The sequence below is a fragment of the Hevea brasiliensis genome, chromosome 6 (assembly GCF_030052815.1).
Source record: "Hevea brasiliensis isolate MT/VB/25A 57/8 chromosome 6, ASM3005281v1, whole genome shotgun sequence".
Classification (NCBI taxonomy): Eukaryota; Viridiplantae; Streptophyta; class Magnoliopsida; order Malpighiales; family Euphorbiaceae; genus Hevea; species Hevea brasiliensis.
Genome location: NC_079498.1, coordinates 84,769,450 through 84,841,538, shown reverse-complemented (window position 1 = coordinate 84,841,538; position 72,089 = coordinate 84,769,450).

The window sequence follows — 72,089 nt, the reverse complement described above, 5'->3', positions numbered from 1 at the left end:
AAAGAAATTTTATCCTCGAAATTTACTTGATTCAAATAACTGAGGATATTGTTGCTGTCACACCCTACCCCTCTGTAAGGCATAACATGATCCCGTAGTATACCTAATGAATTACCAACTCCGTCTACTGATAATCCATTAAATACACTACAAGGGATTTTAAAAACTTTTCTTACTTCTTTTCTGATGGTGAGCACTATTTACAGTGTGAAAGACTTTGGTGAATCAAGTGAAACAACTAACTCATTTGATTTATTTGGAATATCTGTAAAAATTTTGGCAAGGTGCCATTTGTATTTTGGACAAAACAGTTCTTCAAAAAACCTGTAAAAAGCACTTCAATATATTTTCAAATCTCAACTCCAACATTTTTATCAACACAACACATTTTTCAAGTCAAATCCACAGTGATTTTCAAAGACTAAGATACAAAGATATAACACAATTTTTACAAGCCAAATAACTCATAATTATTTTACAACTTTACTGTACAACTTAAATTTACAACTGCTCAAAACCAAGAACAAAATATACATACAGTGAATATACATTACAATACAAAATGCCACATGTGGTATACTCACTATACCCAAAAATCTCTCGCTGGCGATACTAGCAGCCTAACTCGCCTGTCTGTCTCTCTACCTGCGACAGCAATAAAAAGCTATCGCTGAGACAATGTCTCAGTGGTGCACAACATTTACCAAATACAAATTTTAAATCACAATTCATAAATCATATCAATAGTGGATACTTAAAACCATAGTTAAATTCAAGACAATAAATGTCAACAAGAATTTAAACTCCATTTGTTAATATCACAATAATTTTCAATAAGTCAGATCATGGTTGAATTCAATAGACATATATGTCAATAAGAGTTTAAATCAATTTCACAATCTCACAATACATAATAACACAATTCGATCAAATAACTGAAGAATACAGTGTTGCCAATCTATAACACAATTTAGGCCATGACACAATTTTTCCATATATGCCGTGTTGTACACCACGACAAGACATGCTCACCCCAATAATCGAAATCAATGAGGGAGGAAGCTAGCTATATAATGAGAACTCATCCATACTCACCTCGGTGGGAAGTCAAAGAGGGAGGAACATAATCATACTCACCCGGACTAATAAGTCAAAGAGGAGGAATAATCACACTCACCCCATTAATGGAGGAGGAACATATTATCGATGTCATGCCAATTGTGAGTCAAAACAATTCCAAACATTTTATTCAAATGATCGTAAGAATCCAATAAATTTCCAAAGTTATAATTTCATTCACAAAATGGCAACACAATTCGTAATTCACTTCAATTTCCACAAAACCATTTCTGATGCTTTTCAATTAATAAGTATCCATCAAATACCATTCAAACAATTTTTCACAGTTTCAAACCATTCACAATGTTTTTCAATCAATAAGTGTCTACCAAACACATTTCCACAATTTAAAACAATGATATGCAAATAGTCAATATTTATTTCCATTGAAAATAATTGAACAGAAACAGTTGTTGTGCACAAACCTCGATGACTGTCCCCACGATCCGACTCAGTGTTTCCTTTCCTTTTCCTGAGTCTTTGGTAACTAAGAAACACAATTTGAAGTGTTTCAGTACTAATTTAAACTGTCTCTATCGATGGTGTTTGGTAAATAATGCACTGAACTCAATTATTCACTTAATCACCTAATATACCGACCCTCGTTGCGTTTTAGGTAAATTAGGTTTTAGTGTCGTTAATATGTCACATTTGATAGGGTTTTAGATTTGGTATGTTTTACCAAAGTCATTTCCTTGCTTAGTGCATTTTAATGCAAATTCTTTGGATCGGGACCTGGTTTGACCTAACCGACGATCTAGTTCCCTCGGTTTTCGGGTCTCGGTCCAAACTACAAACTTGTAGATTTAGGTCTTATTGCACGCGGTGCAAAATTTCAGGTCAATCCGAGTTAAGTAGACCGAGTTATGGTCATTACACTCTTGCTGGTCAAATGGTACCATTTTAGGTCAATTTTAGGTCAAAGTGGTCAATTCTGGTTCGGCCAGTTTTTGGACCCGAACTTGTGCAAGTTGTTTGACTTGCTTATGGTCATTTCTGGGCTTTGGTGTCTTCATAAGACTTGTAGGTATGGGTCTTAACTGTTCTTGGTTAAAATTTCAGGTCAATTGGACCTGGTTTGAGTGAGTTATGGCCTAAACACTCACTGCTGCCCAATTGGTCATTTTTCAGGTCCTAATTGCACCTAATCCGAATTGGTCATTTTTTTAGGTCACCTTGCAAGCAGAATTTTGGCATGGTTTCTCAATGAAAGTTGGCACATTTTGTGCCTAGTTTCACCTCAAATTGGTCTCATACCAATTGAGGTTACACATTCAAGGTTATAGGCCAAAATATACACTGCCCTTAATATGCATTACACACCCCAACTTCAAACACACACTTACCTTTGCAAGGTTTACTTCCATACCCTACCAAACTGTTTTGGCACATTACCAACAACATTTTCTACATAACATTAGCATTATTTTGGGCAGATTCCAATCACCCTCAACACACCAAATATCATTCACAATTACAATTTCTAAATACCATTACAAACACACCTAAACATTACAAACTTTACATACACTTTACAATGTAAATTGACATACATATCATCAATCCTTCTAGGTCAATATGCTGCCCACACTCCCTTCAATATACACCATTATTCAAGTGTCCACAAGCTGCCACAATTCATTCATCAACATCACATTGCCGTACCATATGCCAATTCCCATCAAAGTGCATCATTCACCATATATACATGCATTAAATCACTAGGTTACTAAATCACCATGATTAACATTATTTCTCATCAATTATATACACAAATACCTCATCACAAACGTGACCCATGGCTGTCCAAAATGGCAACAACAATAACCCTTCAAACTCAAAATTTTCCTTCACCAAACCAATACCCATAACATGCATAAAAACTTTAACAAAGGATTTCTCAAAAATGCAAACTTACCTTTATTTGTAACTTGCTAAACCTTCACCAAACTTCTCAAAATTAGTATCAATATCTTCCTTGTGGTGTGTAGACAAAGTTTAATGAAGAACACTAAGAGGTTGGAGTTGAAAATGGAGACTTAAGAAAGCTTGCATGAAAAATGGCTATGGAGTTTCCTTCACTCTTCAATTCGGCAATTTGAATGCAAATGAGGAAGATGACTTATTCAGCTGCATTTTAAGTGTACACATGTCCCCCTATGTATTTAATTAATCCCCTTAGTGGTCCACTTAGTCACTTAATCATATAATAAAGTAATTATTCATTTATTCCACATTTAACCCATTATTTCCACTATTTATTTTAGGTACCATCAAATTAATTTTTCATTTCATTTTCTAAGTGTAATACTATTTATTTTTAATGGACATTTAGGTCAAAAGACAATTCGGGATGTCAAATGACCATAATGCCCCTGTTCGGGTGGCTTTCCCGATTTTTCGGTAACACCGTATTTTGTCTGTTTTTTGATTTTTCACTTTTCTTTGTACTAATTATTTAATTTTTCTTTGATATTTCTAATGATATTTATTCTTCAACAAGGGTCTATTTATGTCCCAAAAATGTTTTCCAGGGTTCCATGATCCGAGGCAGTCAACGGTCCACGCCGTGACTTCCCAGTGCGGTCACCCATCGTTAGGTTTCCCGGCTCGTTTAACTTGATCACATTTCTTTGCAATCATTTTTCCTTTGTTTTTCTTGTACTTTCTTTTCTTTTATTTCATTATTTTATGTCTCCTCACTCTCATTGAAGTGTGGTTCTAGGCATCCTAGCTGTCCGGACAACACTGGTCACTGGAGCAGCAGAACGCACTACCGAACTTAGGGGTGTTACAGTTGCCTCATAATTTCTTCACTTTCCCATGTCGCTTCCTCTGTTTTGTGGTTTTTCCATAATACTTTCACCAATGGAATTCCTTTGTTCCTTAGTTTCTTGATTTCTCATGCTAGGATTTTTACTGGTTCTTTCTTATTTGTCAAATCAGGTTGTACATCAATAGTCTTGGCTGATAAGATAGGTGAGGGATCTGATTTATATCTCCTTAATAGCAAAACATTAAATACATTATGATTTTGTCCTCTCTGGTGGTAAGGCTAGTCTATAGGTTACTTGACTCACATGTTCAATGGTCTTGTAGGTACTAGTAAACCTATGACATAACTTACCCTTCTTCCCAACTCTAAGCACCTTCTTCCATGATAATACTTTCATGAAGACTTTATCGCCAACCTTGTATTAAATGTCTCTTTTTTTTTTTTCAAGTCTATATAAGATTTTTGTCATCTAAGACGGCTGTCAAATTATCTTTGATGATCTTTACTTTTTCTTTAGTTTCTCTCATCAAATTTAGTCCTATTAACTTGTCCTCACCAAGTTCGATCCAACACAGAGCTATTCTACATTTTTTTTATTTTATAGTACAAATAATTATCTCCCTTGATCTCATATTCATTTTCCCTTCCCCTCTTGAATTTGTCTTATAAGGTTTGCTAGCTTCTCATCCTGTTTCTGTGCCCCTTGCACTTGTTGAAGCAAATTAGGCCTCACTTACGACTCAATCACAATGGCTCCATTTTGTGCCAAAGAGAAGTGACATTCAAGGATCTCAAAACTATTATGGATTTCCTGCTCAGAGCATCTGTTACTACATTCACTTTCCTGGGGTGGTAATCAATGATACAATCACAATTTTTTTTTTTTTAGAAATTCTATCCACCTCCTCTATCCCAGATTAAGCTCCTTCTAGATTGGAAAGTATTTAAGACTCTTATTATATGTATATATATACAACACTTCCCACCATACAAATAATGCCTCCATATTTTCAATGTAATCGTAATAACTGCCAATTCCAAATCATGTGTGGGATAGTTCTTCTCATGTGACTTAAGTTACCAAGAAACATAAGCAACTACTTTCTTTTCTTGCACTAATACACATCCTAGCCCATTATGAGAGGCATCACTATAAATCACAAAGTCTTTTCCTAACATGGTTGTGTAAGAATAGGTGCCTCTGTAAGCATTGCTTCTAATTTTTCAAAGCTGGTTTGACATTAATCATTCCGCTCAAATTTGACATTCTCATACTACCAGAATTCACACTTGGAAAACTTAGTATCTAATTTCTTCTCTCTCAAAGTCTATAATACAATCCTTAATGCTCATCATGCTCCCTCTGATCCTTGGAATACACCAGTATATCATCAATGAAAACCACTACAAACCGATCCAAATAAGAATTGAAGATATGGTTCATTAGGTCCATGAATGCTGCTAGTGCATTGATTAGCCCAAATGGCATAATCTAAAATTCATAATGTCCATACCGGGTTTTGAATACTGTTTTAGGCACATCAGACTCCTTTACTCTTAGCTAATGATATCTCGATCTCAGGTCAATTTTTGTGAAAAAACTTGCTCCTTTTAGCTGATCCAATAAGTCATCAATCCTGGGTAAAGGATGTTTATTCTTTACAGTCATCTTATTCAATTGTCTATAATCCATGCATAGTCTAAATGTCCCTTCCTTCTTCTTTACAAATAATATCGATGCTCCCCAGGATGACACAGTAGGGCATATAAACTCTTTATCAAGCAGCTCCTGCAACTAGGATTTTTTTTTTAACTCCTTTAATTCTGTGGGTACCGTCTTATGAGGAGTAATGGAAACTAATACTATACCAGGGATAACCTCTATAGCAAACTCTACTTTCCTTTCCGGTGGTAAACCAAGCAATTCCTCTGGGAACACATCCAGAAAGCCACATAAAATGGGTATATCTTAGAGACTAGATTCAGCCTTCCTGGTATCAACTACATGTGCCAGGTATGCTTCATAACTCTTTCTTTTCAGTCTCCTTACACTAGCGACTGATATAACATTAGACAGATAATCTGTCTTTTCACCCACAATAATGATTTCTCCACATTATCAGAAGTTCTCAATGTGATTCTTTTTAAATGGTAATCTACCTTAGCTTGGTGATGTGACAATCAGTCCATTCCCAAAATCATATCAAACTCATGAAAAGGCAGCTCAATGGTCTACAAAAAACTCATACTCTTAAATCATCAGGGGACAACCCCTATAGACCTTATTCATCATCACACTATGGCCTAAGGGTTTGTAATTACTATTTCCTGTTCAATAATTTCAACCCTTAAACCCTTATCTACTGAGATGGTAGTGAACATATACGAATGAGTTGAGCCTGAGTTTATCAATGCATGCACTACAGAGTTAAAAAGAGAAAATATACCAACTATGACCTTCGGTGCATCTTGCTCCTTTTTGGCTTGAGTGGCATATACACTTGCTGGCACTCTTGCATTTGGTCTTTCCACAATTTCGAAAGTAGGCCTTACAGTGCCCCCAGCTGTTTCGGATCCCTCGGGCCTCCTACCCCGCTATGCAGTGGAAGGCAGTCTCTCTGTCTGTGTCGGTGGAATAGTCCTCTTAGGACAGTCTTTCTAGAAGTGATTAGTGGCCCCACATTTATAACAAGTTCTAGTTAACCCCCAACATTCACCTCCATGCCTCTTCCCACAATGTGTGCATGATGCTGGGGTAGGACTTCTCATTGCTGGTCCTGGTGTGCTTGCCACTAATTTCCTAGAGAGAATTACCCCTGAAATACCAACTTGTGTGCAGGTAATTTTTGATTTTTGCACTTTTGTCTGTAGTTTAGGCTCGATTTGATAGGCATAATGAAAGAATGGAGCTGAGCTTCCTTCTTATGATCTGAAGCCCAATAGGTGTAAGTCCAAGAATACCATTTTGTGTTTCTTTTTTCTTTTTTTAATTCAGTTCCAGTATATTTATCTCCTTGTTTTGGCTTTTTTTTTTTTTTTTAGTTTCTTATTCAATACTTTGGGGACCAATATAGTTTTATGCTTGTGACCATAACACACACACACACACACACACATACACACACATAGATATAGTTCTTGACTCTTGTGTTAATATATATGAATTAATTATTATTTGTGATGCTAATTGAATTTTATTTTAGATAGTTGATTAGAATAATCGGCATAATAAAATATTAGTGTGATGCATAAGTGCATTAAATACACAAGTTGTTTATCTATTACTTTTTTGGTATTAGAGGCATATGCTAGTAGTATGCCCTAGAGCATATCATTTAGTATGTATCTTATACATGTTTTTATTAATAAAAGGCATTTCTACTTTTCTGTTTACATAATATATTTATGTGTAATAGAAAAGGTCCATTGATATTTTGTTAGAAATACTATTCTTAAGTTGTTAAGAATATGAGTGACAGCATTTCTAGTACAAAGTATCATAAATAGGTTCACAATCGAGGATATTTCACAATAAAGACATGACTTATCCAGAAAGATTGTATTCATGTTTGTTCCTAAGTTATTTATATGAGATATAAATAAGATGGAATGGTGAGTCTCATGCCATATGACAAACATGATAGGCACTTATACATGATAAGTAGGTCGAACCAGTGATACTTATGACAAGCACATGGAGTTTACTCTTGTCAATGTATTGTCATAAATCATATCAGTGCATATAATCTTTAGACCTGAGATAACACAGTTATCTTATATATAGGTGATTTGAGTTTGATACTGCTTTCATGCTTGTACTGTGTATGAGTATATGGGCATGTGTTGGCTCCTACTAGTTATATATGGAGATATGTGTTGATCAAGATGGAATCTGTTCCTCTAAGTAAATAGAGATAAAATCCTATATTCATTTAATTGTTCTTGATGTTTCAAGTTTTTGGCCAGGACAGATAGATTTAATCAGGAAAGAGTTTCTGATAAAAAAATCTTTTTAATCAAGAGCTGGAATTAAAAGAGAACATAATATTCATAGCAAATGGGGTTTGACATAAACCATGACTTCAGCTTGAGTTGGGATTTTGTAACAGAGAGATTCTAATGCATGGTAACATATGATTATAGGTTCATTTAAGGTAAACCTTATTACTGATTGGGTGGCCATGGCATGCTATGCTAGGTGTTAACCATGGTCTATGAGGTGCATAAAATGATTTAGAGAAATCATTTATGGTAAGAAAGAGTTATAATGATATTAAGAGTTGATATCATATCTCATTGCCAATTAGTGATGAGCCTAGTAAGTCACACACATACACAAGTTATCACCTAATTAAATATGATTTAATTAATTAATTAAAGAGTTTAATTGATTAATTAAAGAGTTTAATTGATTAATTAAATAGGTTTGGTTTGTAATTAGATTACAAAGTCCCTAGCATGACTTGAAACCAAATCTAGATTATTAGATGTATATGGGTAAGTTAAATTTATATTTAAAATGTTTAAATATGAATTCAATTAATGAGAAATCAATTAATAAAGATTAATTAATTAATTTATATTTGATATAAATTAATTAGAAGAAGAGAAATAATTATTTTGGGTTGAGAACTCAAAATTAAGACACAGGGGCATTTTGGTCATTTAACAGGGTGACATGTGGCACCATGAGATGGTGACACGTGGCATTACACATAAGCTTTCCAAATATTTTTTAATCATGTAAGATGATTAAAATTAAGATTAAATATAGGTTTGACACTTGGCACACTGTGATTGGGTCAATTAAACCTAGAACCAATCAGAGGGTGACAAGTGGCAAGGGTTTAAATGGTGACCTAGCTATATAAGTGTTGTTATGAAAAAGAAAAAAAAGCAACCAGTAGCTGATATCTTTGGTGCCACCACCCAAGAAGCTCTCCCTTCTCTTCATCTTCTTCTCTCATGTATTCCAAGAGACAAGCAAACAATCTCTTGAATTAAAAATACTAGAAATCGTTTCTAGTGTCCTGTTTACATCTGTAATCTCTCAAAAGGCAAAACTTGATTTTCTAATTAATAGAAAAAGCTTTAGAAGCTGTTCAAGGGCTGCCATAGGTGTTCTTGGTGTGGACAAGCTAGAGGGACAACATCTGGTATCTTGAAGACGCATCCCAAAGGCACAAATACACTGCAGTATATTAAGAGGTTAGTGTATTTGTTCTTGATTTAATCTAGGGTTCTAAAATTAATCTGATTAATTCTAAAATCTTAAATGGTAAATACATATCCAAAAACATATTAAAAGAGTTTTAATATGTTGTTTATCATTGAAATCAAATAGATAAAAATAAATCTTGCATGATGCAGGTGACCCTAGGTGAAAATTTTTAAATTCAATGGTATAAACTTGTGTTTTTCATGCTTCTGCTCCTTCAATTGGTATCAGAGCCACTATATTTTCCATTTAGATTGTTGATTATATGATTTAATTATGTCTTTTGATCATGAGATGATTTATCCATTGCTGGTTACATTGGAAGTGTGGTGGCACACATGGTGAAGCCACCATAGGTGGCGGTAACAATGTTCCTCCAATGGTGGCGCAAGGTTTGGTTTTAAATTTTGTAATTGTTGTATGATCTAAAGCTTATCCCATGACTAATTAAAGTGTTTAATTAGTAGTTTTGATCACACAATTAAATTTTGATTCAAATCAGAATTTTAAAAATTATTTGAATGTGATTCAAATCTGAATTTTAAAAGTTTTTTAAATGTAATTCAAATCTGAATTTTTAAAGTTGTTTGAATCATATTCAAATTTGAATTTTTAAAGTCGTTTGAATAATATTCAAATCTGAATTTTTTAAAATTGTTTGAATGTGATTAAAATCTGATTTTTTAAAAATTGTTTGAATGTGATTCAAATCTGAATTTTTAAATTTGTTTGAATGTGATTCAAATATGAATTTTTAAATTTGTTTGAATCATATTCAAATCTATATTTTTAAAGTGAATATGAGATATTCAATTTAATTTAAGTATGTATATTTTATTTAATTATTAAATAGTGATATGCATGATGGATGATCATGGACTATAAAAGACCAATATGATTGGATTTATTTCTTTTATGTTTCTTTGGGATTGTAAATTAATTAATTTATTTTAATTTATTTTGGGCATGTATTATTAAGGTTGTAATAATTTTTGGGTTGTAATTTCATTTAATTACGTTCTTGTAAATTCGCCTTGGTATGCCAAGAATTACTATGTAATTGGATTGCAAGAAGATTAAGGAGGTTAAGAGCATTTGTGGGACCAGTGGGAGGAATTCAAGATAAGTGTTGATTATGTACTCCTTCAGCAACTCTTGTAATATGAATGAATGAAATGCACTTAGGAATGCCTTGATTCAATTCTTGGTGGCTCAGAATTGAATCCCTTAGAAAGTCCATGATCATACCATTTTTACTGCTTATCCATGAATGCATGAGATGTATGGGAATGTATGTAATTATATGATATATGCATGCTAAATAGATAATGTGCAAAGTGAGACCTTAATAGTAATTAGGATGACCATAAAATATTCTAAACAAATGATTAAGTTAGATATGCTATAATTAAAGTAATTATAACATGGGCCCTCCATTGGGGCAATTATTTTAAGAAATTTTAAATAGTTGCATAAGATGCAATTAATTTAAGAGATTTTCTTAAGAATAATTGTTAAGCATGAAATGTTATGAATATGTAAATGGTTTGGTGGCCAATATTGGATGTACCTGAGGATATTAAAATTATTTGCATAATTACTGGCTCAATGGAATCAACTTAACTAATGCAAGATAAGTCAATAATGGATGTACCTGAGATTTTGAGCATTAGGGGCTAGGTATAGGATTGAACCTCACATGAGATGTGATGGGCAAAGAGTTGCTCACTTATAGTTTATTGTAATTCCAATAATGGATGCACTTACGGATGATCAATAGAATTATAAAAATTCAATCACCCACTAGAAATCCATCCAACTAGGATTTCCGTTTTCTACTTTGGAAGTGTAGAATTCGCTAAGTTAGTGGGAGGACCAATTTGATTAAAAGACCATAATCATTTTGGTTAATTACATGATACATTTACTAATTAATCTGGTTATTTTTTGTAGTTAATTTTTTGATAATAATGAGCACAGAACAACCACCACCATCCAATATCCTTGCAAGCATACTTGATCGCAATAGGTTGACAGGACCTAATCTATTTGATTGGCTAAGAAATTTGAAACTTGTCCTGAACCTTGAACATATAGGATATGTTCTAAACTCAAATGTTCCTGGTCCCTTACCTCCAGAGGCCACACAAGAGGAGCATGGAACTTTGGACAAGTGGAAGGAGTATGATATGAGAGCTAAGTGTTGCATGCTTGCTTCCATGAGTAATGAGTTACAGAAGCAGCATGAGAACATGCAGAGTGCGAGTGAGATCCTCCTTCACCTGAGGATCATGTCCACAAGATGATTCGGCTGATTGAGCAGCTGGAACATTTTGACTTCAACATGGATTTCCAACTATAGACGGATTTGATCCTTCAGTCCCTTCCTGAGTCTTTTGGGAATTTTGTGACAAATTTCCATATGATGAAATAGGAATGCACCTTAGCTGATTTACTCAACATGCTGGTTATTGCCCAAAAGAATATGCTGGGCAATAAAGGAAAAGAGGTAGCTTTGATTACATCTTCTTCTACTGGAAAGTCCAATAAGAAGAAGGGCAATAAGAAAAAGAAACCTCAGATTCCTGGTCCTTCCAAGAAAATAGCTAAATAGAAAAGGAAGACTAAAGCTGATGGAGGCAAAGGAAAGTGTTTCCACTGCCAGAAGGATGGGCACTAGAAAAGGAACTACCCAGAGTATCTTGCTTCTCTGAAGGACAAGAAGGATAAACCTTCGGAAGGTATGTCTATATCTTGTTATTTAGATTCTGATGATACTCATAGCTCATTTACAGCTTGGGTTTTAGATACTGGTGCCAGTTCTCACATTTCTCATGATATGTAGGAACTAGCAAATAGTAACAGCTTGCGTTCTCAAGATGTTAGAGTCCGGATTGGCAATGGCTCAACTATTGAAGCTTTAGCCATAGGATCTAAATCTTTTTACATGTTTGGACATATTTTATGTTTGGATAATATTTTATATATACCTGATGCTTTTAAGAACATCATTTCTATATCTAGTTTGACTAAAAATGGCTATGAATTTCAATTCATAGATGATGTTTGCAATATTTATTTTGGAAATAAATATGTTGGTTCAAGTTATATGAATGATGGTATTTATTATTTAGATAATAATGACAAACACAAAATGAATGCAAGTGTTCTAAATGAATGCAATGCCATGGTAAAAACCAACTCAAGTTCAAAATATATTTGGCACTTAAGATTATGTTATGTTGCAGAAGATAGAATTGCAAAACTGGAGAAAATGGGGATTCTATCCTCATTGGGCTCTGAGCCTACTCCAACTTGTAAATCTTGCCTTTAGGGCAAAATGATTAGATCACCCTTTGTTGGACAAGGGCTAAGGGCTGAAAATATTTTGGAGCTAATACATAGTGATGTATGTGGTTCATTTAAAGAAATGGCTAGAGGCAGTTTTCATTATTTTATTACCTTTACTGATGATAAATCAAGGTTTTGGTATTTGTATTTGATGAAATACAAACATGAATCCTTTGAAAAGTTCAAAGAATTTAAATATGAAGTAGAAAATCAAACAGGAAAGAGTATTAAAGCTCTTCGATCAGATCGTGGAGGAGAATATTTGTGTATTGAATTTGATGAATACTTGAGAGAGCACGACATTGTTTCCCAGCTAACTCCTCCAGGAACACCACAGCTGAATGGTGTATCTGAAAGGAGAAATCATACTCTATTGGATATGGTGCGTAGTATGATGAGCTACACTGATATGCCAATCTCCTTTTAGGGATTTGCATGAGAATCAACTTTGTATATTCTGAATAGGATTCCATCAAAATCAGTTTCTTCCACACCTTATGAGATATGTCATGGAAGAAAACCAAGTCTTAAGCATGTTAAGATTTGGGGTTGTCCAGCTTATATCAAAAAGCTGAACACTGATAAATTAGAAACCATATCAGAAAAGGGTCGATTTATTGGATATCCAAAAGATAGTTTTGGATATTATTTTTATTTACCTACTTCACAAAAGGTTGTGATAAGTAGAGATGCCATATTTTTTGAACAACAGTTTGTTCAAGAAGGAGGCAAAGGAAGGCAAATAGAGTTAGAATTAGAGAATTCTGACCAACCAACAGATCAGATGGATATAGATCCATCTAGTCAACCTACACCTATTGATGAAACATCTACAGCTATTCCTCATAGAACAACTAGGGTATTTCACCCACTAGTGAGATATGGTTTCCTTCATGAAGAAGAATAAGAGTTGTCTACTCATGAAGAAGTAGATAATGGAAATGATCCACTTACCTATGAAAAAGCTATATCAGATATAGACTCTTCAAAATGGATTGATGCTATGAAATCCGAGATTGATTTCATGTATAAGAATCAAGTTTGGGATCTTGTTAACCCACCTAAAGGTATTGCACCTATAGGGAATAAATGGGTTTTCAAGAAGAAAATTGGTTCTGATGGAAAGGTAGAGACCTATAAGGCAAGGCTAGTAGCGAAAGGGTTTCGCTAAAGGCAAGGAATCGACTATGAGGAGACTTTCTCTCCTGTTACCATGCTTAAATCAATTAGGATTCTATTAGGAATAACTACATACTATGATTATGAGATTTGGCAGATGGATATCAAAATAGCTTTTCTCAATGGATACATTGAAGAAAACATTTTCATGGAACAACCTAGGGGTTTTGAATCCCAAGATGGTTCCAAGGTATGCAAGCTAAAGAGATCCATTTATGGGCTGAAGCAAGCTTCGAGGAGTTGGAACATCCGTTTTGATGAAGCCATTAAGTCATTTGGTTTTATAAAAAATGAGGATGAGCCATGTGTATATAAGAAGGTTAGTGACAGTGCTATCACTTTCCTTGTCTTATATGTGGATGACATACTATTGATGGATAATGACACAGGTATGTTGACAACTGTAAAGGTATGGTTGTCAAATACATTCTCCATGAAAGACTTAGGGGAGGTAACCTATATTCTTGGGATTCGCATTTATAGAGATAGAGCAAAAAAAATAATTGGTTTATCCCAAAGTCTATACTTGGAAAAGGTGTTAAAGAGGTTTAACATGCTTGATTCCAAGAGAGGATTGTTGCCTGTGAGACATGGTATCCACCTTTCTAAAGAGATGTCTCCAAAGACACCTGAAGAAAGAGATAAAATGGCTAGGATTTCATATGCTTCGGCTATTGGAAGTTTAATGTATGCAATGTTGTGTACTAGGCCGGATATTGCATATGTTGTTAGTTTGACTAGCAGGTATCAATCCAATCCAGGTTTGGAACACTAGATAGCTGTCAAGAATATCCTTAAGTACTTGAGAAGAACTATGGATTTATTCTTGATCTATGGAGGTGGAGACTTGTAATTGGATGGTTATTCTGATTCTGATTTCCAATCAGATATCGATGATAGAAAGTCTACCTTTGGATATGTGTTCATTTGTAATGGAGGTGTAGTCAGTTGGAAGAGTTCCAAACAGAGTACGACTGCAGATTCAACTACTGAGGCTGAGTATATTGTTGCATTAGATGCTGCAAAGGAAGCTGTTTGAATAAAGAAGTTCGTGACAGAACTTGTAGTAGTTTCTTCCATTGAATCAGCAGTTCCACTACACTGTGACAACAATGGAGCAGTCATACAGGCTAAGGAACCCCGGTCTCACCAGAAATCTAAACACATAGAAAGGCGCTGCCACATTATCAGAGAAATAGTTGGACGAGGTGATGTAGCCATGCAGAAAATAGCATCAGCTAAAAATCCAGCCGATCCATTCATTAAGCCTATGTCACAGACTCAACTAGACTGACATCTTGAGAAGATGGGTCAAAGATATTGTAATGAATGACTCTAGTGCTAGTGGGAGATTATTAGTAGTATGCCCTAGAGCATATAATTTAATATGTATCTTGTACATATTTTTATTAATAAAAGGCATTTCCACTTTTCTGTTTACATAATATATTTACGTGTAATAGAAAATGTCCATTGATATTTTTTTTATAAATTCTATTCTTAAGTTGTTAAGAATATGAGTGACAATATTTCTAGTACAAAGTATCATAAATAGGTTTACAATCGAGGATACTTCACAATAAGGACATGACTTATCCAGAAAGATTGTATTCATGTTTGTTCCTAAGTTATTTATATGAGATATAAATAAGATGGAATGGTGAGTCTCATGCCATATGACAAACATGATAGGCAGTTATACATGATAAGTAGGTCGAACCAGTGACACTTATGACAAGCACATGAAGTTTACTCTTGTCAATGTATTGTCATAAATCATATCAGTGCATATAATCTTTAGACCTGAGATAGCACAGTTATCTTGTATATAGGTGGTTTGAGTTTGATACTGCTTTCATACTTGTACTGTGTATGGGTATATGGGCATGTGTTGGCTCCTACTAGTTATATATGGAGGTAGGTGTTGCTCAGGATGGAATCTGTTCCTCTAAGTAAATAGAGATAAAATCCTATGTCCATTTAATTGTTCTTGATGTTTCAAGTTTTTGGCCAGGACAGATAGATTTAATTAGAAAAGAGTTTCTGATGAGAAAATCTTTTTAATTAAGAACTGGAATTAAAAGAGAACATTATTTATAGCAAATGGGGTTTGACATAAACCATGACTCCAGCTTGAGTTGGGATTTTGTAACAGAGAGATTCTAGTGCATGGTAACATATGATTATAGGTTCATTTAAGGTAAACCTTATTACTGATTGGGTGGCTATGGCATGCTATGCTAGGTGTTAACCATGAGATGCATAAAATGATTTAGAGAAATCATTTATGGTAAGAAAGAGTTCTGATGATATTAAGAGTTGATATCATATCTCATTGCCAATTAGTGATGAGCCAAGTAAGTCACACAAATACACAAGTTATCACCTAATTAAATATGATTTAATTAATTAATTAATTAAAGAGTTTGATTGATTAATTAAATAGGTTTGGTTTGCAATTAGATTGCAAAGTCCCTAGAATGACTTGAAACTAAATCTAGATTATTAGATGTATATGGGTAAGTTAAATTTATATTTAAAGTGTTTAAATATAAATTTAATTAAAGAGAGATTAATTAATAAAGATTAATTAATTAATTTATATTTGATATAAATTGATTAGAAGAAAAGAAATAATTATTTTGGGTTGAGAACTCAAAATTAAGACATAGGGGCATTTTGGTCATTTCACAGGGTGACATGTAGCACCATGAGATGGTGACACGTGGCACTACATATAAGCTTTCCAAATGTTTTTTAATCATGTAAGATGATTAAAATTAAGGTTAAATATAGGTTTGACACTTGGCACACTGTGATTGGGTCAATTAAACCTAGAACCAATCAGAGGGTGACATGTGGCAAGGGTTTAAGCGGTGACCTAGCTATATAAGTGTTGTTATGAAAAAGAAAAAAAACAACCAGCAGCTCTCCCTTCTCTTCATCTTCTTCTCTCATGTATTCCAAGAGACAAGTGAACAATCTCTTGACTTAAAAATACTAAAAATCGTTTCTAGTGTCCTGTTTACATCTGTAATCTCTCAAAAGGCAAAACTTGATTTTCTAATTAATAGAAAAAGCTTTAGAAGCTGTTCAAGGGCTGCCATAGGTGTTCTTGGTGTGGACAAGCTAGAGGGATAACATCTGGTGTCCTAAAGACGCATCCCAAAGGCACAAATACACTGCAGTGCATCAAGAGGCTAGTGTATTTGTTTTTGATTTAATCTAGGGTTCTAAAATTAATCTGATTAATTCTAAAATCTTAAATGGCAAATACAGATCCAAAAACATATTAAAAGAGTTTTAATATGTTGTTTATCATTGAAATCAAATAGACAAAAATAAATCTTGTATGATGCATGTGACCCTAGGTGAAAATTTTTGAATTCAATGGTATAAACTTGTATTTTTCATACTTTCGCTCCTTCAACATAGGCATCAGCTTTAAAATGCTAATAATAAGATCACACATGAATTAAGGCTTGAAGGAGAAAAAGTTAGAGATGAACTGATGACACATTTACTTTCGAGTGATCTTTGTTATAATATAATAAGAATGTGTTTTATAGCTTCTGCAGGATTATGTGACATATTAGTTAGACAGGGTAGTCTTAAACCAACAATTTGAGTAGTGATTGAAGAACAAGTTGTGAAAGCAATTTACTTATTAGGACACAGTGTTTCACATTAGGAACTTGCTTTCTTTTTTCGATGGTCTGGTGAAACAACAAGTCATCATTTTCATAAAGTGTTACAAGCTATATTGGAGTTGGAGGACAAATTTATCAAGCGACCTGATGGATCACAAATTCCTTTAGAAATAACTAGTAGCCATAGATTCTTCCAATATTTTAAGGTGATAAAAGTTAATTATTCCCTTAAATTTACGCTCAAATGTTCTTCGATTATGTATTACTTATCAATATTTTATGTCAGAGTTGTGTTGGTGCAATTGATGGGATACATATACGTGTAAAAGTTCCTAAAAAAGAAGCACCTAAGTATTATGGGAGCAAAGATTATCCCACACAAAATGTGTTGGCAGCATGCACATTTGATTTGAAATTCACATATGTGTTACTTGGATGGGAAGGGACAACATCTGATTCAAAAATAATTAAAAATGCTTTAACTAGACAATGTCTACTAAAAATTCTAGAAGGTAACTTTATATGAATTTATTTAGGCACAACATATGTTATGAACAATTTAATTGAACTTATTATTTATCTTAAGGATAAAACTACCTTGTTATAACAACCCAAGCCAGGGCTGTTACCAGTATTAAGGATCGGTTAGCTTAAGGTTGTCAAAACCCATAGCTAGCCTAAAAACTATAAACATACATTTAACACCTATTCTATCAATACTCAACATATAAAAAACTTATCACACTTTACCCCTCTATAAGATATGATATGATCCCATGATATACCTAATGATTACCGAACTCCACCTAACAATAATTAATTAAATATACTACAAGGGATTTTAAGCGAATCCAGTTCATTTTTAAATTAAATAAGTTCCAAAAAGTAGAGAAATAATTTAAGTGTTTGGGAAATTAAAGAATTTTATTCCATATTATTTTTTAGAAAATCTATGTGGTGATGGCTATAATTCTATTAAATTCAAAATTTTAACCTGTTGGAAATCAATCTATAATAAATAGTATGCATAAATTTAACTCAATCAAAGCTCAAATAATTTCTTCTCTCATTCAACATTAAGAAAATAAAACCATCTCATTGCAATTTAAAAGAAATACATCATTCAAAATTTTATAACTCAAAAGATATTTATTTACAAATTTACAAGCTTCAAAATTTGAAAAATATTATTACAATTATTTGGATACAACAGCTCATTTGTCTATTACATACATATAGTTTACTTTACATCAAAATAAAATTACAAGGGTATACCTAGAATATACCCGAAGACAATCCAAAACCCTGCTCCTAGTGTCTCACTCGCCTACTTTATCCTTTTCTTTACCTGTGATAGCATAAAACAGCTATCGCTGAGCGTTGAACTCAGTGGTGCACAACTAATAATTTTAAAAGCTCATTACAAACATATTTGCCAAATCATAAATAAATATTTGCAAAATTCACATTTCTCATAAATCATGAAATTAATACAACATTGTTCAATCACTAGCAAATCAATTATTTTCAATTACATATTTATCAAAATATTCACAAAACACAGGTGTTGCCAACAATCGCACAGTTTAAGCCATGACACAAAATTTCACGATCAATGCTGTGTTGTACACCACGACAAAGCAATCTCAATCCCATTAACCGTTATTAATGAGGGAGGTGGCTAGCTAGCAATATGAGTACTCATCCGATCTTAACCTCAACTGGCAAGCCAGAGAGGGAGGTAACATTATCAAATATCAAATCCCAATTAGCCGTTACTAATGGGGAGTACCGTAAGGGATTATCATGCCAATTGTGATTTCAAAACAAATCTCTAAATAATTTTTCATTCAAAGAATCACAATTACAAATTTGATAATCACATTCAACATCACAAATCCACATAAGTGGTTGGCAACACATCAAGTTCTCAAAACACTTCTAAATACATTCAAAACCAGCTCACCCCCTTACTACAATGAAATCAATTAGCTAACATCCACCTTTCCACAATTACAAATCAATTTCACAATTCAAAGTTTGCAAAACAAAGTATAAAATTCTCAAATGCAAAAGAAAAGGATAATTGATTCATAGAAAGTCCATTGAATCCAATTACAAAATTGAAAACAAAAGAGAAGTCTAGTTGTGCACAAACCTTCTTTCAATTCTCCTTTTCTTATTTTAGTTCTTCCCTTCCTTGAAAGTCTCCTTATCCACTGAAAATTTACAAATTCAAAGCTTTAATACTCATTCTAAATTCCACTTATAGCTAACCAAACAAATTTCTAATAAATTCAAAGTTGTAGTTGATTTTGGGTTCTGGACAATTTTGGAACCTGACTTTAGAACCCAAATTCAACCTAGTTTCAGTCATAATTTGATAATGCAATCTTCATGAAAGTTGTTCCCCTATGTCTTAGCTTTAATTCCCTTTTTGAATTACCCAATTTGAGATTTTGGATCTCCAGTTATGGTCAAAACACTAGGTACTACTCCTGGGTAGCTAACACTATCCTTTCCTAGTTTTCTAGATTTTCACCTAAATTTGCATTTAATATTCAAGCACCTTATGCTCAGAATCTGAATCAGGTCCCTAAAACAATGTTTTAGGCTTTTGTCTTAAGTTTCCAAATCATTTGAATCACCTAAATTGGAGTTTTATAGAGAAAGTTATGCTCTGATTACTACCCAGAGGTCACAGAGCAATTTAGTTGAAATGCAGGATTTCCAAATTTGATATTTCTAACTTATTCTAACATTTTCCCTAATTTGCCTTAAGAACTGGGTCTTGATCAAAACATGAAATTTGTAGTTCTACATCTTATGAGTATTTTGGCTTTAAAATCACTAAATTTGCTATTGTGTAGCTTGAGTTATGAAAATTTTGCCAAAACTAGTCGGATGACCATTTACCCACAATTTTCAGGTTTAGTCCAGAATCAGGGCAGATTCTTAGACTTACTTTGTTTAATCAATTTGATTAAGTTAGGGTCATAATTTGGCTTCATGATCTTCATAAGAATTGTTCCCTTACATCTCAAGATTACAGAAGTTCAAGAATTACCTAATTTAGAGTTTTCTAGAGTGAGTTATGCTTAATTGATTAGGTACTATTCATTTAGTCGATTTTTCCAGGTCCAAAACTGTAATTCCATATTCAAGCCCTAATTGAGATACCCTATGGTCATTTTCTGGGCAAGTACCCAACATGAAAGTTTAAGCATTATGTCTTAGGTTTTATTTCCAGTTAGTTTCATGGCAATTAGAGCTATGTAGTTGAACTTATGAGCATCCTAACACACTGGACTCAAGCTGTCTAGATTCAAGGCCTAAGGTTCAATGTCACTTCCATTAATTCCTTTAACAAACTAACTTCATTTCACATTCAATGCACATCAATTGACCATTATATGACCTTATATACATCAATTGCACTTCATAGCACAAAAACACTAATTCCACCAAACCCTAAATTTACATCTTCCAATTCCAACAAATCGAATCAAATTCAACTATATAATTCATGCATACATCTTCCCTAAACACTAGAAATTATGTTTAATTAAATTAATTCATCAAAACCCTATCTCCCTAAAGCATGGCCAAAATTCTCTCTTCAAATTCAAGCAAGATTTCTTTCAATTTTCTTTGCTATTTCAACATAATTTAACTTAATTCAAATACTATGTAACTACTTAAGCTTGGATGACACTTACCTCCAATGGCAATTTCCAATCTTCAAAATCCTCCAAATTCTCTTGAGTTTTTTCTTCCAATCTTCCAATCTAGGACTAATTCCAAGTTTTATACTAATTTTATATGGAATTTATGACACACCTTACGCCTCTGTAAGGCATAACATGATCCTGTAGAATACCTAATGAACTACCGAACTTCAACTACCGATAACTCATTAAGTACCCTACAAGGGATTTTAAAACAATTTTCTTATTTTTGATAAGTGGTGAGCATTTTCTAATAAGTATTTAAAACATTTAATTAAAATTAAAACTAGTTAATATTTTTGGCCCATTTTATTTTTCCGCAAATTTTATAGAAATTTTGACAGAGTTCTGTTTATATTTTGAGAAACCAGTTCTTCAAATACCTATAAAAAGTACTTTTAAAAATGTTTTCTCAACAACTACTTCAATTTCACAATCAGACTCAATCCATTTCAACAACTCCACAATCATTTCAATCAATTTCTCAAGTTCAAAATTCAATAATCCTCAAAATACTAGCAATACATTTTATTCAAATTAAATAAAATGGTTTCACTCATATTTCATTAGAGACAAAACAATTTATATACACATCATTATAAAATTTACATCAAAGGAAGTTCAAACTAAATTTTTTTATTACAAACTTTATACAATCTTTGTACAAGCTGCTCAAGACCGATTTACGTGTCCATACATTTATGTGCAATACATACATCAAAATAAATATTTACAGGCAGGGTATAAATTATACCCGATGACTTCAAGCTGATAGCTACTCACACCTCAGTAGCTCAGTCTGCTGCTCCTCTAGTCTCTGTATCTGCGACAGCAATAGAAGCTATCGCTGAGTACTAGGACTCAGTGGTGCACAACATACTAAAATAATCTTTATGCAAAATATAAATCACATTTATTCAAAAATTTGACTAAACATGAGCATTAAACACAAAACATTAATTATGAGATTTTAATGCAAACCAAGTTCATTTCAAAGTATCAAAACACATTTCATAAAACCCACAGTTAGATCATGCCATTCGAAACAAATAGAATCTCAATAGCCAGAGGCTAAAGAGAAATCACATCACAAGGTTAGCTAGCTCAAATATATGGATATCCATTCACATCCTCTTCTACTGGCACACCTCAACACTTCTCTAGAGAGGGAATCAAAATTCGAAACTAATTACCCCTGTCGACACCATATTTTGGCCGATCCCCCGAAATTAATAAACTTTGAAGCCGATCCCCAACACAGTCCCCTTTGCCAACCAACCACACTTCCGATCTTCCCTCAAAAGGAATTTAATTAATATCAAGTCTCTAGGTCATTTAAAGCCTCACCGATCCCTCAAACCAATTCTCGAGTCCCCTGATCATTTCATTATATTTCTGATCTTTCTTGTCAAATAAGATTGAACCAACATTAGGACTTCGTACCACCAGTCTTATGGCCGGTCTCTCATTTAAAAATTTGAGAATGATAAAGGTTTCGACTCGGTTTAAAGATGATCCCGATCTTAAGTGTTCAAAGCCAAATTTCTAATTTTAATTAAGTCCCGTTTCGTAACTGATCTCATGCATATTGTGTTTTATGATCTCCTATACTTAGATTAATTGTAACACCCTCCCGATAATCACTCCGTACATCCTACTGTTCCGGTGACCGGTGTAGGCCCGGACAGCTAGAATGTCCGGAAAAATATTTAAACTAAAGTCAGGAACCATAATTAACTCAAATATTAATAAGAAAAATTTAGTAAAAATTTTAGGAATAAAATACAACCGAGTTAAACGAGCCGGTGCCCAAGCGATGGGTAACTAGAGGGAAGTTGCGGTTCTCGCAACGAGGAGCCCTAGACCCGGGAGAAAAGTTATAAAATAATTTTTGGGACTCCAGAGAAGGGTTATTGAGGTTCCCATGGCATTAGAATGCCAAGAAAGTACCTAGAAAAATTTTTCAATCGGTACAGACAATTTTGACCCGTTAAGCCAAACGGAGGGCATTTTGGTCATTTCGCCTTCAGAGGTGATTTTTGGCCGACTTGTCTAGTTGAGTAAATAATTAATATATCATAAAATATGAATAAACATTACTAGAAATCAAATTGAAAATGAGTAGTGGAGGAAAGGAAAGAAAATGAGGAAAAAGCTTAATTATGACATCATGGTGATGTCATTAAGAAAATTTGGACCAATTATAATTAAGCCATCCTTTGACTAACAAATAAAAAGACTATATGAAGATTAAATCACTAAAAATTTCAGCAGCCCCTCCTCATTCCCTTACCAGCCGAAACCCTAGGGTACCCCAAACCACCATTGACAACCTAATCAAAGCTCAATTCCCTCCTTTATTTCACTCTAAAACCCATAAGTCCCTTCATCAAAAATTAATCCCACACCTAGACAAAGCTTTTGGCAGCCAAGGAAAAGAAAGAAAGTGAAGTTGGGGCTTTGGAAATTCTACCCATTCAAGGTTAGTGCTACACTTTCATTCTCCTTCTTTTAAATCTTATTTAGAACATCATTTTGAGCTAAGAAATTTTAAGAAATTGAAGTAAATTATATGTGTCATGGTACCCTCAATTTTCAGCAGCCCTATGAAAGTATGAGGTTGATTGTTTTAATAAATTTAGAGTGGCTAGAAATAATGGTTAAGGTATTAATATACATGGACATTAAACTAAGTATGCTAATTAAGGTTATGAGTAAATTGATTTGGATATTAGGGTTTGGAAAGGTGAAAATGTGACTTGGTTTATTAAACTGTTAAAGAACAATCTAATGGTCAATAAGTGACCATTTGAGGTATGTTGAACACAATTTGGATTGAAAAATGGTATGGCAAAGTCAAGGTATAAAGCGCCCTAGGGCGACATAGGGACCGAAATTCAGTCCCTTTGCACTGCCATAACTTGGGCTGTGTTGGTCCAATTAAAGTTTGGTCAATTGGACATGAAACTAGGCTTATAATGGCACATTTTTGCTGAAGAAACCATGCCCAAAAGACCAAAGCAAGAGGACCAAAACTTGGCCCCAATCCGGATACCCTGCAGCTGGTTCTGCAGAATTGACCAAATGAACAGTCATAACTCACTGTAGATTTGGTCAATTGACCTGAAATTTTTACAGCAACAAGTTAAGACATAGACAAACAACTTTCATGAAGGAACCTACCCCAAATTATGGCCAGAACCTAACCCAAATGGCTATGGCAGTCACTGTTCATGCTACTGTAGATATGGTATTTTCTGCAGAATGCAAATCCGGCCAGCTTGGGTTTTTGGGTCATAACTGGAGCTACAAAACTCCAAATGGAGTGATTCGAAAAAGGAAATTTAACTAGACAAAATAAGGAACAACGTTTATGTTTTACATTTCTTCAAATTCCCACAGTAACAGTGTCCAATGGAACAGTGAAGTTGACTCACCAAAACTGAAAATTCTACTTGTGTTGAGTTACACTTTGAAATGGTATTAATACTTAATGCCAACAAGTTTTAAACACCAAATGTGGTATGTTGGGAGTGCCAAAGTCAATGTATACATTTTTATTCTAAAAGTCAACATTTTTGTTGACCAATGATGAATAGTGACACCAAATATTTGAAATTCACAAATTGAAGAATTTAAAATTTTCAAATGCCCTAGTATACCTAACAAGATTGGTTTGGATAGTTTGGCATGCCAATAGGGTTCAGTTAGCAGTATTGCACATGGCAATATGCCATTCCGTGATTTCATGGCTTTTAGCCATTCTGACTTTATATTGAGACTTGGCCTTGTGCCTGATATTATTTACAGCTTGTTAGCATTGCTCAAGGAGATGCATATGTGACCGATGGTGTGACGGCCCGAGGTACTAGGTACCCGGTGCGGTTACCCGTTATCCAGTCTAGTCGTCTAGTGTAGGTTACTTGGGGCAACCAAATGAATAAAGGTGAACAACGTTAACGAAATAATGGATATACCAATACCAAACAAAGAAAGCATACACATTCTATACACATTCATTTTCTTGCTATTTTCTTCTATTATATTATTACACCACTAAGCGTTATTGCTTAGCGCGTTGCTTTTGCCCCGCGTAGGTACTGGAGATCCCGATTGTGAGCCCAGTAGACCGCAGACTGGGTGAGTTCATCCTGTAGATCTGCACAGTGTCCGTGTCACCTCACTACCTGCAGTGCATTGGTAGGGCACTAGGTGTCATTTTGTCATTTTGATATTTTGTAGCAGATTTTTACTTTCTCATATGTATTTGAACTCATGTAATATATTTTGATGTTCATGTAAATAATGAAAGTTATGACTATGAATGCAAAAATTTGAGCATGTATTTATCGCTTGTATATGAGAAATGGATGTTTGAGAAATGAAAAGATTATGGAGAATTGAAATTGAGAAATATTGTTGAGATTTTGGATATTGGAGTTTGAGATGATGAAATACAAATATTGGAAGTGTTTTTAACAGGTTCCGAAGAACTGTTTTCTCCATTTTTAGCCGGTACTCCGCCGGATTTTCTTTAAAATCTTCGGAACCTCAAATGAATAATACTTTTGATAAATGGTTAAAATAAATCATATTTCATAAATTAACTTCAAAAGCATGATATAAATTAATTGAGGAATATTAGAATGTGCCAGTACACCATGTGGCATTACTTACTCGGGTATACTGTACACGGGTAAGGGGTGTCACATTAATAATTACTTTCAGTTGTCATTCTAATATGTTTAAACAATCAAGTGCTTATGCAATTTAGAAACTTTCTGATCACAATCAATCATTGAACAAAAGGGGAACTTTCATTTCATTTCAAAATTTATACAAGTCATTCGGCTGGGGGATCACCCCCAGCCTGATCTACATGTTGTTCATTTTCTCTCTCATCTTCAGCCTCCTCTTCGCTATCCTCACCTTCGTCCTCGGGAGCCAGATTGGCCATCCAGGAGAAGTCCTCCTCGGGATAACGCTTCTTGAGCTCGGCCAGGAGATCTCTGTGAGCATTCACGTAAGCACCAGCCACTCCGGTCACCATTTCTTCTTCTTTCGCCTTGAGCTCCTCAGCAAGATGAGCGAGTTGAGCAGCTTCATCAGCTCAGAGCGCCTGAACTCCCTCGAGAACACGATCTCGCTTGGCCAGAACATGAGTTTGCTCGGCCAGCTTGTCCTCATAGAACTTCATTCGTCCCTCAATTTGAGATATGTAGTCCTGAGCGGACGAAAGTTGGGATCGGAGAGAAGACACCTCATGACCCATCTTCTCGACTTCCTTACCCAGGCGATGAGCCTTCTCCTGGACCATGTGCTGGTTCACCAAACACTCCACGTTCAGGCTCATAGATCTGGTCAAGATGTCATCAAGGTTATCCGGAGATAGCCTATCCCGATCTTCTCGAAGGCAGATGGAGGACGCCAAGACCTTAGCGAAACCAGGGTTCTCTCGAACCGTGCGGTTCTTCTCCAATGAGTGGATCAGCACTTGGGCACCGCGGGAAAGAGTCCTTGGGGCAGGCTGGGAAGGACCCCCTTCCACACTCGGAGCGACTGGAGGAGGTGGAGGCAGCTCTTCTCGGGGAGGAGGAGATCTGACCACTTCTATGACCGAAGGCCAAGAAGGTTGAGACGAGCCTTCCTCTATTTCCCCGGGCTCATGACCAGGCGTTTGAAGCAACTCGGAACGCTTCATCTCCCGTACCTTCCAGGAGATCTCCCTCTTTAGCTTTCGGCTCTCCTTGGAGGCTTCGCCACTTGCCATACTTGCACAAAGAAGAGGTCAGTCAGATCGTTAAGGTCCAAAGATCTGAGATATGGAAAATACCGATGCCGAGATCAGAGAGCTGAAGCCCGCAATCTTGACCGGTGACCAGCTGCATAGTCCAATGGTGTAGCTCGGCCGTCACTGCATCCAAACAAGAGAACTTCTCCCTGGACGCCTGTTCCTTCAACTCCATCACCATTGCACCCTCTTCCCTGTTTAGGGCGATGTGCTTCGTAAGCAAGGGACCCTGATGCAGCCAGCTCCGAGGGAAGCCCTCAAAACCGTTCGGAATTTTGCTCCTCAAGATGAAGAAGCGGTTCTTCCAATTCTTCAAGGAGGAAAGCAGGTTGCTAAAAAGCCCACAATAGGGTTTCGCCTGGAAGAACCAATATTCGTCGTCCTTTCGACGAGTTAACCTGTGCAGTTCAGCGAATACCTTAGCTGTAGGTCGGAGCCCCTTAGCTCGGCATAGGCCTTGGAAGGCTACTAAGATCCGCCATGAGTTCGGGTGAACTTGGGCGATGCACACTTGGTGATACTTTAAAACTTCTTTAAAGAAGTCGTTAAGAGGGAACCACAGCCCAGCTTTTAACTGTTCTTCATACACCATAATCATGTCGTTCTCTTCGAAGAAGTGATCGGCTCAGATATCGCCATGACACCGGATAAGTTCATACGAATCAGGCCGGATGTTGTACTCCTGGTTGAACGACTGCAGGTCGGTTTCTTGCAAGATTGATGGTAGCTCGTCCATGGGAAGATTTTCCCTCCCCGAAAAAGGCGCATGCCTTGATGGTGCTGGTTGTCCCCGAGCTGGAACGGAGACCCTAGGAAGTTCAGGCCGCGCGCTTGGTCCGACCACCTCTGCCTCATCGGACGACCATGAGAATTAAATGGAAGGGGGGCTTACTGCTCTCTGACCCTCGACACCACTCATTTTCAAAGGAAACAGAGAATTTAAACTAAAAGAAAGATCAAAACCCTTATCGGAGCTTGATCGGTGTCGGAGGAACTTGAGGAAACGAGAGAATTTGGAAGTTGTTCGTGAAAGACTGAAACTGACATAAAGGAGCAATTGGCTAACCCCACCCCTATTTATACTCGTCCGAGCATTTAATGCTCACGATGTTCCTGGTAGTGCATCGAATAGCGGGACTCGCCAGCTGTTCTGACACATCTCACGAATATTCTGGAGATTCCATAAAGAGGTCGGTTAACTATAGAGCGGCAAATCAAGGTGATTTGAATTACAGATCGGATAAGTGTCATTCAAATTAAGAGTCGGATCGGATAAATACTTCAGAGATCGGAAAATAATCAATGTAATAATAATAAAACGATAGTTGTCAAAATAAATTTTATTTCCGAAAAAGATCTGATTACATCATTTGGGCGATCTCTGGAGATCGGATTACATTAAAGGTCTAATTACATCATTTGGGCGATCCCTAAAGATCGAATTATATTAAAGGTCTGATTACATCATAAGAGTGATCTTTAAAGACCGGTGGAACATCCTATCTAAAAGGCCTATGTCAAAGCCTAGTCTCGTGGCTGAGTCAAAAGATGTGTTTGACCAGGAGACCGACTGGGGGGACTATGACTCTCATGAGAATAAGAGAGGTCGTCATCAAAGTTACAGCTCGAAACCGAGCCACTGTCGGAACACCCAGTGTGGAGAGGAGCCAGATGAACGCCAAAGAGCAGTCACCGGTGTTAAGAGGAATATTAGCAGTCTTCTCGCCCGAAACCAGTTCGCCGATTATATCGGGCGAACGATTCGAGATCGGCACGATCGAGGTCCTCGATCCAGATCGGTTAATTAGTCCAGTTCTCTCACTGTCATCAGATAAGGTCATCATGATTTTTCGATCACCGGGATCGTAAATTTTCAGGCAAGGAACAAAGAGGACAACCGAAAAAAGATTAAAAGTGGTCATTTTGTCAGGGATTGTTGCCGGAGCAGCTAGAACAAGGAAAATGAGGAGAATAGAGGAGAAAGTCAAATGAGGTGGAGCTTCCCGGTTGAAGGTATATATATAGGAAAATTTGAGCATTTATTGCAAGCAGAAAACGAAGCGGACGCCTCGAGAATTGAGGGAAATAAATGCTTTGACTGGACCGAACCCGATAAATGGAAGACTGGTGTGGTAAAGATCGGTAGAAGGGAGACCAGCATGAAAGATGGGAAGAGAGCATGTCAGGAGAGATTGGAAGAGAGGAACCCGGTATGAGAGATCGAAAAAGGATCACGTTGAAAAGATCGGAAAGGAGGGGAGGTCGGAAGACAAAGAGAATAAGACAGCTTCTGCCGATTATCGTCATAATGAAAGCCGAGGTAGTTAAAACGTTGCAGATGAAATCCCAACCGCACACCCCAGAATCGCCCGCATTACTGACATGTGCCAGAGTACGTCAGGACAGCGCTATACATCCTAATCTCCACCGTTGATCTTACTTGTAAGGACGAGCTTGGAGCCCTCGGATCGAAGAAGAAAACGACAAGATTAGCGCCTTTCACTCCTAGACCTCAGATCGCTCTTGACAAGAAATTTTGGGCCGTCAGATTAGAAGAAAGAAAAGGACAAATACTCCGGAAGGGATCCCAGTCGTCCGTTCTGATTCTCTTTAATTCCCGAGCCCTTAGATCATGTCCTTCAAAATCTTAACCCTCCATCTCCCCCAAAACAGATCTTGACCCTTCATGGAGAGCACCCGGTTCCTATAAATACCTGTATGAAAAAATGTTCAAGAGGACAAAAAAAGAGGGCAGTGATTATAGTGGAAGAACTCTGAAGCTTAATTCAGTTTATTGCTCTGTTATTTTTTTTAGCATTCATAAGAAAAACTTTTGAAACCAGTTTTCTAAAGTGTTTTCTTGCAAAAGGGATTCTTGAATACTGAAACTCTCTATTTTCAGTTCGTTCATTATCCCGTGGTGCTCTCATTTTTAGTTCTTTGTTCTCTTTAGTTCCACTCCCATTGTCCAGGCTCAACCTCATTTAAAATCGGGTATTATTTCGACCCGATTGCATTTTAGCGAAGCATCCTTCGTTTCAAGGTGGACCTTGATCTTCCGGTTACCAACCCACAGTTTTATTAAGCTTTGTGATTCCATACTTAGTTTAGTAGATTTGGTTCCCTACAGGTGAGTGCTCGTATTGCCATTTTATTAAGTGCTCATTTTCATTTTATGCATTTCCTTTGTTCTTTTATGTACGTAGTTTTTTTCTTTTCTAAGTTTATATTGCGCTAAAGAATACCAAAAGGTTACTCTCGGGTTTACTTCTTTGTTGATCAGTCCATTCTTTTTGTTAATCTTTGTTATTTCTGAATGCAAGTCTTCTAGTCTTGAGTAATGTATAAGGGGTCGGGTAAAATGTAGGTAACCGTATCTTAAGGGTCTCTTTAAAAATAATAAAAAGTCTAAACAGTAAGTCGGGAAAATAGTAAGGCCGAATCACTATAATAATGCAAAAGACAATTGAGTAAGACAACACAAGGCAGAGTAAAACTAAACTTTAAGATAGATAAATGGGATAGATCGGGTATCAAAAGGTACTGGTAAGGCGACCACATAGGAAGGTCGGAAAATCCGGTTTGGTATCTCCTGACTAGTTACAAGATACCAACGAGTTAAAATAAGCCTTATTCCGCGCCCCTGCATCTTTAAATGCCAAAACCCTTAGTTCTAGGATTTTGTGACGGGTAGCTGTAATCAAGTTTCTAGAGATCGGAAAAGTCCTTATCCGATCCCTATTAAAATAAAGGAGATCGGAGGAGAGTTCTTATTCGGTTTCCACTTAAAATTTTAATAAATATTTAAAGGAGATCAGAGGAGGGTTCTTATCCGGGTTCCACTTAAAAATTTTAATAAATATTTAAAAGGAGATCGGAGGAGAGTTCTTATCCGATTCTCAAACTTAAAAATTTCATCAAACATTTAAATAGAGATCGGAGGAGAGTTCTTATCCGATTCTCAAGCTTAGAATTTTAATAAATATTTAAAAAAGAGATCGGAGGAGAGTTCTTATCCGATTCTCAAACTTAAAAATTTCATCAAACATTTAAATAGAGATCGGAGGAGAGTTCTTATCCGATTCCCAAGTTTAAAATTTTTAGTAAATATTTAAAGGAGATCGGAGGAGAGTTCTTATCCGATTCCCAAATTAAATTTTAACAAATATGTAAGATGATTCCCCCTGAAATAAAATTAATACGCAACAGCAACTCACTAAGGTCGTCTCATTTACTTATGTATCTGGGTAATCCAGATTAGTGAAAAATTAAACATTCCTTTCAGTCAAAAGGATTAACATTTCCATTCAAACCCTCCTAACTATGAAGAACGTGAAGTTAAATCTGCTTACCCTCGTTGAGGGACGAGGTGGGGTGCCTAACACCTTCCCCACCCGTTTACGGACCCCGAACCTAGAATCTCTGTTTTTGAAGTGGTTTTATTTTAACTTACTTTCACAAATGGTTTTCTTTAATTTCCCTTAAAATTAAAGTGGCGTCTCCTCACTTTTCCCACTTCAGTGAGTGTTCGTCCAGGCTACCGCAAAACCCCTTGCGACAGCTTGGCGACTCCGCTGGGGAGGTAACATAAAACTTAACCCCGGTCTAGAGGTCCAAAAGTAGATTTAATGTTGCGATCAAAATCATAGTTAGGTGGGCTCACTCCGTAAAAATTCTATACGTTAATTATTGTTATTCCTGCTAACTATTTTGCCTGTCTTGCTTGTTTTACTTTCTATAGCGCTCTTCATTTAAAAGGAAAAAAGAAAAAAAATAAAAATCCCCCTGAATTGGGAAGAGGTAAAGGTGTCCCTTCACACACTGAACACTCACACGATGTCCTCACACACTTCAGCCCTATACCCGGGCTTCCTTGCCCTTTTAGGAAAGTAGGAGGGAGTCATGTAGCGGTACCCGTGGGTTTTACCCTGTTAGTATCCGTGAAGGCTTCTGCTCAAATTGGAACTCGTTCTATTCACTGTGATACCCGTGGAATTTTCCGATGTATCATGGGGATAGAATGGGGCTCTCTTGTTCTGATGAGGGCAATTTGGGAACCTGTGGCTTTTAGAAAATTAGACCCTGAACTAAACTATCACGATAGTTGGAAGCTGTAGCAAGCTATCTTCTAAGATAGAACTGTCCAATTAGGTAGCACCCAGCCGGTAGTAGGACTTTCCTTTACTTTAAGACAAAAGGGGCATACTTACTCTTACCCTATTCTGTTTATTTTATTTTGTTCTTATTTTTAAGGATAATCTTGAATCATACTGTTAAGAAAACCTACACATTTTCCTACTTTGATAAATGTGCAGGTGTCACTCTGCCAATAGTATAATTCAAGATTACCTGAATTTATCCTGCTAACAAGTTTTTCCTGCAGGCATCACCGAAATAAGGTCTGTAAAAGGATAAGTATTATTTTTTAACATGGCATCCTCGAGGCAGTCGGCAGAAGAAGTTCTTAAATCAGAACAAAATGCTAAACCGTGGCCCAAAAATTGTTCAGTACCCCTACAAAGATACACTAGCTTATTTCCTCTACTTGACCTAAGCAAAATTGAAGTCAGAATGAACAGTCTCGAAGGTCTGGTCAATGGTTGGAATTCATTTCCCGATCAGGTCAAAGCACAACTTGAGAAGAAATATGGGAGGATTGCAACCTTGATGCGAGTTAAAGTTCAGATCCCGGCACTAAAGGCCATGTTGTCCGTTTGGAACCCTAAGTTTGGAGTGTTCTCTTTCAATGACATCGATACTGCTCCCACTATGGAAGAATATTAAGCATTGCTAGAAATCCCTTATGCGGCGCAGAATCGGATTTACCTACACCTCGAACATAGGCAGACCTGGAAACGGCTCGCACATATGCTGGGGATCCCACCAGAAGTAGCAAAGGTGAGAGAAGCCGTCAAAGGAGACACACATGGATGGTATTCGACTTACTTCAAGAAAGGGTTGGATCAATGCATCTAAGATCAACAGTGGGATCAAGCTTCATTGATGCTCGCTTTAACAATTTACGGCTTGATCTTATTTCCTGGACCTTCTGGAATCATAACCTGCGGTGTTGTGGAAATGTTCTGGGCAATAGAAAAACAGAAAGTCAATTCAGTATCGGCAATACTTGCCGAGACTTTCTTAACCCTCTCTTATTGCAGACAGCAAGGCAAGGGATCCATTAAGTGTTGTTCTCAGTTGTTGTATCTCTGGATCATTAGTCATATGTGTCCTGTGGAGACGAAGGGATTAACTTGGTAACTTGACCAGCCTCTCATAAAAAAAATGACCTGATTGGTAATCAGCCCGAAGGATGAGCCGCAGTGGCAAGAACAGATTTTGAGCTTCAATAGCTATAACTATTGTTGGAAGAAATTGTGGACGTCAAGCCAATCCATTTTGATCAGCACGAGGAATAATCAATCAGTATCCCTAATCAGAGTGACTGGATACACAAGTTACACTCCGGCATTAGTAATGAGACAGTTTGGCTCAACACAGTTCAGAATCAACATTGAGAAATACCACCAAGGTCATTTCTACCATGAACTCAAGGAAGAGGAGGGGTTGAAAATAGCTCGCAAATCTTGGGAAAACATCACTCTGATGGAGAGGTCGCCTAAAGGTCCGAGTGCCACCGGTGATTATCATAAATGGAGGGCTGACAGGGACCAAGAACACTTAACTGCAGAATTCGAAGGCAGCAACCCTCGCCGAGACATCCTATCAGAAGAAGCTAATGATCATCTGGCTGACTCACTACAGAAGGCAAACACCGAAAACTCGCAACTGCAAGAACAAATAAAGCAGTTAGAGGACCAACAGCAGAACCTTAAAAGAAAAGTGAGAAGACTCAAGGAAGAAGCAAGAACTGAAAAGATGGGGTTCGAAGAGCAAGAAGCGCGGTGGGAAAAGGAAAAAAGTTCTCTTTAAGCTCTGGTAAAAGAAGTAGAAGTGCAGAATAGTAAGCTTCAGGAAAAAATGAAATACCAAGAGATACTCTTAGAAGAGTATAAACAAGAGAACAAAAAGAAGAAGCTTGAATTGAAGGAACAGGAATTACTCATCAATGATATTCTGAAAGAATGTGCTAAGGAAAGGAAGGAGAAAGAAAGACAAGCTGCTCTCTATCAAGAGCTGAAAGAGAATGTTGACCAGCTAGAGAGAACGATAGCACAGGGAAAACAGGAACTCCTTCCTGAGTCCGAGTATGCTCTGAAAGCATTCGACCCTGCCAAACGAGAAGAAAGGTTATACGAGTATCTCAAAAAATGTCATCTCATTATAAAGAGTCTCCCTGAGCCTAGGCTGATGTAAAGAATGCTGTGTATAAATATTCAGTTAATGGAAAACTTTTGGGTCATTGTTTAGCAAAATTGTGAATGAATAGTATAACTCCCGTAAGAACCCCCTCGCTAGGGTTATGCGAAAAATTGGATATGCCATATGAACTGGTATCATGAACGCGCATTCAATCCAGTCATTCACAGTCAGACTATCGAATGATGCCATGATAAAATTGATGCAACCATCCTTCTGCAGATTTCATTTCGGCTTCCAAATGCCACCGTATCCTTCGTACGAACCAGGACCTTTAGTTTTTTTACGAAATTCAAAATTCACTAAAAGCTTTTATTTATTTCCCTACAGAAAATCAACATTGCTTCAAACAAGGCAAGTCTGACCAAGCACACGGTTCAACCCAAGCTAGTGTACTTAACAAGATCTCGAACAAAGAAGATAATGGAAGATCAGGAACAAGTACAGAACCTACAAGGACAGGTTTCCGAATTGAAAGATCAGGTCTCAGAACTTATGAGACTAATGAGGGAGATGTTCCAAAATAAACCCACTTCAGAACCTAACCTACCATTACCTCCCCCACCATCTACAACAATGGATCCTCACCAAGCTTCAACTTCTTTCATCTTTCAGTCACCTATCCCGGATCCGACAATCACTGTCAATCCAGCTACTATAAATAATGACCCACCTTTCTCCCATTACCCGTCTATCTCAAATGCCGACCCATACCCTTCAATACTGATCCCTGCGGTTCACTCCACCCCTCATTTCCCAGCTGGGGGAGTATCTTTTGCAGTAGGAGGAGAAAATAAGACTAGGGAAAATGAAAAACTGTCTGCTCTAGAGGAAAGATTGAGAGCAATAGAGGGGCTGAACATGTATGGTTCAGTCGATGTGGCTTCACTTAGATCGGTGCCAGATGTGGTGGTGCCACCCAAATTTAAAGTCCCGGATTTCGATAAGTACACTAGGAACTCAGATCCCCGCATTCACCTGGCAACCTACATTGCCAAAATGTCTGCCTTAACAGAAGATGACAGACTTCTCGTCCATTTCTTTCACGAGAGCCTTTCCGGAGCAGCCCTGAGATGGTGTATTCAGTTAGATAGGAGCAAACTGCGCTCCTGGAAGGATTTAGCAGACGCATTCTTGAAGCAGTACAAATTTAACTGTGATGTAGCCCCCACAAGGAGGGACCTTCAAAACCTGGTGCAAAGAGACAGGGAAAGCTTCAAGGAATATGCTCAAAGATGGAGAGAGAAGGCTGCAGAAGTATATCCTCCAGTGATCGATAATGAATTATGCTCCCTGTTCATTGAAACATTGAAGGCTCCTTACTTCAATTTGATGATTGGAAACACTTCCAACAGCTTCTCGGACATCATCCAAGCCGGTGAGAGGATAGAAGCTAATTTAAGGATGGGACGGCTGCAGGAGTTTACTGAGAATCCTGCAAAGAAAACTGCCAGTTTTGGCAAAAAGAAGGAGGGTGATGTGCATTTCGTCACCCGGCAAAATAATTACTCCCCACTTCCTCAAAATAACTACCGGCCATATCCTCCCCCTCATGGCCAAACAGTTGCAAACATTCCACACCCATGCCCACAATACCCACCATCTACAAATTACCAACCTAGACCTCCTCCTCCACCTACCCAACCCAGGCCACTTCAAAATAACCCAGACCACCAAGAAATCCTGATCCACCCCTTCCCCTCCCACTCAGTGAAATATACCGATACCTCGTCGGTATAAACCAGATAGTACCAGTTCCCCTGGACCCAATTTAGCGACCATACCCCAGGTGGTATGATACCACTGCCCGTTGTGAATATCATAGAGGGGCATAAGGGCATTCAACTGATAACTGTGGGGCACTCAGAGGGAGAGTGCACGCTTTAATCCGGAACGGATGGTTGAAGATTGAGGGAAATGGTTCCCTCCCCAATGCTACCTCAAACCCGTTGCCCAATCATAATGCGGGCAATGGAGTAAATATGATAATGGAGAGAGGTTAGCACCAGAGGTAGACGAGCTAACTCCTCACTTTGAGGAAATTTTTGCCATGGCAATGAGGGAAGGTTACCTTTGCCCTCAGGTATCGGAATCGGAAAAGGGTACGGGATGTCCTTACCATAGAGGCGGTGATCATGAGTGCAAAGCGTGAGGATTAGGCAAGAGATCCAGAACTTGCTGTCCCTCAAAATTTTAAGATGTCAAAGGAGATCGAAAGTGGAGGGTGAAGTAAATACCGCCAGGTTTGGCCAGAATACCTCTACCCCCAAGCCTAGATTAACCTTCTCTGTCCCCAATGCCCCAATGCCCTCACCACCAGTAATGATTATCCGAACCCCGCCTCAGCTCCCAGTCACAAATACTCATGCTGTCCCTTGGAACTACAATTTCCAAGTTTTCACCCAAGGAGCATCGAGCAGTACCCCGGCTCCTAATCTTGCTTCACCTCCGGCACCTCTAAAACCGTGCTTCACTCTCCATGAGCATTTCAGAATGACTTACGCCGGACCTACTAGCAATACTACTCCCCAACCTAATCCTCAGCCCGTCGCTGCAACAAAATCCTCCCCACCTGAGCAAGAAGTCGAGTTTATAACTCGGAGTGGGAGATGTTACGGGAATGAAGAGAAAGAAAAGAAGATGGGGAAAGTAAAAATGGGAGAATTACAGAAGAACACAGAAGAGGAGATTGAGAAAATGGAGGAAGTAGAGCCCGCCGGGCCTAGAGAAGAGGAGGAGCTGTTGCTCCAAATAATGAAGCAGAGTGAGTATGATGTAGTGGAACAGTTGAGAAAGATATCTGCCCGAATTTCACTGTTGTCGCTGATTTTGAGCTCTGAGGTGCACCGTCATGCCTTGCAGAAAATCCTGGATCAGGCCTTTGTGAACCCCGACATCACACCGGGGCAGTTTGAGAAGATAGTGGGACAAATCCAGGCATCCAGTTTTGTTACCTTTTCTGAAGAAGAAATAGATCCTGCAGGCTTGCCGCACACTAAAGCCCTCCATGTGACAGTAAAATGCAAAGGTTGTATAGTGGCCAAGGTCCTTATTGATAATGGATCAGCACTCAACGTACTGCCTAGTGCTACCTTGGCTAGACTGCCAGTTGACCCATCAAATATACATCAAAGTGCTATGGTGGTAAGAGCCTTTGACGGTACAAGAAGAGAAGTGTTGGGAGACATCGACTTGCCACTCCAAATTGACGCATGCACCTTCAACGTCACATTCCAGGTGATGAACATTGAACCGGCCTACACTATGTTGCTGGGGAGGCCGTGGATCCATTCAGCGAATGCCGTTCCTTCAACCTTGCATCAGAAGATAAAGTACATCATGGATGGCAAAATCATCACTGTGAGAGGGGAAGAAGGCATTTTGGTCACCAAGCCACAATCACCTCCTTATGTGGAAGCTGCTGAGGAGTCATTGGAAAGCTCTTTCCAGGCCCTCGAATTACAAGAGACCAGAAGTGAAGGGGCTATGGCTATGGTAGCCAAGATAATGTCAAGGAATGGATATGAAGAAGGCAAAGGCCTAGGCGCCACATTACAAGGAATTGTTGAACCTATACCGGCTATCCAAAAGGTGGGCTATTGCAGTTTGGGATATGGGGAAGATGCCCTCATGGATGGACGATTCTGGATGAGGAATAGACTTCGGGATCAAAGATTTGACCAGAAAATCGGGAGAATGAAAGTGGTCCCGAGAATCACAGAGGTCTTCACTAAACCGGTCATCAAAAATCCGGCAGAGGTCGAAGAATCACCCGATGAACCATCTATTGACGTCATCCACTTGGATTCCTTGTATGAGGCTCTGGTCTCGCCAACAGCTGAGGGGCAAGAACTGGATAATTGGACACAGAGGACATCCCTGTACTTAATTTTGAGTAAAGTACCTTTGGTTATCTACACTTGATCATTTTGTCCATGGTGGCAAGTGTAACATTGTAAATGGACCCTTTTCTTATGTCGTAAATCTTAATGAATTAATAGCGCATTTATTTCCGATTCTCTTTTTCTTTCCATCCTTATAATATATTCTATTTTCGTTCATTCAGGACCATTCATCAATTAACACCTAATAATTCAATAGACTCAGAAATTCCTCTGGTTAATTTTGAAATCCCCATAACTGCCATTACTTAAAGTGATTTTGAGTTGGAGCTCACAGAAGAAAGGGATGAAAGGGATGAACCTTCCCTAGTGCCTTGTGGAGACGAAGCGCACACCATAAACTTAGGCACCGAAGAAGTAAAAAGGGAACTTAAGGTGGTAGAGAGTAAAGAATTGGGAGATATGATCAGTTTGCTCAGGGGATTCCTAGACATATTTTCATGGAGCTATGATGATATGGTTGGTTTGGACCCCCAGATAGTGACGCATAAAATTCCCCTAATTCAGGACGATCCGAAAGCGAAGCTAAGAAGAATGAATCGACACCTTTGCTCAAAGTTAGGGATGAGGTCAAGAAAGCGATGATGATCTTTGGGTTCCTGGAAGTAGTCAAATATCCCCAATGGATAGCTAACGTTGTCCCGGTAATGAAGAAGGACGGAAGAGTTAGGGTGTGTGTTGACTACAGGGATCTTAATAAGACAAGCTTAAAAGATGATTTCCCTCTCCCTCACATTGATGTGTTAGTAGACAATGCTGCGGGATTGGGCAGGTGTTCATGTATAGATGGGGCATCAGGGTATAATCAAATCCCAATGGATGAGGGAGACAAGGAGAAAACTGCCTTTATCACTCAATGGGGGGTATTTTGCTATCGGGTCATGCCTTTCGAGTTAAATAATGCTGGAGCAACCTACCAATATGCCATGGTCACATTATTCCACGATATGATGCATAAAGAAGTGGAGGTCTACGTGGATGACATGATCATCAAATCCCGGGGAGAGGAGAGCCATGTGCAGGTGATGAGGAAAGTATTCGAGAGACTCAGGAAATATCAGCTGAAACTGAACCCTGCCAAGTGCATATTCGGAGCTAGATCTGGGAAATTGTTGGGATTCATAGTGAGCGAGAAGGGAATAGAAGTTGATCCGGACAAAGTCCGAGCCATTCAAGAGATGCCATCCCCAAAAACAGAAAGGGAAGTGCGCAGTTTCTTGGGGAAGTTGAACTACATATCAAAGTTTATCTCCAATCTCACCGCCAAAGCTGAGCCTATTTTTAGACTACTCCGAAAGAACAACACTACTCAATGGGATTCAATTTGTCAAGAGGCTTTTGAGAAAATCAAGCAGTACTTGTCAAACCCACCAGTATTGGTTCCACCAGTGGCTGGAAGGCCTCTGATTCTGTATATGGCAGTCCAACAAAACTCAATGGGATGTGTTTTGGGGCAACATGATGATACCAGTTGGAAGGAAAGAGCTATTTATTACCTGAGCAAAAAGTTCAATGATTCTGTATATGGCAGTTCAATGATTCTGTATATGGCACTAGCTTGGACGGCGAATCGCCTCAAGCACTACATGTTGAATCACAAGACATGGCTCATTTCTAGAATGGATCCTATCATGTATGTATTCGAAAGCCCATTCATGCCAGGAAGGATAGCCAAGTGGCAGGTCATACTCTCCTAGTATGACATTGTCTATATGACCCGGAAAGCGGTGAAAGGTGGCGTGATCGTTGATCTCTTAGCAGAAAGCCCTATCCAGGATTATGAAGCTCTGGATTTTGAGTTCCCTGATGAGCATATTAACGAAATAAACTGCGGAGAAGAAGAGCCAACTGATGCATGGGAAATGTATTTTGACGGAGCTATCAATTTGTCTGGGAATGGAATCGGAGCCGTATTGGTATCTCCGGATGGGAAACACTTTCCGATAGCTATCAAGTTGAGATTTGACTACACCAACAACGTCGCAGAATATGAAGCTTGTGTAATGGGTCTACAAGCTGCTATCGAAATGAAAATCAGAAAGTTGGAGGTGTATGGAGACTCAGCTCTGATCATTTATCAAGTCAAAGGAGAATGGCAAACTAAGGATCCGAAGCTAATCCCATATCAGAAGTACTTACTGGAGCTGATTAAGAAATTCGAAGAAATCTCTTTCACTCACCTTAGTCGAGACAAAAATCAATTTGCAGATGCCTTAGCCACCCTGGCTGTTATGGCTCAAATGGAAGAAGGGCAAACGACTCAGGTGTTAAAGATTAAAGCAAGAAGTGAGCTGGCTTACTGCTTCATGATCGAAGAAGAACCTAATGGTAAACCTTGGTACCATGACATCTTGCTCCACATCAGAACCAGAGAATTCCCTCCAGGGGCGAGCAAAAATGAAAAGAGGATGATTCGGAGATTGGCATTGGGATACTTCCCCAGTGGGGAAACCTTATACAAAAGGAGCTCTAACGGCGAATTGCTGAGATGTGTGGATGCAAAAGAGGCGAAAAAAATCCTTTTCGAGACTCACGAGGGAAACTGTGCAACCCATGCCAATGGGCATATGATGGCTAAGTAAATCATGCGACGGGGATATTTTTGGACTACAATGGAAAAGGATTGCATCGAGTATTTCTGAAAATGCCATAAGTGTCAGATCTATGCAGATCCGATTAATGTGCCCCCTCACAAATTGTACAACCTCGTCTCACCATGGCCTTTTGCAATGTGGGGCATCGATGTGATTGGTCCCATCAACCCTAAGGCATCCAATGGGCATAGATTTATCCTGGTGGCTATCGATTATTTTTCTAAATGGGTCGAAGCGACATCATATGCTCACATTACTCAAAACACATGTCTCAAATTTCTCAGAAATTATATTATCTGCCGGCACGGTCTCCCCAATGAAATCGTTACTGATAACACCAAGAACTTGAATGGTCCAAAGATTCAGAAGTTGTGTGATCAATACAAAATTCGACACCTTCATTCCTCCCCATACAGTCCCCAGATGAATGGAGCGGTGGAAGCTGCGAATAAAAATCTCAAAAGAATAATTCGGAAAATGACGATCACGTATAAGGATTGGCATGATATGCTTCCCTACGCTCTTCATGCGTACCGGACTTTGGTAAGGACATCAACTGGGGCAACTCCATACTCGCTGGTTTACGGGATGGAAGCTGTATTACCCATTGAGGTAGAAATTCCTTCTCTAAGAATTCTAAAAGAATCGGGGATTGATGAGTCAGAATGGATCCAGCCAAGGTTGGACCAATTAAATTTGCTAGACGAGAAGAGGCTAGCGGCGGCATGTCACGGGCAGCTGTACCAAAGAAGAATGGCCAGGGCATTTAACAAAGGTGTTCGCCTACGCGAATTTCAACCTGGGGACCTAGTTTTGAAGAAAGTGCTGCCAACTCAAAACGATCCCCGGGGCAAATGGTCACCAATCTATGAGGGACCCTATGTGGTTAAAAAGACATTTTCTGGTGGGGCCTTGATCTTGACCCACATGGACGGTGAAGAATTTCTAAGACCTGTGAATGCTGACACCGTCAAGAGATACTATGCCGAAAAAAAAAAAAAAGAGTAGGGGTGAAAATCCGAAAGGACGCTCCTAGCAAAATGTGCAAAAGAAGGCGAAAACCCTCGAAGGGCGCTTTCTGTAAAATGAGTGAAGGATGAAAACCCGAAAGGGCGTCCTGAAAAAAAAAAAAAGAAAGAAGGAAAAATCTAGGGGTGAAAACCCGAAAGGGCATCCTAAGAACCAAAAGGGAGAAATAAGGAACGGGGCATGAAATCGAGGATGGAAATAAACAGTCGTGGCATAAGGCTTCAGAGTACTTGAAATAATGGCAGTTAAAGGACTTCAAAGCTAACTACAAGGAATATGTGAGATATGTCCTTGTACCCTTCTCCTTTGACACTGTACCTTTGTTTCTAAAACCATAATAAAGTCATATTTTCCTATCTCTTTGCTTCTATCTTTCCTTCTTTAACATTGTCTTTTTTAATCTTTTACCTGATGCGCTATTAATCATTTAAAATTTTGCTATAAGATTTGGATTTGAAATTGATAACCTCACGTACTATACTATGAGATTTGCAGGAAATGGCCGAAAAAAAAAAAAAAGCTAGAGGTGAAAACCTGGAAGGGCACTTCTAGTCAAAGGGACGAAGGGAAAGTGAAAACCAGCAAGGGCGCTTTTCGCAAAATAAGAAGAAAGTCAAGGGGCATCCAAAGAAATAAGGCCGTAGGCCAAGTCTTATAACTCGTCCTCCATTAATCATCGGCTTTCGGGATCCTGTTAAGTACACTTCATCGGGGAAGAACTTCTTGTGTCGAGATTAGACTTGCTTTGTAAGTTAATTTTAATTTTCTAGCATTTAAATTTCCTGTTATCAACCTCTGGTTCCTTGATCTAAGTTGATTTTAATTTTCTAGCATTTAAATTTCCTGTTATCAACCTCTGGTTCCTTGATCTAAGTTGATTTTAATTTTCCTGCATTTAAATTTCCTGTTATCAACCTCTGGTTCCTTGATCTAAGTTGATTTTAATTTCCCAGCATTTAAATTTCCTGTTATCAACCTCTGGTTCCTTGATCTAAGTTGACTTTAATTTCCTGCATTTAAATTTCCTGTTATCAACCTCTGGTTCCTTGATCTAAGTTGATTTTAATTTTTCTGCATTTAAATTTCCTGTTATCAACCTCTGGTTCCTTGATCTAAGTTGATTTTAATTTTTCTGTATTTAAATTTCCTGTTATCAACCTCTGGTTCCTTGATCTAAGTTGATTTTAATTTTTCTGCATTTAAATTTCCGGTTATCAACCTCTGGTTCCTTGATCTAAGTTGATTTTAATTTCCTGCATTTAAATTTTCTGCAATCAACCTCTGGTTCCTTGATCTAAGTTGATTTTAATTTTCTAGCATTTTAATTTCCTGTGACCAACCTCAAGGTTTCGACCCAAGTGGGTTTTAGCCTCCGGACTTTAGTTTCAAATTTCAAATTTTAAATCGTCCAAAATATGGGTCAGAATCTTTATATAATTCCTACACGGGAAAATTTTTCCCTTCAATAGAAATTACGTAAAGAGGGGCAGTTGTCGACACCATATTTTGGCCAATCCCCCGAAATTAATAAACTTTGAAATCGATCCCCAACACAGTCCCCTTTGCCAACCAACCACACTTCCGATCTTCCCTCAAAAGGAATTTAATTAATATCAAGTCTCCAGGTCATTTAAAGCTTCACCGATCTCTCAAACCAATTCTCGAGTCCCCTGATCATTTCATTATATTTCCGATCTTTCTTGTCAAATAAGATTGAACCAACATTAGGCCTTCGTACCACCAGTCTTATGGCCGGTCTCTCATTTAAAAATTTGAGAATGATAAAGGTTTCGACTCGGTTTAAAGATGATCCCGATCTTAAGTGTTCAAAGCCAAATTTCTAATTTTAATTAAGTCCCGTTTCGTAACTGATCTCATGCATATTGTGTTTTCCGATCTCCTATACTTAGATTAATAATCACTTTCAGTTGTCGTTCTAATATGTTTAAACAATTAAGTGCTTATGCAATTTAGAAACTTTCTGATCACAATCAATCATTGAACAAAAGGGGAACTTTCATTTCATTTCAAAATTTATACAAGTCATTCGGCTGGGGGATCACCCCCAGCCTGATCTACATGTTGTTCATTTTCTCTCTCACCTTCAGCCTCCTCTTCGCTATCCTCACCTTCGTCCTCGGGAGCCAGGTTGGCCATCCAGGAGAAGTCCTCCTCGGGATAACGCTTCTTGAGCTCGGCCAGGAGATCTCTGTGAGCATTCACTTAAGCACCAGCCACTCCGGTCACCATTTCTTCTTCTTTCCCCTTGAGCTCCTCAGCAAGATGAGCGAGTTGAGCAGCTTCATCAGCTCGGAGCGCCTGAACTCCCTCGAGAACACGATCTCGCTCATCCAGAACATGAGCTTGCTCGGCCAGCTTGTCCTCATAGAACTTCATTCGTCCCTCAATTTGAGATATGTAGTCCTAAGCGGACGAAAGTTGGGATCGGAGAGAAGACACCTCATGACCCATCTTCTTGACTTCCTTACCCAGGCGACGAGCCTTCTCCTGGACCATGTGCTGGTTCACCAAACATTCCACGTTCAGGCTCATAGATCTTGTCAAGATGTCATCAAGGTTATCCAGAGACAGCCTATCCCGATCTTCTCGAAGGCAGATGGAGGACGCCAAGACCTTAGCGAAACCAGGGTTCTCTCGAACCGTGCGGTTCTTCTCTAATGAGTGGATCAGCACTTGGGCACTGCGAGAGAAAGTCCTTGGGGCAGGCTGGGAAGGATCCCCTTCCGCACTCGGAGCGACTGGAGGAGGTGCAGGAGGCTCTTCTCGGCGCGGAGGAGATCGAACCACTTCTATGACCGGAGGCCCAAAAGGTTGAGACGAGCCTTCCTGTATTTCCCCGGGCTCATGACCAGGCATTTGAAGCAGCTCGGAATGCTTCCTCTCCCATACCCTCCGGGAGATCTCCCTCTTTCGCTTTCGGCTCTCCTTAGAGGTTCACCACTTGCCATACCTGCACAAAGAAGAGGCCATTGAGATCACTAAGGTCCAAAGATCTGAGATATGGAAAATACCGATGCCGAGATCAGAGAGCTGAAGCCCGCGATCTTGACCGGTGACCAGCTGCATAGTCCAATGGTGTAGCTCGGCCGTCACTGCATCTAAACAAGAGAACTTCTCCCTGGACGCCTGTTCCTTCAACTCCATCACCATTGCACCCTCTTCCCTGTTTAGGGCGATGTGCTTCGTAAGCAAGGGACCCTGATGCAGCCAGCTCCGAGGGAAGCCCTCAAAACTGTTCGGAATTTTGCTCCTCAAGATGAAGAAGCGGTTCTTCCAATTCTTCAAGGAGGAAGGCAGGTCGCTAAAAAGCCCACAATGGGGTTTCGCCTGGAAGAACCAATATTCGTCGTCCTTTTGACGAGTTAACCTGTGCAGTTCAGCAAATACCTTAGCTGTAGGTCGGAGCCCCTTAGCTCGGCATAGGCCTCGGAAGGCTACTAAGATTCGCCACGAGTTCGGGTGAACTTGGGCGATGCACACTTGGTGATACTTTAAAACTTCTTTAAAGAAGTCATCAAGAGGGAACCACAGCCCGGCTTTTAACTGTTCTTCATACACCATAATCATGTCGTTCTCTTCGGAGAAGTGATCGGCTCAGATATCGCCATGACACCGGATAAGTTCATACGAATCAGGCCGGATGTTGTACTCCTGGCTGAATGACTGCAGGTCGGTTTCTTGAAAGATTGATGGCAGCTCTTCCATGGGAAGATTTTCCCTCCCCGAAGAAGGCGCATGCCTTGATGGTGCTGGTTGTCCCTGAGCTGGAACGGAGACCCTAGGAAGTTCAGGCCGCGCGCTTGGTCCGACCACCTCTACCTCATCGGACGACCACGAGAACTGAATGGAAGGAGGGCTTACTGCTCTTTGACCCTTGGCACCGCTCATTTTCAAAGGAAACAGAGAATTTAAACTAAAAGAAAGATCAAAACCCTTACCGGAGCTTGATCGGTGTCGGAGGAACTTGAGGAAATGAGAGAATTTGGAAGTTGTTCGCGAAAGACTGAAACTGACATAAAGGAGCAATTGGCTAACCCCACCCCTATTTATACTCGTCCGAGCATTTAATGCTCACGATGTTCCAGGTAGTGCATCGGATAGTGGGACTCGCCAGCTGTTCTGACACGTCTCACGAATATTTTAGAGATTCCATAAAGAGGTCGGTTAACTATAGAGCGGCAGATCAAGGTGTCTTGAATTACAGATCAGATAAGTGTCATTCAAATTAAGAGTCGGATCGGATAAATACTTCAGAGATCAGAAAATAATCAATGCAATAATAGTAAAACGACAGTTGTCAAAATAAATTTTATTTCCAAAAAAGATATGATTGCATCATTTGGGCGATCTCTGGAGATCGGATTACATTAAAGGTCTAATAACATCATTTGGGCGATCCCGATAAAAGGAAGACTGGTGTGGTAAAGATCGGTAGAAGGGAGACCGGTATGAAAGATCGGAAGAGAGCATGTCAGGAGAGATTGGAAGAGAGGAACCCGGTATGAGAGATCAGAAAAGGATCACGTTGAAAAGATCGGAAAGGAGGGGAGGTCGGAAGACAAAGAGAATAAGACAGCTCCTGCCGATTATCGTCATAATCAGAGCCGAGGTAGTTAAAACGTTGCAGATGAAATCCCAACCGCACGCCCCAGAATCGCCCGCATTACTGACATGTGCCAGAGTACGTCAGGACAGCGCTGTACATCCTAATCTCCACCATTGATCTTACTTGTAAGGACGAGCTCGGAGCCCTCGGATCGAAGAAGAAAATGACAAGATTAGCGCCTTTCACTCCTAGCCCTCAGATCGCTCTTGACAAGAAATTTTGGGCCGTCAGATTAGAAGAAAGAAAAGGACAAATACTCCGGAAGGATCGATCGTCCAGTTCGATTCTCTTTAATTCCCGAGCCCTTAGATCATGTCCTTCAAAATCTTAACCCTCCATCTCCCCCAAAACAGATCCTCACCCTTCATGGAGAGCACCTGGTTCCTATAAATACCTGCATGAAAAACTGTTCAAGAGGACAAAAAAAGAGGGCAGTGATTATAGTGGAAGAACTTTGAAGCTTAATTCAGTTTATTGCTCTGTTATTTTTTTTTAGCGTTCATAAGAAAAACTTTTGAAACCAGTTTTCTAAAGTGTTTTCTTACAAAAGGGATTCTTGAATACTGAAACTCTTTATTTTCAGTTCGTTCATTATCTTGTGGTGCTCTCATTTTTAGTTCTTTGTTCTCTTTAGTTCCACTCCCATTGTCCAGGCTCAACCTCATTTAAAATTAGGTATTATTTCGACCCGATTGCATTTTAGCGAAGCATCCTTCGTTTCAAGGTGGACCTTGATCTTCCGGTTACCAACCCGCAGTTTTATTAAGCTTTGTGATTCCATACTTAGTTTAGTAGATTTGGCTCCCTACAGGTGAGTGCTCGTATTGCCATTTTATTAAGTGCTCATTTTCATTTTATGCATTTCCTTTGTTCTTTTATGTACGTAGTTTTTTTCTTTTCTAAGTTTATATTGCGCTAAAGAATACCAAAAGGTTACTCTCGGGTTTACTTCTTTGTTGATCAGTCCATTCTTTTTGTTAATCTTTGTTATTTCTGAATGCAAGTCTTCTAGTCTTGAGTAATGTATAAGGGGTCGGGTAAAATGTAGGTAACCGTATCTTAAGGGTCTCTTTAAAAATAATAAAAAGTCTAAACAGTAAGTCGGGAAAATAGTAAGGCCGAATCACTATAATAATGCAAAAGACAATTGAGTAAGATAACACAAGGCAGAGTAAAACCGAACTTTAAGATAGATAAATGGGATAGATCGGGTATCAAAAGGTACTGGTAAGGCGACCACATAAGAAGGTCAGAAAATCCAGTTTGGTATCTCCTGACTAGTTACAAGATACCAACGAGTTAAAAGAAGCCTTATTCCGCGCCCCTGCATCTTTAAATGCCAAAACCCTTAGTTCTAGGATTTCGTGATGGGTAGCTGTAATCAAGTTTCTAGAGATCGGAAAAGTCCTTATCCGATCCCTATTAAAATAAAGGAGATTAGAGGAGAGTTCTTATCCGGTTTTCACTTAAAATTTTAATAAATATTTAAAGGAGATCGGAGGAGGGTTCTTATCCGGTTTCCACTTAAAAATTTTAATAAATATTTAAAAGGGGATCGGAGGAGAGTTTTTATCCGATTCTCAAACTTAAAAATTTCATCAAACATTTAAATAGAGATCGGAGGAGAGTTCTTATCCGATTCTCAAGCTTAGAATTTTAATAAATATTTAAAAAAGAGATCGGAGGAGAGTTCTTATCCGATTCTCAAACTTAAAAATTTCATCAAACATTTAAATAGAGATCGGAGGAGAGTTCTTATCCGATTCCCAAGTTTAAAATTTTTAGTAAATATTTAAAGGAGATCGGAGGAGAGTTCTTATCCGATTCCCAAATTAAATTTTAACAAATACGTAAGATGATTCCCCCTGAAATAAAATTAATACGCAACAACAACTCACTAAGGTCGTCTCATTTACTTATGTATCTGGGTAATCCAGATTAATGAAAAATTAAACATTCCTTTCAGTTAAAAGGATTAAAATTTCCATTCAAACCCTCCTAATTATGAAGAACATGAAGTTAAATATGCTTACCCTCGTTGAGGGACGAGGTGGGGTGCCTAACACCTTCCCCACCCGTTTACGGACCCCGAACCTAGAATCTCTGTTTTTGAAGTGGTATTATTTTAACTTACTTTCACAAATGGTTTTCTTTAATTTCCCTCAAAATTAAAGTGGCGACTCCTCACTTTTCCCACTTCGGTGAGTGTTCGTCCAGGCGACCGCAAAACCCCTTGCGATAACCCCCACTAGTCGTGCTAGTGAGGTGTTCAAATATATGGTCATGACACTGTGGTTTCAAAACGTATCTTAAGAATTTGCTAAACATTATCATTTCAAATATACATAATAACATTTTAACAATTTAGATCAAGCATCATAAGAATGCCATAATCCAATATTTCACATTATTCAAAACAGTATGCAAAAGATGATTATAAAAAGTATACGTTGTGCACAAACCTCAAGCGAGTCGCCTCTTGGCCTCGACTCGGTTCCTTGGGTTCTTTCACGATATTATTTTCAACTGAAATAAACAATTTTACAATGTTTCAGTACCATAATTTAACATAAATCCAAAAATAAATTTAGCCTCAGTTTTACCTAGCTCTAACGTGCTAAACTCGACATTCTCCAAATTTTGTGTTTTGGGTTACTATTCACTACACTATTCAAGTCAAATTGTTGAATTTCTAAGGCTCAATAGGTATGGGAACTCCAACTTCACCCACATACCACATTTTGGTCACTAAACTTGTTGGTTTTGGTCATTTTCTCAAAACTTAGGTCTTTTAGGTAAAATGGCCAAATTTTTAGTTTTGGTGTCCCTAATTTTACTATTTCATTGGTCAGTTTACTGTTTGAATTTGGCAAAAATTTCTTCATAGAAAATGTTTCCTATTGTCTTAAGTTTATTCTCCTTTTTGAATCACCCCAATTGGAGTTTTGTAGCTCATGTTATAAGCAAATTACGTTTACTGTTCATGCTGCAGAATTTTGTTCTGGCAGATTATTAATTCCAAATTTGTTCAGCAATTTGATCAAGTTAGGTCCATAGTTTGGTCTAACTTTCTTCATATGAAATGTTCTACTATGCCTTAGGTTTCCATTGGTTCAAGAATCACCTAAATCGGAGTTTTTTAGAGAGAGTTATAGCCATTGAAACTTTACTGTTCAAATGGCAAATCTGCAGTCTGCAGATTCAGTGACCCAACTTTGCTCAGTAATTTGATTTGGTTAATGGCATAATTTGGGTTTTTATTCCTCATGAAAGTTTTAGATTTATATCTCATCTAACCAGTGGTAAAATTCCATGTCATTTTGACCTGCCTAGCTCGAGTTATGACCAAATGAACAAACACTGTTCATTTGGTCAGGTTGTGCAGAGGCAAACTGTGATTTCTCAACTTTGGTCAATTTGTTCACTAGGTTTTAGTCACTTTTTGGGCATGCTTCCTAAATGAAAATTGTGTCATTTAGTGCCTATTTTCATCCCTAATTAGTCCCATATCCATTGGACTTGTAAAATTTCATTTTTGGTCCCTCAAAGGAGATTTTGGTCATGCTGCCAGCACATGGCCTTATCCAATCCGAATTGGCTTTTAATTCCAACACTTCTAACACACCTTATTTGGTCACAAATGACCATTTTTCACTTCACATTAGGTCAAAGACACCATTTACAAGTTTTTCACATTTTTGATCTCTAAACCCTAACGTCCAAACCCTAATTCACTAACCTCATGCATTTAGCTACCCTTAAAGCTTTTAATCCTAACCATTCAACTAACTAATGTTCTTAAACCCATTCAAACCATTCAAATCATGCAAATCACTCTCATATACATGCTGGCTAAAAATCATTCATGATCCCTCAACAAATTTTTATTTTGATTTTAAGCATTTTTCTAAGTTAACTAAGTTATAAACACAAGTAATAAACTCATTTGCAACTTAAATCACTAACCTTTGTGTAGCAACTTCTAACTCCCCTTTTCTCCAATTTTCTTTCTTCTTTTCTTCTTTCTTTGATGACTAATCTTCTTCTCAAGTGATTAAATCAAGTTTTTATGGGAGAATTTGGGGTAAGGTAGGATCAAATGGGTATTTAAAAGCTTGTATTCAAGCTTTCATGGAGGAGTCAATGGTGGAATTTGGGAGAGCCATGGCTGCCTTTTTTTTTTTTTCTATTAGTTCTTTAATTTAATTCCCAACTCCAAAAATTTCTTTTCTCCAATTTTATTTGACAGTTAGGTCAGGAGTCAGCTCTCGGGGTCAATTGACCAAATTGCCCCTCGCCTGTTCATCCCGGTTTGCAAATAATCCAATATTTCTTCCGGCTCCTTGACCTAATTATTTGACTGGCATAACAGTTCTTTTTCATGATTTTCTCTTTTCCACTGTGTTCATAAGGGTCCTAAGGACCGCGGCGTCACATTTTACGGTTCGAAATTTGAGTTTAAAATGACTTCGCAGTCATTCCCGAGAAGGTCACCCATCGCTGTGACTCTCGGCTCGTTTAACTTCTTATGTTCTATTTTTCTTATTTATACTTAACTAATTGAACATTACTAATTATTTGTGTTTATGGCTTCTCTAGTTGTCTTAAGTGTGGTTCTAATCCCCTTAATTATCCGGACCGACACCGGTCACCGAAACAGTGAAATATACCAGGCTATACAAATGGGGGTGTTACAATTCTCCCCCCCTTAAATAAATTTTGTCTCGAAATTTTACCTGGTATTAATCTCTGAACAGCTGTGGGTGTTGTCTCCTCGTGTCCTCCTCTCGTTCCCAAGTAGCCTCCTGGCCTGAATGATGGTTCCACAGCACTTTTACCAACGGTATCTATTTGTTCCGTAGCTGCTTCACCTCATAAGCCAGAATCTCTATGGGTTCTTCTTCATATGTGAGGTCTGGATTCACTTCAATTTCCTCTACTGGTAGTACATGAGATGGGTCTGATCGATACCTCCTCAACATAGACACATGGAAGACATTATGTATCTTCTCCAACTCTGGAGGTAGTGCCAAACGATATGCTAAAGGACCCACTCTTTCCAGAACCTCATATGGCCCAATGAAACGAGGACTCAGTTTTCCCTTTTTGCCAAATCTCATAATTCTCTTCCAAGGAGAAATCTTGAGGAAAACTTTCTCACCCACTGCATACTCAATATCCCTTCTTTTCAAATCAATGTAGGACTTCTGACGGTCTGATGCAGTCTTAAGTCGATCTCGGATCATCCTGATTTTCTCTTTAGTTTGCTGAACAATTTCGGGTCCAATCATCTTTCTTTCACCCACGTCATCCCAACACAACGGGGTTCTACATTTTCTGCCATACAAAGCTTCATATGGAGGCATCCCAATGCTTGATTGGTAGCTGTTGTTGTAAGCAAGCTCAATCAAAGGCAAGTGTGTATCCCAACTGCCCTCAAATTCAATCACACAAGCCCGTAGCATGTCCTCCAAGATCTGAATTACCCTATCAGACTGGCCATCTGTCTGTGGGTGGAATACCGTACTGAAGTTCAATCTAGTTCCTAGGGCTCTCTGAAGACTACCCCAGAATCTAGAAGTGAACCTAGGATCTCTGTCTGATACGATGGACACTGGCACTCCATGCAGTCTCACAATCTCATCAATGTACAACTTGGCCAATCTTTCCAAACTGTAGTCTATCCGGACTGGCAGAACATGAGCAAACTTGGTTAGTCTGTCAATAATGACCCATACTGCATCATAACTCTTTTGTGTCCTCGGAAGTCCCATCACAAAATCCATCGTTATTCTTTCCCATTTCCATTCCGGTACTGGTAGTGGATGTAACAACCCAGTGGGTACTTGATGCTCTGCCTTCACTTGTTGACAAGTTAGGCATTTGGATACAAACTCTGCTATATTCCTTTTCATACCCATCCACCAGTAATGCTCCTTTAGCCCCTTATACATTTTTGTGCCACCAGGGTGCATGGCAAAAGGAGACTCATGTGCTTCCTTCAAAATGATCTACCTCAAATCAACATCATTAGGAACACATATTCTGCCCTGATGTAGCAGTAGACTATCATCTCTGATTGAGAATTCTGGTTTCTTGCCCTGCTGAACTTCTTCCAACAGCTTCTGATACCTTTCATCACTCTGAGTAGCCATTCTATATGGTGTTATGGAGATTGGGTCCACACCAGGCATAACATCAATTTCAAAATGCACCTCTCTTTCTAGAGGTAATCCTGGCAATTCATCAGGAAACACATCCGAAAAATCACATACAGTAGGGATGTCTCTTAGTGTTGGACTCCCTACTTGGGTGTCTATCACATGTGCCAAGTATGCTTCACACCCCTTTCTGATCATCCTTCTGGCTAGTGCAGCCGAAATGATGTTTGATGGTAGTAAATGCCTCTCCCCATGTATTACCACATCACCATACAAAGAGAGACCAAAAGTGACTGTCTTCAGTCTACAGTCAATCATGGCGTGATGCCTGGCTAACTAATCCATGCCCAAGATGATATCATACTCTCTGAAGGGCATTTCAATCAAGTCTGACAGGAAAACATGTCCTTGGATCACCAAAGGACAGTCTCTATAAATTCTATTGACTAGGACTAGTTACTAGCACTTCAAAACCCATTTGGACACATAGAACAGCAAGTGAACTGACTATGCTAGCACTAAAATATGAATGGGTTGAACCCGGATCAAACAACACAAATACATCTTGCTCAGAGATAGAGAATGTACCAGCTACAACATCAGAAGTCTCAGCCTCTTCTCGCTGTCTCATTGAATAAACCCTGACTGAGGCACTTCCTTGTGCTGATTGACCAACTGTGCCTTGACTGCCTGAAGTAGTGCCTCTACCTCTGCCTTTTCCTCTGCCAACTGACTGTGAACCTCTGAGAGAAGGACTCTAAATAGATCCCTCGACAGTAATAGGAGCTGGACCATATTTCGAAGACGAAGCACTAGTGCAATCTCTTGCTAAATGACCCTTGCCTCCGCAGTTAAAGCAGGCTCCAGTGACCCAATAACACTCCCCCCCATGAATCTTGCCACAAATCTCACAGGGCGGGCAGAATATGAACCCCTGCTCAACTGCTGACTAGACCTAGGGGGTCTTTGTCCAGAAAATCTGCCCCTACCAAATCTTCCACCTCAACCCCTACTGGGTCCACTAAATTTCTTTTTCTTTCCAGAGGTACCACCAGAACTCGGCTCTACTGACTTTTCCCCCTTGTCTTTTTCTATTTTCTCAGCTTTTTCTGATTTTTCTTTCACTAGGGTTGCTTCTGATTCAATTCTCTCCAGTTCAAGTGCTTGAGACATAAGCTCTGAGAAGTTGCTGTGTCGAAATCCCATAACTTGCATCCTTATGCTGGGCTTTAAACCCGTTTCAAATCTCTTACACCTCGCCTTGCTGGTAGTAAGGAGACTCCCAGCATAATGACTTAAGCGGGAGAACTCCCTCTCATACTCCCCCATTGATCGGTTCCCTTATTTCAAACTCAAAAATTCTTGCAATTTCTGATCAACATATGCATCTGGGATGTATTTCAGTCTGAACTCTCTGATGAAGTCATCCCAGGTCAGCACTGGTGGTTCAGCCAAGCAGTGGGGGATGGTCTTTTACCAATCATACGCATCTCCTTGCAGTAGCGACACCGAATAATTAAACTTCAATTCATCTTGGTAGTGCAGCTTCTTAAATACTATGTCCATTCTTTCAAGCCATTGCTCTGCCTCTAAAGGGTCCACTGTACCCTTAAATTCTGCAGCCCCATACTTCAGTAATTTATCATACTATCTGGCTAGAGGCAGTGGTTGTGCCACAGGTGTCTGAGGTGGAGCTTGAGCAGGCATACCCCCAGCCATTTGTTGAAACATTGCCGCCATCTGCTGTGCAAACTGTGCAGAGAACTGCGGCATTTGTGGCTGTCTTTGTGACCCATCGACATTCGATAAGTGGGGCTTCCTCTTGTGCCTCAGCTTCAACAGACTGCTCAACGGAGCGATCTCTTTCTTCCATTTTAGTTTTAAATTAGGGTATCTCCTGAACAAATAACACAAGGAGATTTCCCTCCGTTAGTTTATATTTATGATGTAATGCACTGTATGTAACAATTATGGACATTGAGCAGTTGTACTTAACAAGAAAGACACAAATTCATAAGTTAAAACATACTTCAAAAATTTACTCTGATACCACTAAAACATGACTCACCTTACCCCTCTGTAAGGCATAATATGATCCCGTAGAATACCTAATGAACTACCGAACTTCACCTATCGATAACTCATTAAGTACCCTACAAGGGATTTTAAAACAATTTTCTTATTTTTGATAAGTGGTGAGCATTTTCTAATAAGTATTTAAAACATTTAGTTAAAATTAAAACTAGTTAATATTTTTGGCCCATTTTATTTTTTTGCAAATTTTATAGAAATTTTGACAGAGTTCTGTCTATATTTTGATAAACCAGTTCTTCAAAAACCTATAAAAAGTACTTCTAAAAATGTTTTCTCAATAACTATTTCAATTTCACAATCACACTCAATCCATTTCAACAACTCCACAATCATTTCAATCAATTTTTCAAGTTCAAAATTCAATAATCCTCAAAATACTAGCAATACATTTTATTTAAATTAAATAAAATGGTTTCACTCATATTTCATTAGAGACAAAACAATTTATATACACATCATTATAAAATTTACATCAAAGGGAGTTTAAACTAAATTTTTTTATTACAAACTTCATATAAACTTTGTACAAGCTGCTCGAGACCGATTTACGTGTCCATACATTTATATGCAATACATACATCAAAATAAATATTTACAGGTAGGGTATAAATTATACCCAATGACTTCAAGCTGATAGCTACTTACACCTCAGCAGCTCAGTCTGCTGCTCCTCTAGTCTCTGTATCTACAACAGCAATATAAGTTATCGCTGAGTACTAGGACTTAGTGGTGCACAACATACTAAAATAATCTTTATGCAAAATATAAATCACATTTATTCAAAAATTTGACTAAACATGAGCATTAAACACAAAACATTAATTATGAGATTCTAATGCAAACCAAGTTCATTTCAAAGTATCAAAACACATTTCATAAAACCCACAGTTAGATCATGCCATTCGAAACAAATAGAATCTCAATAGCCAGAGGCTAAAGAGAAATCACATCACAAGGCTAGCTAGCTCAAATATATGGATATCCATTCACATCCTCTTCTACTGGCACACCTCAACACTTCTCTAGAGAAGGAATCAAAATTCGAAACTAATTACCTCCACTAGTCGTGCTAGTGAGGTGTTCAAAAATATGGTCATGACACTGTGGTTTCAAAACTTATCTTAACAATTTGCCAAACATTGTCATTTCAGATATACATAATAACATTTCAAAAATTTAGATCAAACATCATAAGAATGCCATAATCTAATATTTCACATTATTCAAAACAGTATGCAAAAGATGATTATAAAAAGTATACGTTGTGCACAAACTTCAAGCGAGTGGCTTCTTGGCCTCGACTCGGTTCTTTGGGTTCTTTCCCGGTATTCTTTTCAACTGAAACACACAATTTTACAATGTTTCAGTATCATAATTTAACATAAATCCAAAAATAAATTTAGCCTTAGTTTTACCTAGCTCTAACGTGCTAAACTCGACGTTCTCCAAATTTTGTGTTTTGGGTTACTATTCACTACACTATTCAAGTCAAATTGTTGACTTTCTAAGGCTCAATAGGTATGGGAACTCCAACTTCACCTACATACCACATTTTGGTCACTAAACTTGTTGGTTTTGGTCATTTTGTCAAAACTTAGGTCTTTTAGGTAAAATGGCCAAATTTTTAGTTTTGGTGTCCCTAATTGTACTGTTCCATTGGTCAGTTTACTGCTAGAATTTGGCAAAACTTTCTTCATAGAAAATGTTTCCTATTGTCTTAAGTTTATTCTCCTTTTTGAATCACCCCAATTGGAGTTTTGTAGCTCAAGTTATAAGCAACTTATGTTTACTGTTCATGCTGCAGAATTTTGTTCTGGCAGATTATTAATTCCAACTTTGTTCAGCAATTTGATCAAGTTAGGTCCATAGTTTGGTCTAACTTTCTTCATATGAAATGTTCTACTATGCCTTAGGTTTCCATCGGTTCAAGAATCTCCTAAATCGGAGTTTTCTAGAGAGAGTTATAGCCATTGAAACTTTACTGTTCAAATGGCAAATCTGCAGTTTGCAGATTCAGTGGCCCAACTTTGCTAAGTAATTTGATTTGGTTAATGGCATAATTTGGGTTTGTTTTCTTCATGAAAGTTTTAGATCTATATCTCATCTAACCACTGGTATAATTTCAGGTCATTTTGACCTGCCTAGCTCGAGTTATGACCAAATGAACAAACACTGTTCATTTGGTCAGGTTATCTTGAGGCATCGTGATTTCTCAACTTTGGTCAATTTGTTCATTAGGTTTTAGTCACTTTTTGGGCATGTTTCTTAAATAAAAATTGTGTCATTTAGTGCCTATTTTCATCCCTAATTGGTCCCATATCCATTGGAATTGTAAAATTTCATTTTTGGTCATGTTGCCAGCACATGACCTTATCCAATCTGAATTGGCTTTTAATTCCAACACTTCTAACACACCTCATTTGGTCACAAATGACCATTTTTCACTTCACATTAGGTCAAAGACACCATTTACAAGTTTTTCATATTTTTGGTCTCTAAACCCTAAGTCCAAACCCTAATTCACTAACCTCATGCATTTAGCTACCCTCAAAGCTTTTAATCCTAACCATTCAACTAACTAAATTTCTTAAACCCATTCAAACCATTCAAATCATGCAAATCACTCTCATATACATGCTGGCTAAAAATTATTCATGATCCCTCAATAAATTTTTATTTCATTTTAAGCATTTTTCTAAATTAACTAAGTTATAAACACAAGTAATAAACTCATTTGCAACTTAAATCACTAACCTTTGTGTAGCAACTTCTAACTCCCCTTTTCTCCAATTTTCTTTCTTCTTTTCTTCTTTCTTTGATGGCCAATCTTCTTCTCAAGTGATTAAATCAAGTTTTTATGGGAGAATTTGGGGTAAGGTAGGGTCAAATGGGTATTTAAAAGCTTGTATTCAAGCTTTCATGGAGGAGTCAATGGTGGAATTTGGGAGAGCCATGGCTGCCTTTTTTTTTATTAGTTCTTTAATTTAATTCCCAACTCCGAAATTTTCTTTTCTCTGATTTTATTTGACAGTTAGGTCAGGAGTCAGCTCTCGGGGTCAATTGACCAAATTGCCCCTCGCCTGTTCATCCCGGTTTGCAAATAATCCAATATTTCTTTCGGCTCATTGACTTAATTATTTGACTGGCTTAACAGTTCTTTTTCGTGATTTTCTCTTTTCCACTGTGTTCATAAGGGTCCTAAGGACCGCGACGTCACATTTTATCGTTTGAAATTTGAGTTTAAAACGACTTCGCAGTCGTTCTCGAGAAGGTCACCTATCGCTATGACTCTCGGCTCGTTTAACTTCTTATGTTCTGTTTTTCTTATTTATACTTAACTAATTGAACATTACTAATTATTTGTGTTTATAGCTTCTCTAGTTGTCTTAAGTGTGGTTCTAATCCCCTTAATTATCCGGACCGACACCGGTCACCAGAACAGTGAATATATACCAGGCTATACAAATGGGGGTGTTACAATTTATGGGAGTAAAGTGGAGTTTCAAAGCTTGAAATCAAATAAAAATGAAGGTTTGGGTGAGGACTTTGGGATGACACAAGAGAGAGTGAGAGGAATAAGATGAAAACTTTAATTAATTGAATTCGTCTTCTTCCCAATTTATCCTATATATATATATATTAATTAATTTTAATTTTAATTATAATAATAATAATTATTATAATAATAATTATTATTATAATAATTTAATTAATTCCATATATGTCCTTTATAATTTTCATACTCCTCTCTATTAATTTAATTTTATTCTAATGTTTTAATCTCACTTATTTTAATTGACATTTAGGCCAAAAGTCAACTTTTGGAGTGAATTGACTAAAATGCCCCTCATCGGGTTATAGTCTATCTTTGTTCATAATGTCCAATGAGTCCTTAGATTTTATTTACTTATTTGTGCTTATTCCCTTTCTATTTCTTTGCTTTTTAAATTCCCAATTATTTCTAAATTAATCCTTAATTAAGGACTCTATAGGGTTTCATACGAATTTAGGGTAGCAACTGAACTTACAGTCACTTCCCGTACCGGTCAGCCATCGCCAAGAGCCTAGGCTCATTTAACCTATTTGTACTCCATTTCTCTTATTTTCCTCCAATCTCATTTGATCTTTATTAATTTAATTTATGGCTTTTCTATGTGATTTAAGTATGGTTCCAAACATTCTAGCTGTCCGAACAGACATTAGTCATACAGTAGGATGTATAGAACTACTTAGTATGAGGTTGTTACAAAACTAATATACCTTAGTCTTTTCATCCATATATAAATGCCTTTAACATAAAACCTTAATATACATGAGCTCTAAAGCGTAATGGTTTAGCATATATACTCCCAATAGAGGTTAACATAATTATAAACATCAGCATTCATACTTAAAATGTTACATAATTCCAATTATCTATAATTACTAACACAGTACTATCCATTCATATTTTACATGTCCATTTACCCATACATCATACGTAAAGAAGATCTTTAAAGCTACCTCTGTTGCTCTCTCTTTAAAGAACTCTTCTAATCCTGCAAACCTGCACCTAGGGTTTTAGGAAAGGCGTAAGCTTACACAAGCTCATTGAATAAACTAACCAATATTAATTATATCATTCATTTCATACATATGAAATGCAACATACAAATGAGTTTTCATATCATAAACATTTCATATAGGATGGACTTGTCACTAGTGACTCTCTAAATCTAATGTGCCTAGCTCATACAGAGGCTCCTCAAAACTTTTTGCTTAAAATATAACCTCTGTCATGCACCAAGGGCATCATAAAGACTTTCCCAATTTTATGACTATGTTATATTATGTATGTTATGGATCCATTAAAATCCAAAGGGAGTCATTGGGGACGTCAGTGGATCATCCATCAATCACCAACAATAATTATGCAATCATGCAACATATTTATGTTTTAGATATATACATCCTAAATAAATATGACATGATATATGAGGATGATCATAAATTGAATTTGACTAGCTTCCATTTTATTAAGGTTATAGTTACTCACCTCTTGTAGCCTATCAACCTTCTATCTCGAACGGTATCTATCCTTGGACCCTTAACCTTTCGAGTCCCTCAAGCCCGATCCTATAAAATTGGATCTTAGAAAGTTATGCAAGGTTCTAAACCTGTGGGCACATAATAAATATCTTATTCTAAGCCCTTAGAAACCATGAAACCATGTTTTAGAACCTTAAAAAAGAAGGAAGAAAAAGTCAGGTATAACTTATTTTGGCTGTCGAAGCACTAGACTTCAGCAGCCGAACCTAGAAATTTTCTAGATTTTCTAAAAAACTGCATGTTTTGATTGTTTTTTACTATCAAACTTGGGAATTTCTAGAATTTCCAAGTAAAAAACCTACAGATTCAAACTCCCTAAAAGCCCCAAACTCATTCTAAAGTTTCCAAACATAAACCAAACACATATACACATCTCTAGAGCCTAAAACAACTTGAAATCATACTTAATTCCCACATACATTAACAAAAACTCAAATCTTAGGTTTTCCCCAAACTCAACATAACATATGTAAGGATTCCATCAAATCCATCAAGGGGAGTTAGCTATTTAAAGCCCATAATACTTAAACATAACTAAACTAAAAATAAAAACATGAAATTTCAACATAAATCATAAAGCCCTAACCCTATCATGCATAAACTTCCCAAATCTCATCTTAAAAACAACTTTACATGAAATTGAAGTTATAAAAACCTAATTTCTCATCAATGTGCTTGGATCTACCTATTAGATCAATAAGAAAAGAAAGTTATCTCTTTTCTTAGAGCTTGGAGGTGAGAGAACTAAAGGTCCAATGCTTGAATATGCTCTCCCAAGTTTCCTTATGGTGGAATTAACCTCCATATCTTGAAAAAGCCAAGAAAATCTCTTTCAAGAGCTCCTTGTAGGCTCCAATAGTTGAAAGAGAAGGAAAAAGAGAAAAACCCAAGTGTTTTAGTAGAAAAAATAAGCTTTGGTCCTTTTTTTTGTATGCTCACTGTTGAGGGACTTTCGATTGCCAAAAGCCTTAGTTCCAACTGTCGGAGTCCATTCTGTCCAAAAGGAGATTTAAATAGGAAAAGGGACTTTAGCTGCTGAAAGTCCATCCTTCAGCTGCCAAAGTTTCTTTTGCTCAAAATACAAACTTAAAAACTTTTAGGAAAGAAAACCTTTAAAACATTTTTATTTTTAAATATATTTTGAACACCTCAAACACATATACACCTTCTAACACCCTTCCCTTCATTGGTGAAATCTTCAAATTCATCAGAATATTCTATCCACGATAAAAATTCTGACATTGAGAAATGGTGAGTGTTTCATTCTTCTCCCTTTAAAAACATTTGTCTTCAAATATTAAAACAAAACACATAAAAAACATAACATGCCCAGAAAACGTGGGGATATTATTATATCATGGAGTCATGGGTTTCCTATGTGCACTTTTTAATGTTGTGGCGGTTCCATAACACCTTAACCATAGGTATCTCCTTGTTCCTTAGCTTCCTTACTTGAGTATCTACAATCTAAATAGGTTGTTCAGCATAAGAAAGATTTTTTGAAATTTTCATACCTGGTTTACTTATAATCTTGTTCGGATTTGATACATACTTCCGCAATAAAGAAACATGGAACACCAGGATGATTCTCTCCATTTTTGGTGGCAAAGCTAACTTATAAGATACATTTTTGACCCTTTGTAGAACTTCATATGGTCTAATATATCTCAGAGCTAGTTTGCTTATCTTTCCAAATCGGATGACATCCTTCATTAGAGATACCTTTAGAAGCATCATGTCCCTTTCTTAGAAAATCACTTCTCTCCAACGAAGATCTGTGTAGCTCTTCTGTCTACTGGCTGCTGTCTTCAACCTTGCCCAGATTAAAGTCATGGCCTGGTTGGTGATTTCCACCAAACTCTATTCTTATTATGGCTTTTTCACCTACTTCTTCCCAACACACAAGAGAACTACACTTTCTTTCATATAGAGCTTTATACTTTGCCATTCTGATACCAGAGTGATAGTTGTTATTATATGTGAACTCAACTAAAGGAAGGTACTTTTTCCACAATCCTCTAAAGTCAAGTACACACATCCTTAGCATATCCTCTAAAGTCTATATGGTCATTTCTGTCTGTCCATCTGTCTAAGGATGAAAAGCCATGTTGAAATCTAACATGGCGCCTAATTTATTTTGAAGATAATGCTAAAACCTTGATATGAACTGTAGTCCTCTGTCGGAGATTATTGTCACTGGAGCTCCATGCAACCTTATTATCTTTGCCATATACACCTGAGCCAACTTATGTACAGAATAGTTAGCTCTAACAGGAATGAAGTGAGCAGTCTTAGTCAGCCTATCCACTATAACCCATATTGAGTCATGTCAGTTGGAGGCTACTGGTAACTGTTTTCTGGTTTTACAACCACTGCAAATGCATGGATCGCTAAGAAGTAATAAAGTGATGAGTGGAGTATCGTTCCCACGAGGAGTTAAAAGCATAAGTACTAAACTATATAGCAATCTTAACTGTTTAAACTACCAAAAGTTGTGAGAAAAAAATTCTAACTAAGATAGAGTGACTATTAAAAATCAAAGAGAGTAAATTTAAAAGCGTAAGGGGAATCCTAATTTTATGAACAATTATGGAATTTTAGATTTGACACCTTAACTTTGTTATAGTTTTAATCTTGCTTTATCAGTGGATTGAGTGGTTGTTTCTTTGATGGAAATTAATCCTAAGGTTTCCTAGATCCTCTCTCAAGGTATCTAAGGTGTATTCCAATTAGAGCTAAACCCTACTTTCATTGGTGATTAGTCCTAATCAAAACCCTTTTGATATCTATGATTAATTCTTAAAACTCCACAAAGGTTATTAACCTTTCTCTATGTTAGACTTCCTAGGTTCAAAATTTTGATTTTTCAACACTAATCTTCACCTCTCAGTTCATCACTTAGTATCTTAGATCATCACTAAGTGGGTACCAGCATATAGCATGCAATAAGAATACAAGAGATTGAATCAAAGAACAAAACTCAATTCCATAAATAAAACTCAATATATATCCACAACAAAAGTCAAGAATGATACTTTCTTAATTCTAGAATTTAAGGAGTTATCACTCATGGGGAGTTTGACAAACACAATGAAGTAAAAATAAAAGCGCATGAAAATCAATCTAAAGAATAAGAATAAAAAAACCAAGGGAGGATTTTGCGGCTGTGATCTTGTGGAACTTTGGCTAAGAAGTTTGTCCTTGGCGCTGATGTAATCCTTCTTCAAAACAGCTAGGGTTCCTTAAGAAGGCTTCTTTCAAAACTCTTCCCTTTTGTGTACGTGTGTCTCTTCCAAAAAGCTCCCACTTCTCATCTTCTGCTAGCTCTTATTTATATTAAGCGTCCTAGGGTTAAGGTTTAGAGTCTTAAAGGCATTAGAAGTCTAATTGGTATGCCAGAATAGGAGTTGGACTCGCATTAAAGAAATTGCTAAAATATAGTACACAGCCCGTGTGTCACTACATGGCCTAGGGCGTGTAAATTACTAGAGTATTATAGCTTCCTCTCGGATAGGAGTAATAATTTACAGAGGCCTTGGAGGTTTACATGGGTCTACTTACACGACCCGTATACTTGTGAATGTACTGCTTACTTTTTCAAGCCTTGGCAACAGAAAGTTACATGAGTCTCTGAGGCTTATATGGCCCATGTTACACGACCTGTGTACTTTGGCTTTTCTGCTCTTTTTCAGGTTTCACCAGGTAGGAAGTTGCATAGGTCTAATTCTGAGTTTACACGACCCGTATGAGGCACTTTAGCAGCTTGCCTTGCTCCTTAAGCTCTTCTAAGCTTCTTCCTTTGCTCTTATACCTTAAATTTCCTTCAGAACACTTAAAAACATGTAGAAAATATAGATTTTAGTATGCATTAATGAATTCTATGAAAACTAATGAAATAACCAAATAAGCATGCAATTACCTATCTAAATGCTATGAAATGGTGTACAATTATGCTTAAAAACATCTATATAATGTAAGTGTATTAAATACCCCCAAACTCAAACTTTTTCTTATCTTCAAGCAAATTTAAAACTCTTTTTTGAAACATTTTTTAGGGGAAACTTAGAGACATAACCAAAATTCCAACTTGCATACAATCGAACTCCTTCCACCATTCATACCAATTTCCCTCCTTTAAGGTATAGAGACTTCAATAGTTGCCTGCTTAGAGCCTCATCTCCTTCATGGTGCTTCAACTAATTATTCCTCTATGCAAGGCTATCAATAAGTCACAAATAGCTTGTTTCATCAGGATAGATTTAGGAAACACTTACTCCCCTAAGTTGCCTCTACTGAATGTGATTGTGGTGAGTTTGATTTAATTCGAACTCCATAGGCACGTCTCAATTTCCTATCTCTACTAATATAGCGTACACTTTTCAAAAGATCAAAAGATCTTTAAAAGGGGTTGTAATGGGGCTAAAGGGGATAATAATTTGGTTACTAATGAAGGGTTTTAAGGAGTGCAAATATGAGGATAGCATCTTATGCACAAAGTACTAAGTATACCAAGTTTATACTACTAGTTTTATGCAGAGAGGAGGGGTTCTTAGTTTTTATAGTGCCAAGCGTGTTTTTATGATTCTTATCTTGGGACTCTCTTTTTTTCTTTTTATGTTCCTTTTGTCCTCTCTCCCAAACTCATTGCTTTTACTGGTTTGGAAAGGCAAATTTTTATTTGATTTAAATTACACACTTGCACTTTTCTTTGAGTTTTACATCCTCTTCTCATGTTTTCTTTGCACATAATATACTTTTTACTTATGCATTTAGCTTTCTCAAAAGGGTAAGGTAGGTGTTTAGGCTAGGGGCTAGGTAAAGAATGTAGGTAAGTAATAAATTCTAAGGGATAGATATTGTAATACTCCTCACCCGTCTACAGTGCAGCCGAGTAAAGTATGTCACACTCAGTGCCGGAGCATTTTCCTTATCTTATTACATTTCCTAGAACTTAATTTACTCATTTAATTGCTGTCACGTAAAGTTTGTATCATGAATTGAAATTTTGATTGTTTTGAAGTTGTGAAAATTTTACAGAAAATTGGAGAGAGTACTGGCTAAAAATTGAGAAAACAGTTCTTCAGAACTTGTTAAAAACACTTCCAATATGGATATCATATTTGCAACTCCAATAAAACTCAACATAATCTCATCAAATCTCAATATTTCATCTCAAACTCATAATTTCATATATAAATAATTTCATGCTCAATTTTTTTATAAATAAAATATGGAAATCTCATTAATTACATAATTTATAATTAATTATAGGAGTTTACAATTTATATGGCAAAATAAAAGTCTAGGTATAAAATACAAAATATCTCATGAAACCTAGTAGTTCTACCCAAAACACTGTAGATGTGGTGATACTGTACACTATGCAGATCTTAACACTCACCTAGTCTAGGGTCTACTGAGCTCTCTATCTGTCTTACTAGTGCCTACGCGTGGCAAAAAACAACGCGCTAAGCAATACAGTTTAGTGGTGCCAATATAAAATCAAAATAAACTAAAATAAATAAATGTGTAAAAATTTCGTTGTTATTCCATGCAGAATGAATTTATGGCAATTATTATAATATTATAAATTTTAATACTTTATGTGTTCATTATTTGGTTATAATTTATTAAGACTTGTTTTGGTTGCCCAAGTAACCTATACTAGTGACTGGACTGGATAAACAGGTAAACTGGCACTGGGTACCTAGTAGCTCGGGTTGTCACATCATCAGTCACATAGTGTCTCCAGGTGTGCAACAGAACGGCTAATAAGCCATGATAAGCATTGGGCATAAAGCCAAGTAAATCAAGTATGACAAAATGGCCAAAAGCCAAAATAACACAAAATGACACTGTATGCCTTGAATCACGGAATGGCATGAAGCCATATGCAGTACTGTTATCGAAACCCTATTGGCATGCCAATCTATCCAAACCAATAATTCTAGGCTTACTCGGGCATGTTACAAGGTTAATTGTTTAATTCTTTGCATTTAAAGTTTGATGGTTACTATTCACCCTACTATTCATGCATAAATATTGAATTTTTTATACATAATAGTTATGTTAGTTCTAATTAAACCAAAATCCCACATTTTAGATTTTACACTTCTTGGCATTAATTGCCAATCTCAATTCAAAGTTTATTGAAAGTTATTTCAAATTTTTAGATTTCATGGCTAATATTTACTATTTCATTAGACTAATCTACAGTGGGAATTTGGCTAAACTTCCTTCATCAAAGTTGTTCCTTATTGTGTCTAGTTTAATTTTCTTTTTGAATCACCCCATTTGGAGTTTTTTTAGCTCAAGTTATGGCATTTTTACCATAATTGGCTGGATTGATCCATTCCTAGATTTTCTGAGCAAAATGGATTCTGGTAGTTTTGGTGTCCTATATTTGGCTAGCAATTTGAATTAGTTATGGCCAAAATTTGGGTTTCTATTCCTCATGAAAGTTGTTCTAAATTGTCTAAGCTTTCCATTTCCATAAAAATCAGGTCATTTGAACATTTCTACACTAAGTTATGACCATTTGAACAAACATTGTTCATTTGGTCAATTTCCAGGTCTAGCATGTTGGTTATCCAGATTGAGGCAAATTTTAGGTCATCATAGGTTAGTTTTCTTAGTAGGATTTCTTCATAAAAAATGTGGCTTAAGGTCTTAAATTTCATCTCCAATTGGCCTTACACCAATTGGAGCAACATAGCTCAAGTTATAATCATATTAACACACTAAACTCAAAGGGTCCAGAATTCCAACAACAAGGCAGCATACCAATTATATCTTCAATGCCACAATTGCTTTCATTTTAAGGTTAAACTTTATCAAATGATCACTAATTGACCATTAAAAAACCAATTCATAATCAATGAGCAAAACCCTAATTTTTCTCAAACCCTAATTCCCAATTTCTTTACCTTGCACCACACATGACAATTTAAGGTTCTAATATATAAATTCTCATTCATTGCCATCTCTACACACTTTAACACCATGAAAATTTATCCAATCCATCTTTAATATCATGGCTGTGGAAAATTTAGGGTAATGCTACATGCACAAATTTGTTTTAATTTTTTTATAATTTATCACTTAATTCATTCTCCTAACATAAAATATAAAGAGAGGGAGATGAAATTCGGCACTAACCTCTTAGTAAGCCAATCCCAACTTGCCAAACTTCCTTTTTTTCTTCTTTTTTTTCTGCCTCAAGTTTGCTCAAGCTGTAAGGAGAATTTTTAATGAAAGAAGCAAGGGGTTTTGTGCTGAATTCAAGGGGGAAATGAAGCTTTATTGGTAAAGAAATGGTGGAGCACCATGGGAGCTGGTTCGGCTAGCTGAAGAGAGCAGAGAAAATGAGTGATTTTTCTTTGGTTTTCATCCCCTTTTAATTGTTTTATGTGTGTTCGTTGAGTTATGATTGGCTACACATTTTTATTGCATTATGCTTGCATATGCATGATGTCATAATTAAGCATTTACTTCCATTTTCTTTTTCTTTCTCTTATACTCATTTAATATTAAATTTTCATCAATATTTATTTATATTTTATGTCATATAACTCACTTACATAAATGGACAAGTTGGTCAAAAATTGGCTCTGAAGGTGAAATGACCAAAATGCCCTTCGTTTTGCTTATTAAACTAAAGTTGTCAGTACCGATTGATTTAATTTTTCTTATATTTTCTTAGCAATTTATTGTCATCAAAACCTCAATAACTCTTCATTGGAGTCCCAGAAATTATTTCACAGGGTTTTTCCATGGGTATAGGGTTGCTAACTATCTTTACAGTTGCTTCCCATTAGGTCACCCATCACCGGAGCACCGACTCATTTAATCTTAGTGTATTTCATTACTTAAAATTTTCCTTAATTTTTCTTATCATTATTTAGTTTATTTATGACTCCTCACTCTAGTTTAAATATGGTTCAAGAAATTCTGGTTGTCCGGACAGATATTAGTCACTAGAATAGTAGAGTGTATGGACTATCTAAAGTGAGGGCATTACAGCTCTTCCCAACTAACAAAAATTTTGTCCTCAAAATTTTACCTGATGTAAACAGTTGAGGAAACTGTTGTCTCATCATCTCTTCACTTTCTCAGGTTGCCTCCTTGGTGTTGTGGTGCCTCCAAATCACTTTCACCAGTGGAATCTAATTTTTCCTCAATTCTTTCACTTCTCGAGCCAGGATCCTTATGGTTTCCTCTTCATATGTCATATCTGGCTAGATTTTAATTTCTTCCAGATGACATGTGAAGGGTTTGATATGTATCTTCTCAGCATAGACACATGAAATACATTGTGGATCTTGTCTAGCTCTGGTGGTAAAGCTAGCCTATAGGCCACAGGACCCACATGTTCAATGACTTCGTATAGGCCAATGAACCTAGGGCTTAACTTACCATTTCTTCCAAATCTTAATGCCTTCTTCCATGGTGAGACTTTGAGAAACACCTTGTCGCCAACTTCATCTTCTATGTCTTTTCTCTTCAAGTCAGCATAAGACTTCTATTTATCTGAGGCAACCTTCAAATTGGCTTTGATTAACTTCACTTTTTCCTCAATCTGTTTCACCAGGTCTGGTCCCATAAGTTTATCTTCACCCAGTTCAGTCCAGCATAATGGTGTTCTACACCTCCTCCCATACAGTACCTCATACAGAGCCATTTGAATGCTAGCTTGGTAGCTATTATTGTATGCAAATTCTGCCAGTGGGAGATATCTGTCCCAACTTTCCTCAAACTTAATAACATAACTCCTCAACATATCCTCAAGGACCTCTCACATTTTTCATATTATTACTATCATTTCAATTTAATATTTTTAATAATTCAATGATTTTTAAGTTTTATCTGAATCACTCATTCCGACTGTCCATCCGTTTGAGGATGAAAAGCCGTGCTAAAATGGAGTTATGTGCCTAATGCTTCTTGTAACTTCTTCCAAAATCTGGATGTGAACCTTGGGTCTTTATTAGATATGATGGAAACTGGGATTCCATATAGTCTAGCTATCTCTCTGATATACAATTCTACTAACTTCTCCAATGAGTAGTCAGTTCTGACTGGCAAAAAATGTGCTAATTTGGTCAACCTATCCACTATCACCCATACTACATCATGTTTCTTCTGGGTGAGAGGTAGACCACTAACAAAGTCCATAGTGACCCGATCCCATTTCCATTCAAGTATGCTTATAGGCTGTAATAAACCTGATGGAACTTAATGTTCTGCCTTGACTTGCTAACATGTCAAGCATCTAGTTACATAATCAGCTATGTCCTTCTTCATATGAAGCCACCAGTAATGAGGCTTCAGATCATGATATTTTTTGTGCTTCCTGGGTGCATCGCATAAACACTGTGGTGTGCCTCTTTTAAGATACTGGTCTTTAATTCCCGATCATTTGGTACACACACTCTTCCTTTGTAGTACAGACACCCATCTTCTTTTATCTCATATTCTATCTCCTTGCCCTCTGTCATTTTGGCCATTATAGCTATTAGCTTCTCATCTACTTTCTGCCCATCTTGTATCTGCTGTAGCAGGTTTGGCCTTACTTGCAACTCAGTTAAAATAACTCCATCATGAGCCAAGGACAGATGGGCATTCAACGATCTCAATGCCACAATGGACTTTCTACTCAGAGCATTATCAACAACATTTTCCTTTCTAGGTTGGTAGTTTATCACTTAGTCATAATCCTTCAGGAACTCAATCCATCTTCTTTGTCTAAGGTTGAGCTCCTTCTGGGTTGGCAAATACTTTTGACTTTTGTGGTCTGTGTATATGTAGCACTTTTCACCATGTAAATAATGCCTCCATATCTTTAATGTAAAAATAATTGCTGCTAACTCCAAATCATGAGTAGGGTAGTTCTTTTCATGTGGCCTTAACTGCCTAGAAGCATAGGTGACCACTTTCCCCTCTTGCATCAATACACACCCTAGCCCATTATGTGAGGCATCATTATAGACCACAAAGTCCTTCCCAGATACCGGTTGTGTTAACATTAGTGCCTCTGTCAACATAGCCTTCAACCTCTCGAAACTGGCTTAACACTTGTCATTCCAGTCAAATTTCACATTTTTATCTAGCAACTTGGTCATTGGAGTAGCTATCAGAGAAAATCCCTTTACAAACCTTCTGTAATACCTAGCTAGCCCCAAGAAGCTTCTGACCTCAGTTGCATTTTTGGGAGGCTTCCATTCCATTACTACTTCAATCTTTTTGGGATCCACTCTAATCTCATCAGCTAATACAATGTGTCCAAGGAATGTAATCTCACTCAACCAGAATTCACACTTGGACAACTTGGCAAATAGCTTATTCTCTCTCAGAGTTTGCAGAACAATCCTCAAATGCTCATCATGTTCTTCTTTATTCTTGGAATACACCAGTATATCATCAATGAAGACCACTACAAACCGATCTAAGTATGGGTGGAAGATATAGTTCATAAGGTCCATGAAAGCTGATGGTGCATTTGTCAAACCAAACAGCATCACCAGAAATTCATAGTGCTCATACCAGTCCTGAAAGCAGTCTTAGGCACATCTGCATACTTTACCCTCAGCTGATGATACCCTGATCTGAGATCAATCTTAGAAAATACGCCTGCTCCCTTCAATTGATCAAACAGATCATCAATTCTTGACAATGGATACTTCTTCTTTACAATTAGTTTATTTAATTACTGATAGTCAATACATAACCTCAAAGTCCCATCCTTTTTTTTCACAAATAGCACTGGAGCTTCCCATGGTGACACACTACGGCATATGAACCCTTTGTCTAGTAACTCTTGCAACTAGATTTTCAACTCCTTCAATTCAGTGGGCGTCATCCTATAAGGAGCAATCAAGATTGGTGATATACCCGACATTACATCAGTAGTGAATTCTACTTCCCTTTCTGGTGGCAAACCAGACAATTCTTCAGGAAACACATCAGGGAAGTCACTCACAGTGGGAATGTCATGGAGACTGGATCTAGCCTTTCTAGTATCAACCACATGCGCCAGGTAAGCTTCACAACCCTTCCTAATCAGTCTCCTTACAACAGTGGCTGAGATGACATTAGACACAAAATCTGTCCTTTCCCCCACAACTGTTATCTCATCATTCTCAGGAGTTTTCAACGCAATCTTCTTCATTCTACAATCCACTATTGCTTGATAACGTAACAACCAGTCCATTCCCAATATCATGTCAAACTCGTGGAAGGGTAATTCAATTAGGTCTGCCAAGAACTCATACTCCTGAATCCTCAACAGGCAACCCTTGCACACTCTATTTATCACCACACTGTGGCCTAGTGGGTTAGTGATTAAAATGCCTTAGTCAATTTCCTCTACTTGAATTCCCCTTTCCACTAGTAACTCGATGCAGATGTATGAATGTGTACATTCTAGATCCACCAATGCATGCACAGGTATGTCATAGGGAGAGAACATACCCCTGATGACATCTAGAGCATCCTGCTCCTCTTGAGCTCTTATGGCATATGCCCTTGCTGGTGCCCTGGTCTTTGGCCTCTCGGCTGACTCTAAAGTTGACCTCTGTGATGTACTAGCTGCCTCAAATTTACCCAGCCTTTTACCCCTTTGAGCTATAGGGACAGGCCTATCTGCTTGTGCTGGAGCAGCTGCAACAGTCCTCACTAGACAATCTCTGATATGATGCTTTGCAGACTCACACTGAAAGCAACCCCTAGTCATCCCCCATGTCACACCCTACTCCCCCGTAAGATGTAACATGATCCCGTAGTACACCTAATGAATTACCATACTTCGCCTATCGATAACCCATTAGATATACTACAAGGGATTTTAAAACAATTTTCGTGAAATTTAAATCATCAATTAAAATCTAGTGTTATAAATTCTTTTTCAAAATTTCGGCAAAGTGCTGGCTGTGTTTTGAGAAAACAGTTCTTCAAACATAAAAAGGGAAAAACACTCCCAATATGTTTTCTCAAATACAACTCCAAGAAACTTTATTTCATCTCACAATTCAATCTCAATAATCAATCATTTCATTTTCAAACTAACCTCATCATAAAAGAAACATTTCATTGATTACAAGACTCAAAAATTAATATTACAAAACTATTCAGGTAAATGAAACCTCAAATTTACATTTACAATAATTTGCATTTAATTACATATCAAAATATTTTATAAGAGTTTTTATACAACTGCTCAAATAATTTACATACATATTATTACATGCATACATCAAAACCTGTGTACATGGGTATACCTGGAGCTGATATGAATGTCTCTTCAAAGAAGCTTACTCAATTGCTCTATGCTCTTTTCACTTGCGATAGCATACAAAGCTATCGCTGAGTGGTGAACTCAGTGGTGCACAACTATAATTTAAAACATAGTACAATATACCTTAGCAAAAATTACAGTAATTAATTTAGAAATCTGGATACTCATCA